The 71,524-nt window shown below is 37.2% G+C and overlaps 6 protein-coding genes across 10 annotated transcripts in view; 4 read left to right on the top strand and 2 right to left on the bottom strand.

Moving 5' to 3' along the window:
• The window catches only part of ace2 (angiotensin I converting enzyme 2), a gene marked incomplete at both ends in the record, with an annotated part of 7,462 nt that extends 816 nt beyond the window's left edge, over positions 1-6,646 (top strand). The window contains 15 exon segments of the mRNA XM_081357633.1: positions 122-265; positions 416-528; positions 605-710; positions 1,037-1,134; positions 1,397-1,566; positions 1,855-2,081; positions 2,187-2,331; positions 2,415-2,513; positions 3,570-3,692; positions 3,791-3,971; positions 4,249-4,347; positions 4,437-4,537; positions 4,619-4,735; positions 5,241-5,435; positions 6,544-6,646. Of these exon segments, the coding sequence (XP_081213759.1) occupies positions 122-265; positions 416-528; positions 605-710; positions 1,037-1,134; positions 1,397-1,566; positions 1,855-2,081; positions 2,187-2,331; positions 2,415-2,513; positions 3,570-3,692; positions 3,791-3,971; positions 4,249-4,347; positions 4,437-4,537; positions 4,619-4,735; positions 5,241-5,435; positions 6,544-6,646 (2,021 nt within the window).
• A 79-nt stretch (positions 6,647-6,725) lies between these two features.
• Positions 6,726-9,985, bottom strand: LOC308685679 (uncharacterized protein). Its single transcript, XM_081357632.1, has 5 exons — positions 9,893-9,985; positions 8,028-8,367; positions 7,765-7,887; positions 7,507-7,640; positions 6,726-7,280 (listed from the first exon to the last, which is right to left on the bottom strand). The coding sequence occupies exons 1-5, from the start codon at positions 9,902-9,904 to the stop codon at positions 7,047-7,049; spliced, it is 843 nt and encodes a 280-aa protein (XP_081213758.1). The 5' UTR covers positions 9,905-9,985; the 3' UTR covers positions 6,726-7,046.
• A 3,767-nt stretch (positions 9,986-13,752) lies between these two features.
• Positions 13,753-19,224, bottom strand: il1fma (interleukin-1 family member A). Its single transcript, XM_081357275.1, has 7 exons — positions 19,169-19,224; positions 18,932-19,038; positions 18,714-18,810; positions 18,083-18,431; positions 16,757-16,876; positions 16,329-16,465; positions 13,753-16,164 (listed from the first exon to the last, which is right to left on the bottom strand). The coding sequence occupies exons 1-7, from the start codon at positions 19,178-19,180 to the stop codon at positions 15,931-15,933; spliced, it is 1,056 nt and encodes a 351-aa protein (XP_081213401.1). The 5' UTR covers positions 19,181-19,224; the 3' UTR covers positions 13,753-15,930.
• An 18,938-nt stretch (positions 19,225-38,162) lies between these two features.
• Positions 38,163-45,151, top strand: LOC308685791 (uncharacterized protein). Of its 4 annotated transcripts, none has more exons than XM_081357791.1 (10): positions 38,163-38,272; positions 38,422-38,598; positions 38,903-39,075; positions 39,503-39,718; positions 39,963-40,257; positions 40,353-40,486; positions 42,973-43,212; positions 43,386-43,547; positions 44,701-44,790; positions 44,976-45,151. In XM_081357791.1, the coding sequence occupies exons 2-10, from the start codon at positions 38,424-38,426 to the stop codon at positions 45,141-45,143; spliced, it is 1,653 nt and encodes a 550-aa protein (XP_081213917.1). In that variant the 5' UTR covers positions 38,163-38,272; positions 38,422-38,423; the 3' UTR covers positions 45,144-45,151. The 4 variants fall into 4 exon arrangements, with proteins under 4 accessions (XP_081213917.1, XP_081213916.1, XP_081213915.1 ...); XM_081357790.1 differs by having other exon boundaries at positions 38,179-38,305; XM_081357789.1 differs by having other exon boundaries at positions 38,209-38,323.
• Positions 45,152-45,600: 449 nt separating this feature from the next.
• On the top strand, positions 45,601-56,106 carry pir (pirin). The gene is made up of 9 exons (XM_081357793.1): positions 45,601-45,760; positions 45,839-45,931; positions 48,301-48,381; positions 50,170-50,376; positions 52,386-52,470; positions 53,282-53,326; positions 55,009-55,091; positions 55,200-55,266; positions 55,670-56,106. The coding sequence occupies exons 1-9, from the start codon at positions 45,671-45,673 to the stop codon at positions 55,786-55,788; spliced, it is 870 nt and encodes a 289-aa protein (XP_081213919.1). The 5' UTR covers positions 45,601-45,670; the 3' UTR covers positions 55,789-56,106.
• A 1,021-nt stretch (positions 56,107-57,127) lies between these two features.
• Positions 57,128-65,574, top strand: vegfd (vascular endothelial growth factor D). 2 transcript variants are annotated; one of them, XM_081357264.1, is made up of 7 exons: positions 57,128-57,361; positions 60,924-61,122; positions 61,235-61,425; positions 62,200-62,336; positions 62,697-62,800; positions 63,026-63,147; positions 65,047-65,574. In XM_081357264.1, the coding sequence occupies exons 1-6, from the start codon at positions 57,272-57,274 to the stop codon at positions 63,121-63,123; spliced, it is 819 nt and encodes a 272-aa protein (XP_081213390.1). In that variant the 5' UTR covers positions 57,128-57,271; the 3' UTR covers positions 63,124-63,147; positions 65,047-65,574. The 2 variants fall into 2 exon arrangements, with proteins under 2 accessions (XP_081213390.1, XP_081213391.1); XM_081357265.1 differs by lacking the exon at positions 63,026-63,147.
• Positions 65,575-71,524: the final 5,950 nt, after the last annotated feature.

The raw sequence follows: 71,524 nt of genomic DNA, 5'->3' as shown, positions 1-71,524 counted from the left end.
AAGGCACTTATTTCAAAAACATATAATATCCAACCCCAAACTTTTGAACACTAGTGTATTGAATGTCTTTTTAACATAAACTACCAATTCACCTGACTTTAATTCATTTTTCATCCACTAGGCCTAGAGAGCATCATGGCAAACAGCAGAGACTACTACGAGCGTCTGAATGTGTGGGAGGGCTGGAGATTGGCGACAGGGATGAAGATGAGACCCCTGTATGAGAAATATGTCGATCTGAAAAACGAAGCTGCCAAACTTAACAGTACGAACTCTGTTCTTTTATGAATTAGGTTTTTAGTTAGCAGAAATGATGTTACACCTTTGCTTTTATTGCTTTAACTACATGGACAGCTAATGTGGTGTGGCCAACAATAAAAGTTGTTCACTTCATTTTGTTTTTTTTTTCTGAAAGAGTACGAAGACCATGGAGATTATTGGAGGGGGGATTACGAAACCATTGATGGACCCGAATACAGTTACTCCCGAGACCAAGTTATGGAAGATGCCAGGCGCGTTTACAAGGAGGTTGGTCCAAAAAAAAATCGAAACAAGACTTTCTTTGGTTTTGATTCAGAAACTCACACTTAATATGATGTTCCAGATCTTACCATTGTATAAAGAGCTTCATGCTTATGTGAGAGCAAAACTGCAAGGCGTCTATCCTGGACACATCGCTTCTGACGGTTGCCTTCCAGCACATCTGCTTGGTAATATATGGAATATTATTATGTCTCCACCAGTAAGCTGGTGTGTGGTGGGCGTTCTGGCGCAATATGGCTGCCGTCGCATCATCCAAGTGGATGCTGCACATTGGTGGTGGTTGAGGAGATTCCCCCCTTCTATGTAAAGCGCTTTGTGGTCTCAGAAAAAGCGCTATATAAATGTAACGAATTATTATTATTATTAAGTGATTCACAGTGCCAAAACAGTGGTATTAATGACAGATAATATAATACTTATATGCTAATAGGATATAGCGCTGTCTGATGAAATGTGGAGATAATGGTGATATTTTCTGACATTTCGCATTCAGGTGATATGTGGGGGAGGTTTTGGACCAATCTGTATCCTCTCATGATCCCATATCCAGAAAAGCCTGATATTGATGTGAGCTCTGCAATGGTGGCCCAGGTAAGACATGTGACTTGTTTATTTCTATACCCTACCCTTTTGCTCTGAGCTGAGCGTCTCTTTATCTCCGAGGTTTTATCTTTATATATGTTTAACAGTACAAGGTCAGTTCACATTTTATTTGATCAAAGATTAAATGTAATCTATTCTATTAATCATTTTGTTCTTTAGCTGGAGCAATAAAAGCATCCCTGGAGATTATGGAGTCATGCTCGTTTTTTTTTTTTTCTCTCTAATTATTTGATACCACTGTCCATTTCAGGGCTGGGATGAAATGCGCCTGTTTAAAGAGGCAGAAAAATTCTTTATGTCCGTAAACATGTCTGCAATGTTTGACAACTTCTGGACAAACTCAATGTTTATTAAACCTGAAGGAAGAGATGTGGTGTGCCATCCTACCGCATGGGACATGGGAAACAAAGAGGACTTCAGGTGGGGCTGATAATACTGCTGTGCTTGGTAATGATTAACTGGTAGATAAGATACTAATTTCAACAATTCAATTCAGTTATTTCCTTTTGCCATTTACATTTATTTGATTAAAAAAAAAACATAATACTGTAAAATATTATAATTTAAAATAACTTTTCCATTTGAATATATTTTAAAATGTAATTTATTTCTGTGATGTCAAACCTGAATTTTCAGCATTATCATCAATAGAACATTTCAAAAGTATAGCAATTATTATTTAAAATGAATTATTTTATTTGTTTACAGAATCAAAATGTGCACTAAAGTGAACATGGATGATTTCTTAACTGTTCACCATGAGATGGGACATAACCAATACCAAATGGCCTACCGTAACCTCTCATACCTGCTGAGAGATGGTGCTAACGAAGGCTTCCATGAGGCTGTGGGAGAGATCATGTCTCTTTCTGCTGCCACTCCTTCTCACCTGCAGTCATTGGGCCTTCTGCCTTCTGATTTCAAGGAGGACTATGGTAAAGGGCCATTGCATGCCGAGTCAGGAGTCTTGACTTCATCTGAATGAACATAAACTGATTTTAGCAGATCATTCTTTACCAAAACGTTTTCTGTATGCACAGAGACCGAGATTAACTTCCTGTTGAAGCAGGCCCTCACCATCGTGGCCACTCTGCCCTTCACCTACATGCTGGAGGAATGGAGGTGGCAAGCCTTTAAAGAGACAATTCCCAAAGACGAGTGGATGCTCCGCTGGTGGCAAATGAAGTGAGTGAAAGAAGAAACGGAGGATCAGAATCCAAACATTGTGAAGTTTTATTCAGTGTGGCTCATCACATTTGTTACCGCAGGAGAGAACTAGTTGGAGTGGCTGAGGCTGTGCCCAGAGATGAGTCGTATTGTGACCCACCTGCACTTTTCCATGTGTCTGGGGATTATTCTTTTATCAGGTAATGCAATCTGTATTAATAAAGTGTTGCATTTGCCAAAGTGCTGATTGTCTTTGTCATGCATAAGTTGCGTTTTTATTTGAACAGTCCTGATATCAAATCTTAAAACAGTCCATATTTCACATTAGTTGTGAATGTGATGTCTGTGTTAAAGGCAATGCAATAATAATACAGTTTACCAGAAACGTCTTTATATTGAGATCTTCACAGACCGCACAGAACAAACATACAACGCGACCTCTGTAGTCCAATTCATGAACAAATTACGAGCCAGTTCTTTTTAGTGAATAGAAACATACACTGCATATATTCCAGACACAAATGACTCTTTTGAGACTGTTCTTTGTAGTGAATCAGAACATATTGCGCGACCAGGGTAACTTAATTCCAAAAACAAATGACTCTTTTGAGCCAGTGCTTTCAATTGAGCTGGTTCTTTAAAAATAATTCAACCTGATTGTGTTATTTACAGCATTAGCTGAGAAAGAATGTTTTTCATATTTAAACAAAATGCACTTTATAAACCAGTGTTGGGTAAGTTACTCTAAAGAAGTAATTCATTACTAGCTATTAATTCCTCTCTCTATAAGTACTGTATTACTTATTACTAGTACTTTCTAAAAACCATATAAATCTCGACCAGTTGAACAATACAAGGATAGACATGAAACTGTCCTTTTAAACCTGTCAAATAAAAAACTGCCCAAAGTATTTAGTTCTATAGTTTATACAGTATGCAATTACATCAGAAGTAACTGTAATTGAATGAGTCTCTTACTTTACTTTTTCAAGGGAAAAGTAATTAATTATAGTAAATAATTTAGTAATGCGTCACACCCAACACCGATTATAACTGAGACATGAGCCTACCACAATGAATCAAACCGAGAGCTTGTGAATCTGAAATGAATTGGGAAATCGGCATCTGTAATCATTTGTATAGGCGGAATTATTTTCTGAATTAAGTCAGAATTAAGTCTTTCTTTGTGCAATACAGTATAGGCTAAATCTATGGCTAATAGTCATATGAATAGCTATGTCTGGTTTCTCTAATAGGTACTTCACTAGAACCATATATCAGTTCCAGTTTCAAGAGGCATTATGTGAGGCAGCTGGCCACACCGGTCCCCTTCACAAATGTGACATTACCAACTCAACCGAAGCTGGGAACAAACTCAGGTATGCAGAATGCTTTGTGTCTTTGATATTGCTTACTGATATACTTTCTACTTTTAACTTTACACTGCAATAGACTTGTATTCTTCGATGGTCCGCAGGCATATGCTTGAGTTAGGCCGATCCTTGTCTTGGACTCGTGCTCTGGAAGATATTGCAGGAACCACGAGGATAGACTCCCAGCCACTGCTTCATTACTTCAGCACTCTCATGGAGTGGCTAAAGCAGGAGAACCAGAAGAACAACAGAGTGCCCGGCTGGAACGTCAACATTAACCGAAGTTAGTATTTCATTTGAACATAAACCTTACTTTTCTTTTACAGAAAGAAAAAGTCCTCCCAGTTAATGTGAGAAACTGATAGATGTAAGAAACAAAAAGCAAAAGTAACTACTAAATGAGGGGGTGTACTTAAAAATGGTTAAATTTCTGTAGATTCTATTAATAATAAATCTATGGTTAAATTATATTACCTTCATCCATCAATACAGTCCAAATAAAGTTCCAGTATTGACATGCCAACATACTGTCTGTTGTAAAATGACAACATTTTTCATTAGGCGTATTGTCTTACTCTCAGCTTCCTATTTAAATCATGCAGATTCCGAAGACGCCTTCAAAGTCAGAATAAGCCTGAAATCTGCCATGGGAGATAAAGCAGTGAGTCTCTTTCAATTTTAACACTCAGAATGAATAACAGATACAAATAGAATGTTAATTTGCTAATTATTGTTCATTCTTAACTCCAGTACCCCTGGAATACAAATGAAATGTATCTCTTTAAGTCCACTATGGGCTTTGCCATGCGCCAGTACTACTTGGAAGAAAAGAAAATAGAAAAGAATTTCATGTAAGTATCCTTATCCTTCACATCAGAGTAATGAGACCTGAATCATTTTCATCATAAAATGAACATATTTGTTGCACGCAGGCCAGAGAACATCCAAACGTACAATGAGACCGCCAGAATCTCCTTCTTTTTTGTTGTGATGGATCCAACCATACCAGACACAGTTATTCCTAAGGCAGACGTAGAAGCGGCTATCTGGTATTTCTTGAAACCATACTATATAAAAATATAGAAATAAAAAACATTAAATATTGTATATTGAATAATACATTATTATGATTTAATTATAGAATATTATTTGTGTGTGTGTGTGTATATATATATATATATATATATATATATTACTATTTTTTATATATTTTTATATATATATTTTATATATATATATATATATATATATATAAATATATACACTATTTTTTATATATACTATTTATATATATATATATATTTTTATTATTTATATATTATGAATATATTTTAATATTAACTATAAACTATTTTATTGATATAAAACATTTGAAAACTGAATATTATTGTGATTATTCCATGTTTTATTCTTAATCTCAACTCAACGACTGAATACATTTTAATATTTTGGAAATAATTGAATGAATATTGGGTGCCATAAAATAACGTAATCATGAGGAACTAAAGCAATTGTTCCTGTGACTAAAGAATTTCCCTTGTTAACTCTTCACAGGCTGTCAAGAGAACGTATCAATGGTGCATTTCTACTCAATGATGAAACACTGGAATTTGTTGGGCTGCAAACAACATTAGCTCCACCCAAAGAGGAGAAGGTCACAGTTTGGCTGGTGGTGTTTGGAGTGGTAATGGGAGTAACTGTGTGTGGAGGGATTTATCTTATTACCACAGGGATATTAAACAGGAAGAAGTAAGTACTAGAGGGGAAACCCCTTCATTGACTAAGAATTAGTCAATCATCGAACGTGGTTTAGAAACATTTTAGTGACAGTGAATTATGCAATTCTTGTTCGTATTACAGATTGGTATGTTTGTTGGAATTTGCATCATCATAACAGCTACATACTGTATAGCTACATGCATTATAGACAATATTAATATATATACACAAATATGACATAATCCAACATCCTTTTCTGGGACAATACTATAAGTAACACTTAACACATATTTTTAGCATCTATTCTATATTATGGATTATACACATTATAAAAATTATTTTCTTTAGAAATAGTAAAATTATGAGCTTCAAAAATATTATTGAAATCCACATTTTGACCACAGCTAGTTTGTTTTTGAATTTCTTACATTGTTGCAAAAACTGAACTTGTTTCAGACGTTAGCTTGCATCTCAGAATTACAGGCAAGGTTCTATCAAAGTTATGAACAAACATTTTTCCAGTAACGCTGACAGTCAAATTGTTAGCACAAAAATGTTATTTATACATTGTTCATGGAACTTTTTTTCCTGAAAAATGTCAGTTCGTCAGAATGTTCAGAGAACATTCAAAATTAACATTCCCGTAATGTTTGCAAAATTTTATAATGAAATGTTCCCAACATTCGCAAAAAAACAAGAAAAACGTTTAACTTTTGTTTTTAACAAACTGGACATTTTGAACGTTCAGAAAACATTCAGAAATATCAACCTGATCTCACGGGAAAACGTACAAATTCTATGAGGTGGCTAATTCGTAAGCCAAATTTTTGCAAAATCGTACATATTTTACGAATTGCCCAATTCGTATGAATTCATACGAATGACCTACCCCTGACCCCGCCCCTAAACCTACCCATCACGTGGGTTTAGACAAATCGTACAAATGCGTACGAGTGAGGTCGTATGAATTCGTACGAATTAGCCAACTTTTTATCATTCGTACGAATTCGTACGAATTGGTCATGAGATAGTGTTGGAAATAACATTTTCATTACTTAATTTGGACGATAGCAAAACATTCTTATAACAGATTTTTGGTAGCTGAGTGACTGAATGATTATATTTCCAAATTTTTCAGGAAAGCTAAGAAGGACGAGGAGACTATGAACCCATATGAGAATTCAGATGAAGGAGAAGTAAACAAAGCCTTCGAGCAAGACATTGAACAAACAGGACTGTAAAGAAAAAGGGCTTTTCAAAAACATCTCTGCTCTAACATCAGAATTGAGAGTGATGGAAAAAGCTTCAACATCATCGCATGCGTTTGGAGACTTTTTTATTTTCTAATACAATGAACAGATCACTTTTTCCCCCACAAATGTTTATTTAAATGTCCAATGTAAAAGTGTAAAAAAGATACATTAACACATAATGACAAATGATGAATTTACTGTAACCATCAGGATGGCTCAAATTGCTAATAGCTTATACAGACAGATGTAAATAGATTAATATTATGGATAAAGTACTTAGAATGTTGTTGTTGTTTTTTACATACTATAAAAACATACCCAGTGATGTGGTACTACAATATAATGAAAAGCAGTTCAGCAAAAAAGAAGCACAATCTGAATAAAATCTTTAAAATGTAAAGGTTTTTGTGGCATCAGTCTTGATTAATTCAAAGCAGTTGCTGGATGTAAGTCGGCCTCTTTCCAGTTTCACAGCGCCACTGTCCACAGTGTGAATGAACCATCCTCTGTGGAGCGCTGACTCAAAATGCCGGTGACCCGACGGGGCTATAGTCATGTAGAAAACAAGGGCTGTTTTTTCTGGATCATCTCCAGAGATGTGTAGCTTTTTTTTGTCATACTCCTGAAATAAACAAAATTTTGTTTAACTGCAGCTTATGGGACAAAAAAATCGATTGGCGAGTAATTTTGCATGCGCAGGGAGACTTTGTAAATATATCTCATTTTCTGAATTTTAGATCCCAATGTCATTCCGTTCAGAAAATATTAAGATACAAATGACACAATATGCAGCCCTAACAAAGCTTGAATGCAAACTCAAGAAACAGAGAACATTATTGAAAACTTACTGTAATTTTCAACATCTTTTCGTCTCCTTCGCTGGTGCAGCAGAAGAAGTGATCTGTGCCAGTGAAGTTCAGCACAACAGGAACATGCAATTCTGTGTCTTTGGTGGGCATGCATCGGAAGATGGTGATTTTTGCTGAATAAATTCAAAATATGTGAAAGAAATTAAATTTTTAAAACAAAAACAAAAATAGGACTGGCACAAAGAAAAGTGGCATAAATATATATATATTTATTTATTTGTATTATTTGATACAAACCTGACATAGTGTCCACCAAACATATCTGATCACACTGATCAGATGCAATATACTTTTTGACTGATTTTGACTTCAGGAACAAATTGTTTTTTTCATTAATCAGTTTTCCAATTTGTGTAGAAACTGTGAAAAAGGCAGCAGAATTAGAACATTTTTAAATATGGGGTTGTAGTTTCTTATGAACAATAAAAATGGAACGGTCACTTCAAAATTAGTTAATTCACATGAATAAAAAAGGTGAGGAATAAAAGAATGTTTCTTACAAGCGGCAAAATCAGCTTGTTCAGAGTTGACCACAACTTCATTAAATTGGTGATCACAGCTACAGGAAGGTTCGTCAGTGCTTTGGTCATCAACCAGATTGAAGCTCATGTTTGCAAGGGAAACAAGCAGCTGATCATCATCGAAACAGTCGTCCTCAATGTCCTCATCTATCGACTCAGTTTTCACAGGATGTGACCGTTCCTGATGCCCACCATACTCCAAATCTTCCTCACTTAACATCGTCAGGCTGAATCTCAGTTTCATCTTCCTTTTCGTGCCATATGTGGTGTCCTCAGATCCACGCTCTTCTGTTTTTCCAGAGCTCGGACGGTGTACAATCTACAAGGAGAAATGATTTGCTTCAGTGCAGTTGAAAACACAAAGGATTTAGAAATGAACCACAATGAGGTGGTCTCGAAAATATTTGTTTCAAAGGCCGCCCACACATGATCACATGATCATTCTGACTTGGCTAAAAGGCCATAGTAAAAAATCAGTTTCATTTCTCTCTTGTGTCATAAACATGGACGTGATCGAGTAGAAAAGGATCCTTTAAATAGAACATCAGAAAAGGCCTTGATTTTTCTGCTACTTATCATCTAGAGTTTATCTTCCCTTGTGAATAAATCACTAATACAGTGTAACATTACGTGTATAGGATAAACTCACAAAGACAAAAGGAGAATGCTAGAACATCAACTTTAATAAATAAACTGCAGACATGAATAATATACAGACCAACATAAACGAGAACTGACAAACACTGAGGGAGAACTGAGGACTTACAAGCAGGAACCAAACAAATAAGCTAATGAGATTAATTACAGAACACAGTCGGAACTAAATTAACTAAACAGAACATGGGTAAACTGGGTCACAGAGAACACAAAATGCCACGTGTTACTTACAGACATTGATCAATTACTATATTTTTATCAATATTTTTTTTTTAAATTTATATTTTTTATAATAATATAACATACCTGTTAAAATGAACTTAGACAAAAAAAATACAATTTTCTTTTTTGCTATACTTATCTCCCTTTGTGAATAGATAGATAGATAGATAGATAGATAGATAGATAGATAGATAGATAGATAGATAGATAGATAGATAGATAGATAGATAGATAGATAGATAGATAGATAGATAGATAGATAGATAGATAGACGATGGAAAGTTAGATAGATAGATAGATAGATAGATAGATAGATAGATAGATAGATAGATAGATAGATAGATAGATAGATAGATAGATAGATAGATAGATAGAGACAGACAGAAAGATAGAGATAGACAGACGATAGATAGAGATAGACAGGCGATAGATAGAGAGATATAAAGAAGAGATAGATAGACAGACAGACAGACAGACAATAGATAGAGAGATAGATAGACAGACTGATGATAGATATACAGACGGAAAGATAGAGAGATAGATAGACAGACGATAGATAGACATACGATAAACAGATATTAGATAGACAGATGATAGATATAAAGTAATACAGACATTGATCAATTACTTTTTTTAACACTTTAATAACACTTCATTTGTTAACATGAATTAACAATGAACCATACTTCTACAGCATTTATTAATCTTAGTTCGTGTAAATCACAGCATTTGCTAATTTTAAGATCAAAAGTTGCATCTGTTAATGCACTGTGAACTAATATGAGTACATTTTTATTAACTTACATTAACAAAGGTTGTTAAATGCTGTAAAAATAGTTTTCTCATTGTTAGTTCATGTTACTTAACGAATTAACTAATGTAATGCCTTATTGTAAAGTGTTCCCTTTTATTTTGCTATAGGCCTAATTATAAAAAGATTAATCTGTTGGAACAAAATTGCATACCTCTGCTGCCATGTTGATCAATGTGCTGATGAAAGAAGAAAGTGAGCCCTGACTTTGGAAGCACTGCCTTTTCTAAGTTAGTAACTCTGATGTGGTTGGAAAAGGAAGTTGTAATAGAAATTAACCAACGCCTGAGGTAAGGTGCGTGCTCATTGGCCTTACAGCTCTCTTTGCAAACCAAACCAAATTAACCAATGATTTCAAAATGTTCAGTAATTAAACCTGTGCAAAGCATGAGGTAATAATATAATATAGCCTACTTGTTAAAATGAACTTGAAAGACAAATTTTTTTTTTAACTCTATGACAAGCTGGGGTGCGTTCCAAGCCATCGTTCCAACGAACATTGGCAAAAAGCCAGACAAAGTTCAACGACAATTTTGTAGCGGTGGTTAGCTGTGGTTAGAAGAGTTTCTTGTTTGTCATGTGATAAGATGTCAATTAATTCTCATCTTGAGCCAAATAAACAAGCTGACATTCAGTACAATCTATAGGCTATCTTTTATCTAGAATAGACATACAAATGTCGTTTACGTCTTTTAATTTGTCAAGAGATTTAAAGCGTCATTCTTGAAGAGTGCGCACGTGCGAACGTGCTCTAGTAGGGTAGACGTGCTCTAGGTTAGTAGGGTAGACTGAGTTCAGTTGGTAGCCTACACTTTTTGCTTTTTCCGTTACCACACCAAAACTAAGGACTGAAAATAAGTTATTTTTTCATATGACACCTTTACTTGTCTACTTAAATATTAATAATTATTAACATCCAAGTAGCCTATAGGTCATATTTGCAACAATTAGCTCATAAACACAATACGCTTTTTTGTTCCAACTGTACCCGTACCCTAGTAGTTGAGACACCCATCCGTAATAGTGCAAAGCTGCCTAAGCAATTCATTGCAAATGTAAATGAGAATTCAGTTTTTAGTTCCATTTAGTATTTTTATTTGATTATTTGTTTGGTTAAAAGTAGCCTAGTTCATTTGTAAAACATTGTTTAATGGCAAACAGCGATACAATTAATTTCAGTTCATCATTTTAATAGTAGGCCTCACAGTTGAAAAGTTGAGGAACAGTAAAAAAAAAAAACATTGAACCATTGCAAACATCAATAATAAAACAGATCAAATGCAAACAATAACCTAAAAAATAATGAATGTAACTTGTGATCTTACATCGTGCAACTAAACTGCACGTGTTCCAATATGATTCTAGTTGCGGTTACATTTGATAGGCTACATTGTGTCTCAACTGTACCCTGCTGACCACTTCGAACATTTCTCTAGATTTGACGATGACCTTGCATGACACAAAGTCATGCAATATGTCAGTTTTTAAAGCACGGATAAAGGTTTACAAAAATGTAAATTAACTTTAACAGTCATGTAAGGATTATAAGCTATTTAATGTAGAAGGGACGTGGTGAAGTGAAAAATGTACCTTAGAAAAAAACTTTCGCCGATATCGACTGGAGAAGCGAATGTAGGCTACTTAAAGGGGTGGTATAATGCACTTTTCAAAAGATGTCAAATAAGTCTTTGATGTCCCAAGAGTGTGTATGTGAAGTTTTAGCTCAAAATACCCCACAGATATTTTTATATAGCATGTTAAAATTGTCACTTTTTGAGGGTCAGCAAATACGCACCGTTTTTGTCTTGTCCCTTTAAATGCAAATGAGCTGCTGCTCCCGAAACAGAGGGTGGAGCTTCAACAGCTTGTGTCCTTTTACCTCACACAGACATGCACTGAAAATTTCAAAAACCTTTAGCCTTTTATGTTCAACCCGAAGTCAGAAAGATGGAGAGACTCAAAAGAAGTGACAACATGTAGACAACTTTTCTGATTGGTTAGTTGTTGAATTTATGTAGCTTATGTGTAGCTATCTTCTAGCCATTAATTTGCATATTCTGTCTTCATAATCTATAAATCGTGTTCTGGGGCAGGGTTTATGTAAATTTTAGGGTTCATGATGTCACTCACCCGGGAGGAATGTCATGTAGTCCCTTCCAACCATTTGTTGTAGTCCTTTGAACTTTGAGCGTCATAACTTTACAGATGTTATATATGCTCAAACAGCAATATAACACATTAAACCACCCCTTTAAATTTCCCATGAACGAAAAGGGCGTTAAACGCATGTGCGAAGCATTTCACAGATCAGGGGTGTGTTTCCTAAAAGCATGGTTAGCCAGCTATGTTCGCAAGTTCCATCGTTATCATAGTTCAACGAGTCTGTGTTTCGCGAAACCATCGTTCCAACGAACATTCGCAAACAGCATTCACGACAGCTCTCAACCTGTTAGCATATTTCTTGTTTGCATGACATGTGGAGTCAATAAATCCTTATCTTAAGTCAAATAAGCAAGCTGACATTCAGTACAATGACAGTCTATATCTTTTATTTAGAAAACATACAATGTAATTTACATATTTTAGTTTATCAAGAGAAGCGTCGTTTTTGAATAGTGCGCATTAGCAAACGTGCTAGTAGCCTACGCAAGAACGAGCCTATGATTGAATCTGAAAATAAAGCAAAATAACTGAGAAAAATAAGAAATAGTCCTCAGATGCCATGTCTGTTGGCTTATTTATATAAAAACAAAGCGTTAATTCGATCTCAAACAGTATCACCAACGTGGTTGAATGACCAGTTTGTGACAATACGGTTTTGGGATTGTGACTAGCAAGTTGATTTCTTCAACGATGCTCTATGGTAGTGAAGCAGCGAGTTACGTCATTGTACGGGAAACCTGAGTGGTTAATGTAGGTGTAAAAGGTCACACAGTTTGGTTGTTGGATTGATAATGAGACTTGTGGTGTGTGTGTGGGGATCTTCCTGCCACTGGGGTATTCAGCAGCATGAATATATAATCATTAAAGGGGAAGCACATCAGGAATGAATCATTGTTTGTTGACTTACAACTGGTTAAGGATGATGCAATTCTTGCCTGACACCAGTCTATGTGTGACACGTTTGAACATTAATTACATCATATATGATTTAGGCACTTGACACTTGATGTTCTCTGTGATTTTAATATAAAAATTCAATCTAAATTACACTATTTCTTTCATAGAATTAGTAAAAAGTAAATAAAGTAAAATGAAGGTCACACCTTAAAATTCAGGTTACACTTAGGGTCAAATTCTCACTATTAACTAGTTGCTTATTAGCATGCATATTACTAGAATATTGGCTGTTTATTTAGTACTTATAAAGCACATATCAATGCCTTATTCTGCATGACCATATTCTAGCCTATATCTCTTAATCCAACCCCATACCTAACCTTAACAACTACCTTTACTAACTATTAATAAGCAGAAATTATGAGTTTACTGAGGCAAAAGTCATAGTTAAAAGTTAGTTAATTGTGAGAATTGGACCCTAATCTAACATACTTTAAATATACATAAATTATATATATTCTAATTAACATTTGTTTAATGACATCTTTTCAGGAACTGGGAAAAACGGATGAAAGAACTGATTACATTTTTTAAGGCATCAAACAGTCAACATTAGGCCCTAGTTACAGAAATGACTTTATTTCTCTAGCACTAAATAAAATACAAATTAAAAAAATATATAAAATATTGTGCAACTGCAGTGATATTTTATCAAACACATTTATATTTATTGATTGTATATTAAAATATATGAAATCAAATGTGTTACGCATCTTGCAAGTTACTAGATAAATTTCAATTGTGATCAAAACAAAATTGTGCAATTAAAAGCATCTCTTCAAAAAGCATCTGTTAATAAGTGACTATAGAAACATCATAATATCAATTATGACCATAACTACCCTTGGTAGGCTACTGTTATTGGATAAATCATCATTCTGAAACACTGAACTTGATTCAAAGCTTTATTTTATTGAAATTTGATAGATGATACATAATACATAAACACACAATATGATAAATTATACATGAATGTAGCAAAAGCAACTGTTCAAAGTTGTTAGTAGCTTTTAGCTTACACAGACAACAGCAATAATAGTTGATATTATAAATATATGAATTACACACATTATATGTTTTGCAAAGACTTCTTTTGCAAAGTTTCAGCATACACTGTGAAAAATTATGATCAATATGTTATGACAACATATGTTTTTACAGTGCTTTAACTCATTAAAATAAGTCAAGCCATTTTCAAAAAATGTTTTATGTTATACAAGGTTCAACTCATTTTTTGTTAAGTCAGTTTAATATAATTTGAGTTGAAATTACTTAAACATCCAAGTTGATGGTACTTACAAATTTAAGGCAGAAGCTTTTGTTTCACAGTGTAAAAAGTAACTAAAAGAAGTTAGCAATAAAAATAAATATGAATTATATGTTAGTTTAAAAAAGATCAGTTTAAAAGTATAAATATATATAAAAAACTGACACTCATGAATACAACTGAATATAACAAGGTAAAAAAAAAGGAACATGTCAGCAAATAGTATACATAGCAGGGCCGTGCACAGGGGGGTGGCCCGGTGGCTAGAGCCACTGCCCCTCTGCCCTCATCGACTGAGGTGCCCCTCTTCCCCACCCCCCACCGCTCCGCTCAAAGCATTTCGCTGATTCCGCTAATCCGCTCCAGGTTTTCCCGCTCGCTCCGCAGCATCACTCACAGTATACGACAGTTCACGAGTGCTAACAACTTGTACAACCAGGGCTGGACTGGCCATCGGACATACCGCACACTTTCCAGGTGGGCCGACGAGCTTTTTGGGCCGATACATCTCATACTCATACATTATTTTTCTTTTTCACGGCCCATAAAATTTGTACATCGGCGGCCCATTCGTTTAGTTTTGCTTAATTGGCTGTGCTGGGTTTGTGCCAGTGTATGCATCAGAAAAAGTCAGCGTTAGGTTTTTTTTTTTCTTCTGACAGACCAGTCCATGAAACACGTAGATCAAAGGCCCAAGTATAGAAATTGGTACAAAACTAATTATGAAAGTTTCCTTTATTGTTTTACAAAATATGGCTATTACTGTCATGTGATTAATATTATAACTATTATAGGTGTAATGTAAATAGACACTGTAACTAAAAGAGTTTTGAAATTTTCGTTTAAATTGCTCATTGAATATGGGTTGGAGCTTTTAATTTTGAACTCTCAAAGTGCAGATTACAGATTGATGAATTTAACATTAAAATGCACAAAATTTTCTTACGGGGGGGCATGCCCCCGAACCCCCCTAGAGGACCCGAGGTCCACCCACCGCAGTTTTACCAAAAATCCTGTAAGAAACACTGGTATTTATATGCCAGTGCAGCTTATTGCTTGTTTTAGGATTCATCGCTGTATTAATAAATGTCAAATTTTTACTTATTTCATCTGTTAACTCTCACTCGTTCCTATACTGACTCATAACATGGCATTAGTAGTTTTAAGGAATTGGAGTTTATGATCATATAGTGGGCTAGTCTGGAACAAAATGCCAGGGCCGATTTTTTTTTTTTTTTAGTCCAGCCCTGTACAACATATCCACGTTCTTAGAATTAGCTGCAAGTCTAATCAAATTATTGTACTCTTGATCAGATCTAATACAAATAACTACATTTGCTGTTGTTGGCACACTTTGTAGTGTGCCAACCCCCCAAAAAATAGTGCCCCTTTTTTGGTTTAGGCCACTGCCCCTTAAAATGTCTGTGCACGGCCCTGATACATAGTGCAATGGCAGTAAAACAAACCATGCTTTGGAAGAGGCTGCATTCTCTAAGCAAGGCGTCCTAACACTTAAAGTAATTTAAAATAAGTGACAACTTTGACCAATGCTTGGCCTGCAAATCCTCCTAACAAGCTTATCTGACCAATTTATTTATTAGCATTTTTAATGGGGCACTAGGCTTCATTAGGGTTGGTCACGTCAACTTGAATCAAATAGTAAGGTCAACTCATTATGTTTGGGTTAGGTTGTAATCACCATTATATTTGAGAACAGTTCCCAGTTATGAAATGTCATATACAAGTATCATACTATACAAACTCTTCTAGTCATTGTGACAACCATTAAGTTTCTATCAAGAATTCTAACATGACCGTCTCTCACTTTGAATTAGGATAAAAAACGAGTTGGGTTTACAAGACCGTTCATCTCTATCTATGTCCACTTCGTCTACATTTTTTGTGTAGATAAACCATCCACTGTGGAGAGCAGACTCAAACCGCCGGAGACCGTCTGCACCAGTAGACATGTAGAACACTAGGGACCATTTCTCCGGGTCATCAGCACAGATTGTTTTCAGGTATTGTTTTCTATATTGCTGAAAAACAATAAAAAACCTTGGTTTAATCTTACTGACTATGTTTATGTTTAGTATTAAACATTACATTTAAGTTCTAATACTCGAACTAAAACCGTAAACTTTAAATATGTCCTAAAAGCATCTTCAACAAGACAACACATCAGCAATGAATTAAGACCTACCGTAACAGTTAAAATCTTTGTATCTACACCTTGCTTTGTGGTGCAGCTGAAGAAGTTGTCTGTGTCAGTGAAGTTCAGCACAACAGGAACACCTGTAATGCCCATTAGGGTCTTGTAATAGTAGATGGTGATTGGTGCTGAAAAAGCCAAAGCATTGCAAAATATATTTCAAAATATACTTATGAAGCAAGAGAAAATGAAGAATATTGCTGCAAGACACAATTACCTGGCCAAGTATACTGTAGCAGTAACTAGTACATTGCAGTTTACACAAAATCCAAATAATCTGCATGATTTAACAAATACAATAAGTGTAATTTGGTAATCAGGCCCAAATTATGACTGCTAAAATAAAACATAGAGCAGACAAAGACATTTTGAGAAAGGAATTTCAAACACCATATATTCACATATTATTTGGTACCAACCTGACATGGTGTTATCCAAACATATCTGATGATTATATGGGGTGACATACTTTTCCTTAATGAAACTCTTAATATACAAATTATCTCGTTCGTTAAGATAACTCAATTTCCTCGGAGAACCTGAGAAAAAGGAAGCAGAATAGTTACACAATTCTCAAAAAGTCACATTTGTTTTTGCATTGGATTCCTTAAAGGGATAGTTCACCCAGAAATTTAAATTCTATCATCATTTACTCGCCCTCATGTCGTTCCAAACCCGTAAGACTTTCGTTCATCTTCGGACCACAAATGAAGATATTTTCAATTAAATCTGAGCGCTTTCTGTTCCTCCACTGACAGTCGACGCAACTACCACTTTGTAGTTTCAAAAAGAGAAGCTAAATAAAGAGATTGTAAAACGAATCCATATGAATTGAGTGGTTTAGTCCAAAGAGAGACGGTGGCTTTTTATGATGAATAGATTTAATATGGGCTTTTATTCAAACATTCATCAGATATGGTAAACAGAAGCTCAAGCATGCTTGTTGTGCAAGAACCAGTAAGGTTAATTCTTGTGTTACGCAGCACATTTGAGGATCAGCAAGAACCAGTGGGGTTTGTTCTCACACGTCAAGCAGGTTTGGATGAGCTTCTGTTTATATTCGCTGATCAATGTTTATATGTGAATAAAAGCCTAAATTCAATCTGTTCATCATAAAGCGATCAGGTCTTTCCAGAAAATATGAACCACTCATTTCATATGGATTACTTTTACATTCTCTTTTATGAACTTTTTGAAGCGTGTGCTTAAAAGATGAACTAAAGTCTTACGGGTTTGAAACGACATGAGGGTGAGTAACTGATGAATTTTTTTTTTGTCATTTTTGGGTGAACTATCCCTTTAAAATCTGCATGGGCATTATTGTAGTGTATGTTTTTTTACAGCTGTGCAACGATCCAAAATAAAAGTTTGTGTTTACATAATATATGTGTGTGTTCTGTGTATAATTATTTGTATATTTTAATACACACACATGCATGTATATATTTAAGATTTTTTTATTTATATATAAAATATGTACATTTATATGTAATATACATTATATATAAATATATATACAGTATATACATGCAAATATTTCTCAAATATATACATGCATGTGTGTGTATATATACAAAATAATTACACACAGCACACACACATATATTATGTAAACACAAACTTTTATTTTGGATGCGATTAATCGTTGCACAGCCCTATCCCCCTTTTTTTTTACATCAATTGATTGCACACATTTGAAAAATGTACAGATAAAAATGGCAATGAATCCAACACTAATTTCTTACCTGAGGTAACCTCAGCTTTCGCAGGCAGGACCACAACTTCATTAAATTTGCAATCCGTCTTTCCACAGTTGTTGCAAGGGTTGTCAGGGTCACATCCTCGAGCAAGAACCAGACTGAAGCTCGTATCAGCCATGGAGACAATTAGCAAATTTTCATCATCGAAAGAGTCGTCCTCAATGTCGTCCCACTCCGGTTGTGAAGGTGATGGTTCCTTGCACCCATATGCCTCCAGCTCAGACTCTCTCACCATCATCAGGCTGAAACTCATGAGCGTCGGCTCCTTTTTGTCGACATGGATCTCCTCAGATTCGCACTCTTCTGTTTTTGTTTTGCAAGGATGATGTATGGTCTAAGAGAGATTATTTGACCAGCAGAGTTGAAGAAAATGAAGTCAATCTAGCTCAAGTACAGTTTTATTCCTCAAGCAATTACTCAAAAAAAACACGATGATGTAATCTCTGGACCTTTTAAACACACACACAAAAATGATCAAAATCAATTCCCTGACTAGGCGAAAAATCCCCAGCGAAAAGTTTCGCTTCACTTGTCTCTACCGGTCACATTTAAATGGGTAAGACCAAGTGAGTAATATGACTGTGCAATAGTCTGTGTGGGTAAATGTAAAACTCACAAGTAAGGGAGATCCATCAACCAGAAGATCAGCAAGTGCCTCTGGAGTCAAATCTTCCACATTTATGTTGTTTATCATTAGGAGTTTATCTCCCTTGCTGAAAAGTTAAATATATAGATATAGATAGATAGACAGACAGATAGATAAAAATAGATTCATCTCATACTTATGAAAGGATATATAGGCCTATATATATTTTACATCATCAATAATCCTACCTTGTAAACATTCCTTTGTTATAGTTTAAAAAGCCCTTCACTTCATATGAGTGTTTCCCTTCACATTCAGTGTGAAGCAACGTAACACCACCAGAAACAGGATTCCCCTATAAGATGTCACACATGAAATGTTTTCAGCTGGTACATTTAAAATGAACACCTAACATACTGAAGATGTCGATCAACTGTTGTATATCAAATCAGATATAGATTTGCAAACAACAAAACACTACATACCTCTGCTGCCATGATGAACTCAGATTACGATGTGTGAGTCTCGGCTCTGAAACACTGTCTTTTGAAAGTCAGTTGACCAGATGCTCTAGTTAGAAAAGGAAGCTAAATAAGTATGTCACTAAACCAGTGTGAGGGTTGGCTGAAAAAGGAGAAGTATAGAGTTCTAGGGAAAGGACATATAAGTGTAACCCACAATGCTGAGACAAGATATTGTTTGTGCCATTCATATTTTTCTTAAAGGTATAGTTCACCCCCCCCCCAAAAAAATAATAATAATTTTGTCATAATTTACTCCCCCCTCATTTTCTTTTTTTTAGTTTTTATTTATTTATTAGATTTTAAATTTTTGACAATAAACATGGCAAAAAGAAACATAACAAACAACAACACATCTACCAATCCCTCCCACCCCACCCCGCGGTCTCTTTATAATGGGATACAAAATGGACAGATAAGTCTACAGAAAAACATTCACAGGAATGATAAAAACGTTTATAAAAAACAATAAAAAATAAGAATTAAAAATAAAGAAACGGGATAAAGTGTTGAAGTGTTCAAACTGAGTCAAGTTTACCCGAGCTGTGGATATTTCTAACATTATAATGTCCCGAAGTTGAAACAACCACTTGAAAATATCCAAGGTATGTGGTGGGAGCCAATGTTGAGCTATGAGTTTTTTTGCACTCCCCCCTCATTTTCTTATGTCGGTAACCAAACAGTTGATGGGCCCCATTGACTTCCATAGTATTTGTTTTCCATATGAAGTCAATGGGGTCCATCAACTGTTTAGTTCAGGGGTCACCAAACTAAGGCCCGCGGGCCGACTCAGGCCCGCCACCCCCCTTTGACTGGCCCCCCAGCCCCTCTGCCCAACACTACTTGAACCGGCCCTATGAGGCAATCCCCAAAAGTCGTCATGGACGGTACGTCATGGTACGGCCGTCACAGTTTGGTGCATACATTTACACGGAGAATACACGGTATAAAAATAAATAAAACTAGCGTGCAATTTAATTAATGTAATGCGGAACTACTGTTAGATACGCGGATTCTTAGGGACACCTAATCTGTAGCTCCGCCTTAGCTCTGAAGCTGCGGTGTGAAGATTGCAATGCTGGAATATGTTGAAAGAGAGGTGTGGGCGCGATCGAAAAGTCGTAAAGTGTTTACTTATATTTATTTGTGTGTGTGTGTGTGTGTGTGTGTGTGTGGCGCGGCCGCGATCGAACAGTGGAAACATAAAAACATACTCCGTCCTTTAGTTTATGCAGGACATCATTCAAACTGCAAAGTGTTTAAGTTACTGTTAATTACATTTTTAAGGAAAACAAATATATTAATCTGAAATGTAGCAGATTAATTTTCAATTAATTCAGGTACAATTACCAAACATATCAAGGTATTTTTATTAATTGAATTAATGAACTAATTATATAAAACTATTGTCAGTGCACTACAAATAAACTGGTTCTATCCCTTTACTTTATTAATAAAACTTATTTTTAAAAAAATACAAGACTTAAGACATTTATTTTTCTTTTGGTGGTCCAGCCTGAGACATGCACAAGCCTTCTGCATTTTTGTTTTGCTTTTCCCTTCACTGTACCCAACCGTGATGTCTGAACCGAGGTATGAACCGAACCGTGACTTCTGTGTACCGTTCCACCCCTAAAAGAGAGTGCAGAGTTTTCAAAGAACAGTGGACCAACGAATATTTGTGAAGAATAACTTTAAATAAAACAAAGTGTGAAGACTCGATTACAACTTTTGCAAACCACTAGTAAAGATAAACAAATATGTGCCAGGAATCAAGTGTTGATATAGTAGTGTGAATATAGTAGTGGGGATGGCTGTGCCAGGCTAGTAATCTCTACTACACAATGAGGCCTGCTGGTGGTCATTTTGGTCTGGGTCATACAATTCTATGTTATATAGCTGACCCGGCCCCGGCCCCCCATCACAGTCAGGAACGATAATGTGGCCCCCAGAGAAAAAAGTTTGGTGACCCCTGGTTTAGTTACTCTTCAAAATATCAAATTTTAAAGTTCAGCAGAAGACAGAAATTCATACAGGTTTGGAACAACTTTAAGGTGAGTAAATGATGACAAAATTATATTCTTTTAAAATATACCCTATTAAAGATAGCTTTTCAGTCTGAATAACCAAAGAGCAAGGTTTCATTGTCTTTTTCACTGCAGAGCACAAAACATAATTTTACAGAAAACACTGTTTTGAAACTGACTTTTTAAATAGACATTATTGCTACTTTGAGGAAATAAGAAAATGAGGTTTTCACGTGCATAATGGTACACGTTTACTCTCCCAGAACACAATTGTACTGCACTTCCTCACACAAGATAATATTAACAAAAGAAGAGGAACAAATTGGTTGTGTGGGAAGAGGCACTTAGTGTGGAGCAGTGTCCCACTACCACTAGTGTAACAATACATTTACTGTAATAGACCATACAGTTTTGAAATTGAAGATGTGAATTATACAGTGAGGAAAATAAGTATTTGAACACCCTGCTATTTTGCAAGTTCTCCCACTTAGAAATCATGGAGGGGTCTGAAATTGTCATCGTAGGTGCATGTCCACTGTGAGAGATATAATCTAAAAAAATAAATCCAGAAATCACAATGTATGATTTTTTAACTATTTATTTGTATGATACAGCTGCAAATAAGTATTTGAACACCTGAGAAAATCAATGTTAATATTTGGTACAGTAGCCTTTGTTTGCAATTACAGAGGTCAAACGTTTCCTGAACACTGCAGGAGGGATTTTGGCCCACTCCTCCACACAGATCTTCTCTAGATCAGTCAGGTTTCTGGGCTGTCGCTGAGAAACACGAAGTTTGAGCTCCCTCCAAAGATTCTCTATTGGGTTTAGGTCTGGAGACTGGCTAGGCCACGCCAGAACCTTGATATGCTTCTTACAGAGCCACTCCTTGGTTATCCTGGCTGTGTGCTTCGGGTCATTGTCATGTTGGAAGACCCAGCCTTGACCCATCTTCAATGCTCTAACTGAGGGAAGGAGGTTGTTCCCCAAAATCTCGCAATACATGGTCCCGGTCATCCTCTCCTTAATACAGTGCAGTCGCCCTGTCCCATGTGCAGAAAAGCACCCCCAAAACATGATGCTACCACCCCCATGCTTCACAGTAGGGATGGTGTTCTTGGGATGGTACTCATCATTCTTCTTCCTCCAAACACGTTTAGTGGAATTATGACCAAAAAGTTCTATTTTGGTCTCATCTGACCACATGACTTTCTCCCATGACTCCTCTGGATAATCCAAATGGTCATTGGCAAACTTAAGACGGGCCTTGACATGTGCTGGTTTAAGCAGGGGAGCCTTCCGTGCCATGCATGATTTCAAATTATGACGTCTTAGTGTATTACCAACAGTAACCTTGGAAACGGTGGTCCCAGCTCTTTTCAGGTCATTGACCAGCTCCTCCCGTGTAGTTCTGGGCTGATTTCTCACCTTTCTTAGGATCATTGAGACCCCACGAGGTGAGATCTTGCATGGAGCCCCAGTCCGAGGGAGATTGACAGTCATGTTTAGCTTCTTCCATTTTCTAATGATTGCTCCAACAGTGGACCTTTTTTCACCAAGCTGCTTGGCAATTTCCCCGTAGCCCTTTCCAGCCTTGTGGAGGTTTTGTCTCTAGTGTCTTTGGACAGCTCTTTGGTCTTGGCCATGTTAGTAGTTGGATTCTTACTGATTGTATGGGGTGGTGAGGTGTCTTTATGCAGCTAACGACCTCAAACAGGTGCATCTAATTTAGGATAATAAATGGAGTGGAGGTGGACATTTTAAAGTCCCCATGAAATCAAAATTGACCCTATTTACTTTGTTAGCGCATATTACTAGTCTTGTGGTGAACAATTAATCCGTGCAAGAAAATATTTAAAAAAAAAATTTTTTACCATGGTAATCTTTAATCAAAATCTGAAAATGCCCCTCCCCTCTGCATTGGAGGACCTTCTCTGATGACGTAGGTTTGAGGAATTGGTTTGGGCAACGCTTAACCACTCCCCTCAAACCGTTAGTCTGTTATGAGCAGAGATGGAGAGGAGGAGCGCTAGAGTAAAACCCTGCCCTCTGTTCAATATTCCGTTTCACTGGGAAATACGTCATAACACTGGAGAAAAGTCGTTTGCAACTTCCGGTTCACGGGGACTTTATTAAAGGCAGACTAACAGGTCTTTGAGGGTCAGAATTCTAGCTGGTAGACAGGTGTTCAAATACTTATTTGCAGCTGTATCATACAAATAAATTATATATCATATATTGTGATTTCTGGATTTTTTTTTTTTTTATTATGTCTCTCACAGTGGACATGCACCTACGATGACAATTTCAGACCCCTTCATGGTTTCCAAGTGGGAGAACTTGCAAAATAGCAGGGTGTTCAAATACTTATTTTCCTCACTGTAGCTCAAGTCACTTTGAACTGTCCTTGTATGGAAAACTTTGAGAATGTCAAAGAATCTTCATGCAGCTCTTTGTACAAGGACAGTTCAGGGTGACCATCGTCAAGGTCGAAAAAGGACAATAAACCACCATAAAACATAAAAGCCTCCAAATAGCTTTGTGTGAGGAACACACTCAAATTCATTTCCTTTTTTCAATGATAATACATCCCTCCACTGAGATGACCTTGTCAGCCATGGTCACCATGAATGAACTGTCCTTGAACGACAAAGAGCTGCATGAAGATTCTTCAAAATTCTCCTTTTTGTGTTCCACAGATAAAAGAAACTCTTTGGTTTTGGAACAACAAGGTGAATAACTAATATCAGAATTGTAACTTTTGGGTGAACCATTCCTTTAAAGTAAAAATGTAGTTTTACAAAAACAGCTTATAGTAAGGTCAATACATAGGACATTCTCACACACACAAATACATGACAAAACAGTCCCAATGGGGGTACAAGACCCTCTGACACAAACCAGAAGGTAGATGTTCATAAACATCCTCGAAAACCACAAGTCAGAACAACCAAACACTCTTAACCAGTTTCACACATCAAAATAGAGGATTTCTCTCTGAATTGGTCATGTAGCCCCTACAACAGACAGCATCAATACAAAACGAATACGTCCATATTTTCAGGTGAAAACTCTTGCAGAAATTCTGAGTCATCATGGCATTTAAAGGATAAAACAAAACTATGTTGACTTGTGTATTTGTACTAAGTAACTTATAGGCAACACTTCTAGGATATACGCCAACTTTCTAATTTGTATGCTTATCTATTGACAATTGCAGTCTCATATTTGAAACTAAAGCATGTTTTGTAAGTTGCTCTTACCCCCCACCCCCCACACTTTTTTTTTTTTTTTTTACAACCATTTCCTGCTTGTCCCTCCACAAACCTACATGCATTCTGTCAAACCACCCACTGCCAAACTACCATTTATAGAGGTAAAACTGACAACAGGTTACATAAAAATACAGAATGTATATGTGCATATAAAATAAAAATAATAAATAAAAAGTATTGGTTACACTTTGATGGTCCACTTTAGACACTCTACCAACTAACTTGTCAACTAACTCTCATTAAATCATTAATAGACTGCAGAAGACTGTTAGGTTAGGATTAGGTGTTAGGGTTCGGATTAGAACAATAAACTGACATATAGTTGCAAAGTTTCTTTGAATGTCTGTTGAGAACCATCAAAATAGTAATAAAGTGTAAGCAGATATTAAGCAGACAGTCTACTAATACTCTAATAAGAGTTAGTTGACATCTAAGGGCAACATTTCTTAGAATGTCTTAAGTGGACCATAGAAATTCAGTGTTACCAAAGTATTTTAGTTATAAGCCATATCCTCAAAATATAGAAAACTTTATAAAAATAAATAATAATAAAAAAAAAACTAAAAAAAAGGGCCATTTGAGGTCAAGATCACCCCAAGAATAACATCAGCTCTACATATTTCCGTGATGTTATCATCAAAGGAATATATCACTCACAGAATGAGTATCATGATTATACACATAAAACAAAAAGAGTTCCTGTTATGATGTAATGCACCTCAATGAATTAGTTATTTCTTGTTTTTATTTAAATACGTCAGTAAAAGCACCGGCATGTGTTTGAAATAGTGCACAGGTGTTTCTGAGCGTGAGCATAAACAGGAGAATGACTGCATGGAACAGAAGTGTTACACAAACCACAAAGCTTAGGTGATGCTGAACTCTGTCCTCTACTCTCAGTATTCTACTCACAGCAGGAAGTGTCATGTAGCCGTGGGTTGTTTCAGCTCAAACAAAAAAGACCAGATATTTTGAACAAGAAAAAAAATTCCATCAGTGAAGGTGGGGAGATTATAATGTACAGAAAAGGGATTATGGTGCAACAAACACCATTTTCAATTTTTCCAAACTCATTTTTTTGAGATCTGAACATATTTCACATTATATCAACACACAATATCCATTAAGGTCTAACTAACACTGTTAACAAAACAAGAAACAGGTTGTGCCATAATGAAGAAACAAGCTTGAGGGCAGCTACTACTAAGGTCATTTGATGAATCTAGGCAGTTCGTGACCAAGAGTTCATAGTCCAAAACATGTGGATGTTCTGTGACAGATGAAATGCATGGCAGAGGTTTTGGTTCATCAGAGGACAGGCGTTGCAAGCAAACAAATGCAGTTAGGACCAGAACTGGGTGAAGATACGCTCTTTAGACATAGGGTGTAACTGAAAGAAATTCAGCATTATCCATTTTGACTGTATATTAATGGATGGTGAACAAAACAAGTTTAAAAAGCTGAACTAAAAATGAGAAAGAGGTAGGAAGAAGTGGTTAGCAGAAATAATTTTAACCAGATTCGAGAAATAGAAAGAAGATAACAACACCTAACAACCCCCAAAACCATGTTGGGTGTAACTCAAAATGAAGGTTAGATTCACACAAAAAAGTAGATATTTATTAAACAAAACTGAATGAGACGGTGTGCATCAAACTTAACATGAACAATACTGGACAACGTCTGAAGCAAACTGAGGAGAGATAATGAACTAAATGAAGACAGATATACTCATTAAATGAATCACCATGACAACAGATAATGGCGGGAAACTAAAACAAAGGAAACGCAGGAAACAGGGAGCCTAACTGAGGAAATACAAACTAAAAGTCCATGAAAATGAAGCTTACAACATAATTGTGACAAGTGGATTTAACATCAACATTTAATGCCTATTATTCAAATGTATGTTTTCAATGTAACCTTCTCACTTTATTATTATATTTTTTTTTATCTTTTTATTGGAGAATCAAAGGTGTTACATTTTACAGGAAATGAAACAGTTCTCCAGTTTCATTTTATCTTAAACAACTACAACCTTATACAACCCCACCCCCACCCCCCAAAAAACACTACTTAATGGCAACCCTTCCCACCCCCCAAATTATGACAACATTCTGGGAAAACAATCTTTTTCCATTTTGTTTGTTACACAGTACTTCAAAAAAGTTTAGGGATCTACACATTGAAAACAAGCACACAGCTGCATGCCCACATTTCGACCCCAGTTGATTAACAGGTCTGTAAACTCACAGTTTCACAATTGTCAGTCAGGCTACTCAGTTCCCACCACATCAAGGTAATTGACCATTGATTTGAGTAAACATATATAGAAAAAATAAAAATAAAAAAGGAAACAGAGAGAAGAAATAGTAAATTGTAAAATATAAAGGAGTCTCATACTTCAGGCAATACTTTGAGATTCTCAAAATATGTCACAAATGGTTGCCATTTTAAGTAAAATTTCTGGACGGACCCTTTCAACGTGAATTTAACTTTTTCTAGTTTGAGAAAAAATAAAACATCACTTAACCATGCGGCTACCGCTGAGTGGCGGATGTCCAAACCAATAAGATTCTACGACGGGCAAGAAGTGATGTAAAAGCGATAATGTCCGATTGGTCCCGGGTTAAAGTTAAGGTCTCCTTTGGAATACCAAATATTGCAATCAACGGACAGGGCTTAATTTGAATTTTTATGACTTCGGATAAAGTTTAAAAAACAGATGACCAATATTGATTTAGACGGGGGCACAACCAAAACGTGAGTTAAATCAGCTGGAGAGAGGGAGCATCTATTACAACTCCTGTCTGTTCCTGGATATATATCTGCTAACCTAGCCCTACTGAAATGAGCCCTATGCACTACTTTAAACTGAATAAGCCCCAAGCGTGCACAGGATGAGGATGAGTTAATCCTTCGTAGTGCATCCTCCCAGTGTCTGTCCGACAACTCAACCATCAATTCGCCTTCCCACCCGTTCTTAATTTTTGAAAGGTCATGGTTTTCCAGAGACATAAATTGAGAATATAGTTGTGATATCAGTCCTTTTTTTGGATGGAGGTGGGTCATTTCTTCCCATGCTGCCTCAGTAGGGAGGACCGGTAACCTTCTCACTTTAAATTCTTCAGTCAGTTCAAGAATAATAATTTATGTATAGTTTTATATTATTTATTTGACAGATTTAAGTCTATCCTTGTATTGTTCAACTGGTCGAGGTTGATATGGGATTTAGAAAGTAATTAGTAATAAGTAATGGAATACTATTTAGAGCAGGGGTCACCAAACTAAGGCCCGCGGGCCGACTCAGGCCCGCCACCCCCCTTTGACTGGCCCCCCAGCCCCTCTGCCCAACACTACTTGAACCGGCCCTATGAGGCAATCCCCAAAAGTCGTCATGGACGGTACGTCATGGTACGGCCGTCACAGTTTGGTGCATACATTTACACGGAGAATACACGGTATAAAAATAAATAAAACTAGCGTGCAATTTAATTAATGTAATGCGGAACTACTGTTAGATACGCGGATTCTTAGGGACACCTAATCTGTAGCCCCGCCTTAGCTCTGAAGCTGCGGTGTGAAGATTGCAATGCTGGAATATGTTGAAAGAGAGGTGTGGGCGCGATCGAAAAGTCGTAAAGTGTTTACTTATATTTATTTGTGTGTGTGTGTGTGTGTGTGTGTGTGTGGCGCGGCCGCGATCGAACAGTGGAAACATAAAAACATACTCCGTCCTTTAGTTTATGCAGGACATCATTCAAACTGCAAAGTGTTTAAGTTACTCTTAATTACATTTTTAAGGAAAACAAATATATTAATCTGAAATGTAGCAGATTAATTTTCAATTAATTCAGGTACAATTACCAAACATATCAAGGTATTTTTATTAATTGAATTAATGAACTAATTATATAAAACTATTGTCAGTGCACTACAAATAAACTGGTTCTATCCCTTTACTTTATTAATAAAACTTATTTTAAAAAAAATACAAGGCTTAAGACATTTATTTTTCTTTTGGTGGTCCAGCCTGAGACATGCACAAGCCTTCTGCATTTTTGTTTTGCTTTTCCCTTCACTGTACCCAACCGTGATGTCTGAACCGAGGTATGAACCGAACCGTGACTTCTGTGTACCGTTCCACCCCTAAAAGAGAGTGCAGAGTTTTCAAAGAACAGTGGACCAACGAATATTTGTGAAGAATAACTTTAAATAAAACAAAGTGTGAAGACTCGATTACAACTTTTGCAAACCACTAGTAAAGATAAACAAATATGTGCCAGGAATCAAGTGTTGATATAGTAGTGTGAATATAGTAGTGGGGATGGCTGTGCCAGGCTAGTAATCTCTACTACACAATGAGGCCTGCTGGTGGTCATTTTGGTCTGGGTCATACAATTCTATGTTATATAGCTGACCCGGCCCCGGCCCCGGCCCCCCATCACAGTCAGGAACGATAATGTGGCCCCCAGAGAAAAAAGTTTGGTGACCCCTGATTTAGAGAGTGTAATAAGTACAGTAATCTAATTACACAGTTAAAGATGTCATTAGTAGCTAGTAATTCATTACTTTTTTAGAGTAACTTACCAAATACTGCCCAAAACACAATTATAAATATTATGGACATGTCCGCGTCTCCCTCTAGTGGACGTTTATACAGTATCTGTAAATGTACATTGTAAATGTAATCTACAGCAGCGCCCTAAACTTACTGATTTTCTAATGCTGAAAAATAGATCATTTCGAATCTTTATCACAGAAATACCAGATAAACTGTTATAGCCTAATGTTTTAGCATGAAACCCCCAAAAAACATCAGTTAGGAGGACTAAGGAAAGAGTAACTAAACACATGTCTCTGACAGAAAAGAAACTGCAAAAAAAAGAAAAAATTCTTAGGCAAACTATTGCTTAAAAATAAATATTTCATTTTACAATAACAGGTCTGTTAGTAAAGTTTGTATATTGGTTAAGTTAAGTTACTTTATTGTCCCCCAATGGGGCAATTTGTTGTGCAGCAGATAGTATACAAATCACACACAGTCACACACACAATACAGAGATTGCCTACCTTGCAGGCATAGTTAAAAACAGTAAAAAAACAGTAAATAATCAATAAATAGTATGTTGATAAGTTATCTATGGTACTTTGTAGAGTTTAACTTTGGAGTTTAAAGCGTGATCCAGAACGCAACATTTGAAATTCAGCCTGTAAGGGATGAGAACTATCTGACAGGATCGATTCAACCCTTCTTTGCATCTGCTGCGGATAAAGTTCCTCCAAACCTTTCTGCTTAGAACCTATAATGCAGCTGCTCACCTTACCGTAATTAACCTGGAAAGGGAGTTTTTTTGTTTTACAGTAATGGACCCGTACCAACAGATTAAGGAAAAGGTGACAACTGATTCAACAAAGGACCTATAGAAAAGAGTCTTGTCCACAGCTTCCTAAGGCAATACAAGTGCTGCTGGCCTTTCTTGCAAAGCAAACTAGTATTTGGCTCGAAAACACAACTTGTCATCAATAATAGATCCTAAATACTTATAATCTCTAACAACCTCTATTTCCTGACAATTTATTCAAGTTTTTACAGTGTTTGTGACATGTGCCTAAAATCAATACACATGTCCTTGGTCTTTGAGGCATTCAGTTCAAGAAAGGCTTCCTGACACCATGTTACAAAGTGGTCAATAACCGGACCGTGTGAAGTTTCAAAAATCAATGAACACTTATGTCTCAAAAATCGAACAGTATTTTTTCACAAAAGTGTCACAAAAGTGACAGCCTTAGTAATAACTTATGACACAGTTCAGCGGCAACCAATCAGAATGTAGAAGTCCTCCGCCTGAGAGGATTCCAGAGAACGCAATCCTGTAAACATTGGTTTAAAAAGATCACGCCTTCGTTCTACGTCAGAGCATCGGAATCTTTCTCCAGCGTCCTTGGCAGGGCGGCGAGAGCGAATTTGCCGCTCTCAGCACGTAGGCTCACTATTGGCTAACGCTGGTCATGTGTGTGATGCGTGTGACGTACAACGCATAAGTGCTGCGCTGTTACACTATGTGAACTCACTCAGAGGCACACATAGAAGAAAATTAATAGTTGAATAAAGTCGTTATTTTGGAGTAACGACTGAAATCATATATAGTTTGTTTTTTTGCGCAATAAAAGTATTTGCATCGCTTGATAAACTTAATGTTGAGCCACTGTAATCACTCTGACTATTTAAAACATTGTCTTAAGTAACATAGAAGCCTATGAAGAAGTGAGCCAGCTCTCAGATTTCATCAAAAATATCGTAATTTGTGTTCCGAAGATGAACGAAAGTCTTACGAGGGCTGGAACAACATGAGGGTGAGCAATTACTGACAGAATTTTCATTTATGGGTGAACTAACGCTTTAATATTAAAATAAAGTACACAAAAGTTAAGTGTTTAAGCATAGCTTAAATAGAACATACCTCATCCAACACAGCCAAAATGTTGTGTATCTTTATTTAAACAACTCCTTTGGCACTGCGGAAGACTTTGATGAGCCTGCAAGCAATATGAAAATTAATATGTTGATTTAGTTAATCATGTGATCTTAATCCATGGTCATAATAATTGCATTAGCTGCCTCATAATACACTCCTGAGGTAAATAAAGAAAAATAAAAAATGACAGTCTTAGCTGCTTCTCGACACTTTTACTTTGTTATACCCATTCATAATCATGAAAGAGGTCCACCAGTCGACCATCGTAAGTGCTGACTGATGGTGACACGGTGCGCATTTACCTCTCTATGGATGTTCCATTATTCCCTATGCCGTCCGCAGCATGGTTCGCAGTGCCCTTCGAACTGAACATGTTCGCTCCCTTCGGATTCGAATCTCACTCCGCTTACGTCCACTACGGTCGATTGGAAAGCACCTCGAATCCAGGCACGGATTAACGCACGGGCCTACTGGGCACTTGCCCAGGGCACTGGGCCAGCAAGGGGCCCTGTCAAATTTACTGTGTCTATTCTTTTCAAATAATTATTTTAATTGTAATTTTATTTTCAGTAAAATTGTGTTAAATATTGAGGAATAATGTGATTATTTTTTTGCAGTTGCAAAGTATTAGGCTAACTAGTAAATAAATAAAATAAATAATTTTAATGTATTGCTGCGCTGTTGAGAGGGACATCTAGAGGCAAGTGAAAAGCATTGCGTAATAGTCACGCGTATAGAAGACGGTTACTCCAAAACAAAAACTGAGTTTAAAACCACAACCAAGTTTCAAGACTAGAATTTTTCTAGTCGACTAGTAGTCATTCATTTAAGCAATTAGTCGACTAATCTCACGTTAATATTAATTTCTGCGTGCAATGTGCATGGAGGCATATAGCCTATTCCGCGCTCAAGCGCATGCATAAATCTTGTCGCAAAGCACCGGCAAAAGCAGGCTAATGATAATATGTCTGAAAAAATAAATAAAAAATCACTAGGCATTTTTATTGTTTAATAATAAAAATATATATATTTCTAAATCATTGTCGGCTGCAAACATATCTATATCTTCGCTGTAAAGTGGATGCGCCTTTAGAGAGAAATGCACCTTTCATATCATATCAGCCTAATCAGCCGGTATTTGCTTTCGATTCGAATTTTTTCGTTTAAAAGTGGACATTTCAAGCTTTATATAGAAATATTCATCATGTCTGTGAGGCTATACACTGTGTTTCAGTTCATTTTTTGAGACGCGCTCCAGTTCACGCCACGGAGACCATGAGAGCGCGCCCTGTTTGTTTTCTTTTATTTTACAAAAGCACAACGTTTTCTTGTTATTGTGAGTTTACAAAAAATAAAAGTAGCTACTTGCGACTGATGCATTATTCTTTTCTGTATATGACCAGAAAAGATTGAGTATTTCAAGTTGTTTCCACTGTTGATAAGAAAATGTAGCCTAAGTGTTCGCGCCGACGCCTGCCATGCAGTGCGCGCTGCACACTCCGCTCAAACACTTTGGATATGCATTTATCTATGCTAAAGTTAGAGCGAGCTGCCATGCCAGACGGATAATTTTATGACTTTTTATGTTTAACAAATCAAATCGTGCATTTTCTACCTACCGCGAGTAAGCGCTGCACCAGTTTGAAAAAGGTAAAAGCATAACGAGCGTAACGAGAGAGGGGCCCCACTAAGGGGGATGCAGAGAATGTTGATGCGTCTTTATATTAACATTTCTGATTGTTTAAATGATCAGCCCTCGGGGGCCCCCTTAAAATGCCTGGCTTGCCTGCCCTATTGCGGCGCCTGTGCATACAGGTGCAACATGTTGTCCAAAAAATTGGTGAAGGGGGCCTTTGAGACATCCGTGCCCAGGGCACATCATCGCCATAATCCGTCCCTGCTCGAATCACTCTGGCGACTCATTACCCGAGTAAAAGATGAACGACCCATCACTAGAGTAGATTGTATATTTTTACATTTAGATATATCATTATTTGTTATATATTACTGAATTTATGCTTTTAAAAAAGATGGCGCAAAATGTAACGTCATTTCACGACCGTTGCAAAGTGCGGAGAACTGTCAGTAATGCGATCGCTTCCTTACTGTCTGTCTGTATCACCAGAAAATTAGATTATTATAGTTTAAACAATACACAAAACAAAACACCTCAGAATTACAGACAATTGTAACATCTCACAGACTTAAAGCTAATGGTAAAACTACTGATTTCAATGTCAACTGAAAGTTTTTTTCACCACAGCTTAAGTGTACATAAAGAGGGGGGGAAATACTTATTTTAACTGTGACTGGGTAAGAAATTGCATTATTATTGTTAGAAATGTCTTAACGTTACTCACGCCCAACTTTAGCAGGATCCGTCGAAAGTGCGGCAAAAAAAGTTTCTCGAACAACCAGACAAAGTCCACAACTCTCAGTGACACGCGCAGTAGGCGGGGTCAGGCCACAAACTTAAATTTCAGTCATTAATCCAAGAAAATTCACTCTCATTACATGTACAACCTAGGTAATTTACATTTCTTAAAAAAAAAAAAAAATACATCTCCTTATAAATGTATAATATTTGAATTGATCTAAAATGAGTGATTTATGATCATCCAATGAATGCCCATGAGCACTTTTTTGAGTGTAGGTGATGCTGAACTCTGTCCTCTACTCTCAGTATTCTACTCACAGCAGGAAGTGTCATGTAGCCGTGGGTTGTTTCAGCTCAAACAAAAAAAGAACAGATATTTTGAACAAGGAAAAAAAAAATTCCATCAGTGAGGGAGGGGAGATTATAATGTACAGAAAAGGGATTATGGTGCAACAAACACCATTTTCAATTTTTGAAAATTAAAAAATGAGAGCTGAACATATTTCACATTATATCAACACACAATATCCATTAATTAAGGTCTAATTAACACTGTTAATAAAACAAGAAACAGGTTGTGCCATAATGAAGAAACAAGCTTGCGGGCAGCTACTAAGGTCATTTGATGAATCTAGGCAGTTCGTGACCAAGAGTTCATAGTCCAAAACATGTGGATGTTCTGTGACAGATGAAATGCATAGCAGAGGTTTTGGTTCATCAGAGGACAGGCGTTGCAAGCAAACAAATGCAGTTAGGACCAGAACTGGGTGAAGATACGCTCTTTAGACATAGGGTGTAACTAAAAGAAATTCAGCATTATCCATTTTGACTGTATATTAATGGAGGGTGAACAAAAGAAATAAGTTTAAAAAGCTGAACTAAAAATGAGAAAGAGGTAGGAAGAAGTGGTTAGCAGAAATAATTTTAACCAGAATCGAAAAATAGAAAGAAGATAACACCTAACAACCCCCAAAACCATGTTGGGTGCTCCGAGACACGAAGGTTGAGATCCAAATGCAGCTTTAATTAAGGGGCAATCCAGACACGTAATCCAATATACAGGCAATAGGTCAAAACACAGGTAGGCCAACCAAACAAACAAACAAACAAACAAACAAACAAACAAACAAACAAACAAACAAACAAACAAACAAACAAACAAACAAACAAACAAAAGAGTAATCCACAGAACAGGCAAAAAATCCAAACACCAAGAGACATGAAACCAGGGAAAACGCTCAGAAATGCAGTGCAACAACATACAAAACTTCACAGTGAGTGAATGAGTGAATATTGTATAAATAGGCTGAGACTAACAGGGTAATGAGACACAGGTGAATGCAATCAGTGATGATGAGTCCGGGCAGTGAGTTATGGGAAATGTAGTTTGTGAGGGAGTGATAATAGTCTGGTGTGGAGTGCCCGGGTGTATTACAGTATTATATACTGTAATTTGATTACTTTTCCCTTGAAAAAATAAAGGGACTGTAATTTAATTACAGTTCACTTCAGATGTAATTACATTCAATACTGTATAGACTAAAACAGTTCTATATAAAACAATACTGGGGTCACGCTTTTGTCCAGTGAAGATGACGAAGGTTAGATTCACAAAAAAAAGTAGATATTTATTAAACAAAACTGAATGAGACGGCGTGCATCAAACTTAACATGAACAATACTGGACAACGTCTGAAGCAAACTGAGGAGAGATAATGAACTAAATGAAGACAGATATACTCATTAAATGAATCACCATGACAACAGATAATGGCGGGAAACTAAAACAAAGGAAACGCAGGAAACAGGGAGCCTAACTGAGGAAATACAAACTAAAAGTCCATGAAAATGAAGCTTACAACATAATTGTGACAAGTGGATTTAACATCAACATTTAATGCCTATTATTCAAATGTATGTTTTCAATGTAACCTTCTCACTTTAGATTCTTCAGTCAGTTCAAAAATAATAATTTATGTATAGTTTTATATTATTTATTTGACAGATTTAAGTCTATCCTTAGTAATAAGTAATGTAATGGAATACTATTTAGAGAGTGTAATAAGCACAGTAATCTAATTACACAGTTAAAGATGTCATTAGTAGCTAGTAATTAATTACTTTTTTAGAGTAACTTACCAAATACTGCCCAAAACACAATTACAAATATTATGGACATGTCCGCGTCTCCCGGTATCTGTAAATGTACATTATAAATGTAATCTACAGCAGCGCCCTAAACTTACTGATTTTCTAATGCTGAAAAATAGATCATTTCGAATCTTTATCACAGAAATACCAGATAAACTGTTATAGCCTAATGTTTTAGCATGAAACCCCCAAAAAACATCAGTTAGGAGGACTAAGGAAAGAGTAACTAAACACATGTCTCTGACAGAAGAGAAACTGCAAAATAAGAAAAAATTCTTAGGCAAACTATTGCTTAAAATTAAATATTTCATTTTACAATAACAGGTCTGTTAGTAAAGTTTATATATTAGTTAAGTTACTTTATTGTCCCCCAATGGGGCAATTTGTTGTGCAGCAGATAGTATAATACAAATCACACATGTTAATAACCGTATCATCAGTAGATTTCACTAAATGTGTTGGTTTTCAGTCACAGAGCGAGAGTCATTGGTTTCCAGAGAGGAGGGGGAAAATATGACATTTTGATTCTGTGGTTTTCCTGCCAACAAGTCACCAGACAGTTTTACTCCATTCCACCACCACAAACACACACACACACACACACACACACACACACACACACACACACACACACACACACACACACACACACACACACACACACACACACACACACACACACACACACACACACACACACACACACACACACACACACACACACACACACACACACCAAATACACAAGTGGCAAAAATAGAGCCTACATGGCCCTCTGACTCAAACCAGAAAGTAAAATGTTCATAAACATCCTCAAAACCTTTTGACACACTTACACAGATAACGTAATACATTGGAAGAGCTACCAGCCACATTTTTGAAGTTGACACACACACAAAAACATACTCACTCGTGTTTGCCACATCAAAATAGAGGTTCCTCTCTGAATTGATCATCATGTAGGCCGTACATCTGTACAAAACAAGCAAATACATACATATTTGGCATATACGTCCATATTTTGTGATTTGGCATCACATCTCAATAATCAGAGGTCTGTTGAAGATTAAGTGGCAGGTACTAATTTTTGACTTTCTGTCATTCTCCATAATTTTGACATGAAATAAAACATAATATAACCTTAACATCACTATAATTTCCCTTAATTACAATTTAATATACAGTTAATGCCCTAAAAGTCTTCCTTGCATGCTGCCATCTGTAATTTAGTGATATCAAGTCTAATTTACACAGTCTGTACAAAGTTTATACAATTAGAAACACTGGTTCTGTAGCACATTATTTTACAGTCCCGTTCCACCTGTATACTGTACTTATTATAGTAATCACAATAACTGGGTATTAACTAAGTAATAACTCTGAACCCCTAAACCTAACCTTAACCGTTACATTATATTACCCTGTAGTTTCTTAAGAAGGTACACTGTAAGTACATGTACTGTAAAATAAAGTGCAACCACTACACTCCAAAAGTGGGTTTTCACAGCAATATAGTATACTGCCATATTTATTTTTTAACAGGAATGAAAACGAGGCTGTGAGGATATACAATTATAGTGTGTTCAACTGATTATAGGCTACTGTTGTATAACAATATACTGATTGTTCAGCTGATGAAACATCTTTTAAAAAAATACCTTCATTAGACAAAGACTCCATAAAACAGTTTTGAAAGTTGTGAGTTGTGAAAATGATGTGATCCAGAACCTTTATACAGTGCATGACATTGTAAAGACAGAAGAGCTGCATCTGAAATCCCATACTTCCCTACTATATAGTAGACGAAAAACAGAATGTGACAAAAGATGTCTGAATTCACAGTACACATAAAAGAGTAGGCAAAAAGTACTATAGGGTGACCTACTTCTTCCAGCGAGATTCTGAAGTGTGCATCTGATGGACACTTTACTATCCCATGAGGCCGCGGGAGAGGATTTGCAAATTTGTAAATTCGATTTGTACGTCCAGATTACATTCAGGCTACACACATGCATACTAACCTCACAGCCTCGTTTTCATCCGTGTTCAATTCAATATAACCTGACTAAGGCCTATAACATAGAAAAAAGCAGGGAACAGTTCTTAAAAGAACCCCATTTTTATAGTGTTAAGAACATTTTAATAATCTAAAGAACCTGTTGTACAATGGAAAGGTTCCATGGATGTTAAAGGTTCTTCATGGAACCATCATGCCAATAATGAATCTACACTCTAAAGAGTCTAAACTTAAATGAAAAGTAGATCAACTACCAACAATATTGAATTATATGGTCCTACGCCTTAAACATAAAGTAGTACGAGATTCTACTTTATAAAAATAAATTTAGACCACTTAACATTGCTATCAGGATATGAGGAGACCATTAACCAGCATAACAAAAAAAATCTGTGGAGAATCACCTATTGCACCTTTAATATATATATATATATATGTATATATTAACAATATTAAAATGTTAAATGGTATTTTTACATTTTGGACAATTTATTAACATTTAATGCAATATATAAAGTTCTTGCTTGTTTAGATAACAGTGAGGAGTGTGAGCTAAAATTAAGCCCCTCTGCCCTAGGACAGAGCTATTCTGAGACCTACTTCCAGCCAATCAGGAGCCAAAGTATCTGGAGTAGACAGCGTACCACATGCCACACTATTTCCAAACCGAAAACTGTTTGTCCAACGGGACTGTTTGTCAACCAACTGCTCTTCATCTTCAGAAAACAGACCTCATCAGCAAGTACGAGATTCTACTTTCTGTCTACTAGTAACAGTAAGATGGTTCAACTAGGTGACATGCAAAAATAAATTCTCCTTTGCTATTTGATTCTGATTGCTTTTAGTAGTTCTTGTCTCTCTCTCTCAATCTCTCTCTCTCCTTTTTTTTAGTTATGTTGGATGTTTTAATAATTGGAGGTGGCCCTCATGCTCTAACCCTGGCTACCCTGCTCTCAAACCCTGACCAACCTCTTCGCCAATCTAGTGCTGACATCCTTCAGGGAATTCAGCTGAGCAAAACTAAAGCTAAAAGTGAACGCTACAAAAATAAAAAGAGACAACCCACCAGTAAGTTAAAGCAGTTTGTGATGAGGACAACAATTTGGTATTGGTTTATTCTTCCATCCATCTATCCCAGGGATGGGCAACTTCAGTCCTGGAGGGCCAATGTCCTACAGAGTTCAGCTCCAACCCTAATCAAACACACCTGAACAAGCTAATCAAGGTCCTCAGGATTACTAGAAAGTTACAGGCAGGTAATTTTTTCAGGGTTGGAGGCTAGCTAAACTCTGTAGGACAGTGGACCGAAGTTGCCCATCCCTGATCTATCCCTATTGTATCATCAGACAGATTTAGATCTTCATTCCAACAGGAGCAGAGTTTGACACAGAGAAGGAAGCCAAACGTCTGCCATGTCCTCCGCTGCACTTCAAAGTGGTGGATTCCTATGGAAAATGGACATCACTGTGGGAAAGCCAGTTTACTGCCCTGAACATCCCTCACCTCCGATCACACACGCTGGTGCACACCGATCCATTTAATAAGGTAATAAATGTGTTGACATATGAGCAACCATTTGGATAATATGTGCTTTTGAAATAGTGTACAGTTTGAAAAAGTACAAGCAGGATTTGTCAAACTGAGGGTGAAGGAACTGCAAAGGTTTCTTGAGTTGGAAAAAAAGCTAAATAATTAAATGATTAAAACAGCTGAAGTGAAATACTTAACAAACTAAAAAGGTTAAAACAAATTTAATAATTGAAATATTAACTTAAAATCTCTGAGGGTCCTTCAAGTAAATATTTTAGGTCAAAGAGTTTCGGCTGAAAAAAAGGTTGGAAATTTGGAGTTTTCTATAGCCTACTTTGTTGTAAGAAGTTAAATTGGTCTGATTTTTGTACAAATAATAATGCAAAACAATAATGTTGCCTATCAAAGGTCTGATAGTTCCTGCATCTGTGTGCAATCTCAGAAGGCCTTGCAGGACTTTGTGGTGGAGCAAAATCGGGAGGAGGAGCTGTACCGTCTACCTGAGCGAATTTACATTCAGGACGAGAATGCATTTTTTAACGACAATCGGCTTGGAAAGAAGAACAAAAAGCTTCTTAGCGCAACAAACGGCCTGCAGAAACACCTGTATTTCAGTCTTCCAGGAACACAGCTCAGTATAGACTTCTTCCAGGAGCAGGTCTGAACGTCATGCGGCATGTGGAATCGAACGCAATGCCTGACTAACAATAATTCATAAATGAATTGTAAAACATTTGGGTTTAACAGCTCTTCTGGTATTAAGAAACACTGTGTTGCATGATGCCCAGCTACCATTATCAGATTTCTCATTTGGAATGCTACATGCAATGTGTGTTAATACTAAACTAAATATAAATGAAATAACTAAATTATGGATTACATTGAAAAGGAATTTCACCCAGGTACGCAAATATGACCTGGACAGTGTCTTAATCAAAGCCACACTGGACAGAATCATCCCAGTCTTAACTGAGGATGAGAGCAAGGTGAAGTTTTTCAAGGCGACGCTACACACTGGGGAAAATGTAGAGGCAAAAATGGTTATTATGGCGACAGGGCCTTCGAGGGCGCAGATGGCAAACATCCCATGTTGGGTGCGGGCAATCCAAGAGAATTACCCTGAAGAAAGTCTGCAACACACAGTGCAGCTCATGCATTATTTCTGTACACATGAAGAGATGGATGAACCCTCTTCAGGTGGGTTTCTAAACGTGATCAAAACCTGATTATCCAGATATAAATCCAAGCAAACAAATAACCAGAGCAGAAAATGAATACACTCTTGTTCTCAGGTTCTCCTGCTGTGTGTCAGATGGGCCAGAGAGTGATGGTGGTAGGTGGAGGTCTGACCAGCGCCCACATTATCTCAATTGCGCTGAAGCAGCGTGCATGTCATGTGACCTGGGTCTTACGTAAACACTTACAAGTAAGTTACAACCAATTTGAGTGTAAACAAACATAAGGGATAATATAGAATAAGATGATCAAATAACCAAATAATCCCTGACAGGGTGGTCACAACCCCAATACAAAGATTAGGGTCTTGTATCATCCTGAAGGGATTTATTTTGTGATTAACGAACCGCTGCTTGCCACATAAATAAATAAATGAACATGGAATAATGATTTGAAGGTGCTCTAAACCAGAGTTTTAACGCCTACCACACACCAGCTTATTGGTGGAGAAGAGACAGAGTGATGAAGCCAATCAGTATACAGCATATGGGGATGATTAAACCCCTACTCTGTTTTCGAAGAACATCCTGGGATTTTTAATTGAGCAGAAGGTCAGGACCTCGGTTTAACGTCTCACCCAAAGGATGGTGCTTTTTGACAGTATAGTGTCCCCATCTCTATGGGGCGTTAGGACCCACACAGACCACAGGTTGAGCACTCCTACTTGCCTCACTATATAACAACTTTTCCAGCAGCAACATAGTATTCCTATAAGGTCCCTGCTTCAGTAGGCAACCAGTCTTGGACTACAGGGTGATATGGCTGCTGGCCATATTAACCTCCAAATGAACCATGTCCCCTTTTTCTCGGGGGGCGACAATACCCTGCCGATTTGTCGTTAACCTTATTTTTACCTGTCAAGAAGTGAATCAAGCTCGGGGTTTGTTTCCAAGCATGTAGACTGTAAAAAAAGAAAGTGCATCTCCGCTTCCTTTCACTGTAGAAAAATGAATCCAAAATATCCCAGTAACGGTCTTTGCCGATTATGTTGTTCAGAGCCCGAATCTGTGCAGTAGAGACCCTGAGGTTGAGCTACGGTATCAAGGTCCTGCCCATACGCTCCCGCAGACTCAATCGCAAGCACAGCTGTCAATACGTTACCCCCATTTTTATAGCATAAAAAAAAACTAAAAAACTAAAACCAAACTTATTGTTAAAACAAACGCTTGAACATAGGTCTGTGTGATGAGAATGACCTAAAATGACAGAAACTATTTTTTTTAAATGTAATTAGATTTTTTTTAGCTAGCATCCCATTCATTTACATGGAGAGGATGGGTTTTAAGACCTATACTGCAGCCAGCCACCAGGGGGCAATCAAAATGCTTTTTCAATGTTCACTCTTGTCTTGCTCTTTTAAGAAACTTCACCCTATACTTCTAGGCTGTTTAAACCATTGTGGAAAAATTTGAAACTTTATACATTTCAAACTACAACCATATATATAAATGCTTCCGGTTTCCCATAGACCAATATGTACTGCCCGATTTGAAGTTGAACACGTATAATGATTAATTGTCAGATTCCGTTCTGTGTCTTGTGTTTTGTAGGACTTTTATGTTGAAGTGTATTCTCAGTTCCCTTTGTTTCTGTGTTCATTTCTGTGGTCATGTTTGTAGTTTTTCCTAGTCTTCCCCAGGTGTGTCTTGTTACTTGTTATCTTGTGAAGCTTGTTTGCCCCTATATACCCTTGTGTTCAGTTGTATTTTGTCAGTCGTTTTCGTTGCATGTTCATGTGAAGCTTTGGTGGTCCTGGTCTTTGGATGTTGTTCCTGTTCATGTTTATGGTCTGGAAATTCAGTGTGGATTATTTCATTTGTGTTTGTAAATAAACTGTGCTGCATTTGGATTCTTGCCTCTTCGCAACCATGACATAATGACTGACCAAAGACAATGAACACAAGGGTATACACAGGGGCAAACAAGCTTAACAAGATAAGTAACAAGACACACCTTGGGAAGACTAATCAACAGGAAAAACTACAGAACTACAAACATGGCCACAGGAATGAACACAGAAAACAAAGGGAACTGAAAATACACTTCAACATAAAAGTCGTACAAAACACAAGACACAGAATTGGAATCATGACATTAAATAGGCAGAAAGCGCCTCAAAAGCGTTCAGATTAGCTAAACAAAAGAATTTGACCGTGGCATGGTCACAAATTCATGTTTTTGTAGTTGACACAGAGACCATAACGGTATTGTTTTCCAAAAACTTAAAACCCGTTTTCAAAAGTTTGCGTTTTCAGGCCCCCAAATTGCCATTGTTATGTAAATGACAATGCCAGAACGCATAAAAAGTATTCAGTTTTTTGTGTGTCTTTTTAGCCCCTTAGTCTTCGGGGTATTGACGTCATGCATGCAGCACTCTATTGCAACGACATCTCTTCTCGATGATGTGTTTAAAACCTGTCACTCACATGAGATCACAGCTATAGCAAACCCCAATGATCTAATCAATTCCCAATGAACAAAATCAAGTCCTGCTCTACACTGTTTCCTTTTCAAGAAGCCGCTTCACTTGGATATATACGCCACAATTTGATAAGATCTATCCCAACTTCTGTTTCATGACGACTTTAAAGTTTACAGAGGCTAGGGCTATCAGAGATCGGTGTGATTTCACAGTAGTTATTTCAGTGATATTTACCAAATTTTACTCTCTCTCAGCTTAAGCAGTTTGACGTTGGGGATATAGAGAGTCTGATTGGACGCTATTCCCACGTTGAGCATGGGATCAAGATGGATGGCCTGGCCTACCTAAGGCAGTTCTATAATGAAAGAAGTCTTCGCAAGAGGCTAGCAATGATAAAACTAGCCAGAAAAGGAGGAGCAGTGACCCCCGAGGCCTACTCACAACTTCAGCCTTTCATTCAGAGTGGCCAGCTCCAGATCAGAGCTCACTGCCAGGTGTGTCTTTATATCGTAAGGCTGCTATGCTTATGTGGGATGCTGTGCCAGGCGTCTTTGACAGTTGAGCACAAAGTTAATAGACAAGTTCAAGGAGAGTCCATAGCAGTACCAAAGTGGATTTCTTAACTAAATCATATCTATATTTTAATAATTAATGTCTTTATACCAAGGTGACTGAAGCTAAATGGTGTTATGAATCCCAGCGTTGGAGGGTCTCCCTGTGTAGCGGCGAACAGTGGATTGGGGAAAAGATTTGGCTGGCAACAGGCTGCAAACTGGATGTTACCCAGGACCCTTTACTCTCTGACGTCATGTCAAAATTCCCCATTCAAGTGAGCACAAGGACATTTGTACTTATTAAAAAAATAATATCTTTAAACCAGGGGGCTTAAATAAGGGTCAGTAATTATTATTTGATCTCAAACTAATAAAATAATACTGGTCAAAAGTTTAAAAATAATTATGATAAAAAAAAAATACAGTACAAACAGTGATATTGTGAAATATTAGTGCAATTTAGAATAACTGTTTTCTATTTTAATATATTTTCAAATGTAATATATTCCTGTGAAGGCAAAGCTGTATTTTATGATGAATAGAAAATTCAATGTATTCATTTGGAATAGAAATCTTTTTGTCTTTTGAAGTCACTTTTGATCAATTTAATGCATCCTTGTTGAATAAAAGGATTAATTTGATTTTTACCCCAAACTTTTGAATGGTAGAGCATCACGGTTTCCACAAAAATAAAATAAAAAATAATATAATATAATATAATATAATATAATATAATATAATATAATATAATAAACTTTGTCAATGATTTCACTTAACTTACATATTATATATAGTTAAGTGAAATAATTGACAAAGTTAATAAGCTAATGTTCATAAATATTTAATAAATTTAAGTGAATTTATAATAATTTAAATAATAATTTTATTGTTTTTTGCAATGCAAGCATCATAACAAAAATATGTGAATTAGGGCTGTCAAACGATTAATCGCGATTAATCGCATCCAAAATAAAAGTTTGTTTTTACATAATACATGTGTGTGTACGGTGTATAATTATTTTCTAAATATAAATACACGCACATGCATGTATATATTTAAGAAATATTTGCATCTATATACTGTGTATATATATTTATATTATAATTTATACTATATATAAATATTTTATATATAAATAACACATTTTCTTAAATATATATGCATGTGTGTGTATTTATATATAGAAAATAAATATACTCCGTTCACAGACATAAATTATGTAAACACAAACTTTTATTTTGGATGCGATTAATCGCGATTAATCGTTTGACAGCCCTAATGTGAATACATGAATACTATACACAATGTAATATAGACCAGAGTCTTTAATTTTATTTCTCTCATACTGTCTTAAAACAGTTTTTTATTTAGTCACCTGCCCAACTAAGATTCAAAAGTACAAAAGTAAAGCATTTCCTACTTGACAGGTCCTGGAGGGCTGGCCATGTATAACAGAATCACTGCAATGGACCGCAGGATGCCCCCTGTACCTGATGGGACAATATGCAGCACTACAGGTTCTGTTATGCTCTTGTTATGTAATATGATGTGTCATACAAGGTCAAAACACCTACAAGAAGTGAGTCATCACTGAGAAATTTTCTAGATAACACCTGCACGGCACCTTAACACTATCATATTTTAGGCTGTAGATGGCATCAGCACAAGCACTTACAGTAAATAAATATATGAAATTCCACAGGTTGGGCCTCATGCTGTAAACCTTGCAGGGGGTCAAGCTGCGAGTATACGCATTTTCAAAGACATCATAGCTCAGCACAGTGGATTGGATGAGAGTGCATCAGCAAGGATGGAGAAGAGCCGCACCGAAGAGTACATATCACACATGCACGGCCTCATGTGGCTGTAAAATCCACCTGCGAAGAGGAAGAGGGAGGGGTGAGCGGTCTCAGGTGTCAAACTGACCATAACAGAAGAGAATGATTCACTGGGGAAAATGCTGAGAGTGACAGCTTTGAAATTTTAAGAGTCTTTAAGATGCTGCACTGTATAGTACACAACTTGATGAATAAATAAATCTCATGCATTTTTATTAATCTGCTAGTCATGTGTAAATGCACAGTCACTCTTTGTGGCTCAAAATATTGCATAGTCACTGTGACTTGCACTGCGCCTTTAAATAGGCTAATCTAAATCTGCTGGTATTGTGATCTGTGTAGGAAGCCTTGGCAGCAAACCCAAACTGTCAACATAAAACAAACACCTGTCATAGGTGAATACATACAATCTGACAGCGAATGAAATTGCAAAGCAGAGTTTTTGTTTAAATAAATGTGCATCTGAATAAGCTTTTGACTTCCGGTGCATTTGAGCGCTCACAAATTGAGAGCTGAAGCAAAATATTGTGATCATAACATAAGTAGATACCAAGGTGTTATGATGCGAAGAGTTTCTAAGATGGTTTTGAGTGTCGAACAGTCTGAAGGCGTCGGAGCTCGAGTTCGCAGGAGCATTGGACGGAACGAGGTGCTGGTTTGTTCACTTTCGTATTACGTGTTTGCCTCGAAATGCACGATAAATAAACTGCATTATGATTGATTTCAGCTGAAGAATCTCGACCCCTTTTTGATGCTGGATGAATTCTGTATCGCCAAACCAGCGGGTTTTCCTGATCATCCTCACCGTGGATTTGAGACGGTAAACGCGTGTATTTTAAAACCATACCATTACATTGCTGTCATGGAAAGGGCGACACTTAATGTCAAATCCATGAATTTGTGCTGTCAGATGAAATAAACTGAAATTATTAGTGGATTAATGTTACTAAACCAATACCTTGTTGCTTCCGACCAGAACAACACGGAATCTTCCGCCAGAGGGCGCGTGACGGCTCAAAAAGCTAAATCTGGACTTTTATTTTTGATTTACGAAGTGCGTTGGTACACTTAAATGTGTAACTATTTAATTCTACTAAATAATAATAAAAATTTCTTCTGGCAAACAACCGGAAATCTGTTTACGGTGGGGCATTTAAATAGGATTCTCATCCTGTAATGACAAACGGGTTATGATTGGTCCACTCAGATAATCGCTGATAAAAGTAACAGATACAACGTGATGACACCGTTCTGCGTGTTTATGAATGATGGTCCTGCAAGCCGTCTGAATGAAGTATTACATTTCTCCTTAAATTATGACACTGAGAATTTTTAACAGTTTTTTCAAATAGGCTGCACTATGCAGAGAGTTCAAATAGAAGAATGTGGATGTGGACCCATCAAAAGGACAATATTGACACCTCTTGACCACTAGAGGGCTCATATTCTTAATATTTTCTCACAGCACAGTCGCCCAAACTGGCTTTTAGTTCATGTATGTTAGCGATGAGGTCGTCTATATGTTTATGAACTCCCAAAAGATGGACAAAATGAACTTTTAGCAGATATATGCATTTAAAATGTAACAGACCAAAAATATTGATGACTCATCCTACACTATACTCTTGTCCAATCAGATGCTCTTTAGAGTGATAATTCTTTCATATGCAATGTCCAAACACAGAAAAAAATATGAAAGATGTAGGCTGGCGACTGGCGAGAATATATAGATCATCCAGTAAACCACTCCCGTTGTTTTTGGCAGTTTGAGTAACGTTACTCAAGTTCTGTTCACTCAATGTGAGAGGATGTATGGTCATTAAAAACGCTTCCTTCAAAATGACAGTGTTTTGGCCAGATCTTGTCCTGAGAGTATTATTTGAAACTTGACTAAAGAAAAGCTGACCAACTCACTTTGCCTCTGAATTTGTCTCCTTGATTATTTATTTACAACATCTGATGTACTCATTTGTTAACTCACAGTTTGACAAAATGTCTAGCATGAACTGTTTCTATGGAAAGCGGTCAGTGCGGTTGTGGAAATCATTTAGACTTGTTTATGAGTGTGATGTCATCAATTGCCATCTGCATTCATTTCTTATAGAGGATGAGTCACTCTGTGTCACCTTCCTTCACGAATGGATTTGTCTTCTAATATTTGTCAGACTTGCTGGAAATGATTGCTTAAGAGAGCACTCTAAATCCAAATAATCTAAAGAGGTCATTTGCAGGGATATACAACACAGACAAACAATATACAACGGACTTTAGTTATAGGATATACACAAATTAAAACGAGGCTGTGAGGCACAAATGTCCAGGCTGTTCATCGGGTCATCTATGTTGCTTGAGACATGCAGGTGTGTTTGTTCGCGAACGGTCACGTGACCATCAGATCGCAGCTGTGCTTAGAGATCACAGGCTGCCTGTGGCCACAGGTCAAGCAAGCCTCTGAGGGGTCAGATGTTGACCTCTTACCCTGCGTCCCGTATCCTGTTGAGAGCAACGTGTCTGTGTGGGAGATGACATGCAATCCCTCCAGGGTGTATGTCGGACCACCTCAGCTGACCATGGAGATTCATTTTTGCTTTTTTTTCTGTGGACAAATGGGAAACGGCTGCAGGCAGATTTTGTTCATTGAAAACACGCTTGTATAATATATGCAAATTTTAGATAATGACACATTAGCATCAAGCCTCTAGCTCTGTCTTGGCTTGGAAGAACTATGTTTTTTATGGTGCCTAAAAGACCTTTACTGGGCATTCATAAAACATGTACATTTTTATTTGTGCCAGAATTATTAACTGTAAGATTTTGATCAAATATTCATCATCAGCGTCACTCATTAACAATTAAAATTTTCCATCTCACTGCATGGGATATATCTGCTTTTTGCATTTAACTTTATAGTCCATCAGGGCTTTACCAAAATCCCCTTGAACATAAAATTTTTGTGTCTACTCTGCAAGCACAGCCTTGAAATATGTTTCACCTTTCACCTGTACGACTTTTGACATGTTTATTTTTCTCTAAATGAACATCAAGTTGATGACTTTTCCATACTTTCTGTCTTTTGCGAGAATTTTTCCCCGAGAAACTGCTTCATTTTCAGAAAACTCCAATCTTACACCTCATCCCTCTATTTTGAATACTTCAGACGTAAGGGTTTTGTTTTCATTTGTTTCACAGGTAACATACTTGTTGAGTGGAGTAACAGCCCATGAAGACTTCTGTGGTCACAGTGGGAGGTTGGAGCCTGGGGACCTTCAGGTAGAACAACAATGAGACCTCCTAACCATCTCTCGAAATGATGAAACACTCATTACTTAAAGTGCTGTCATATTTACCATTGTTCAGCGAATTTGTGCTGGCAAAATTGAGATATTTTCCGTGAGGGTGAAATATTTTCCCAAGCAGACTCCGCGACAGGTTCAGGTTGGTCACATGAATTTGCAGTGTTGATGCCGTTTCTTGGTCTGAAAGTGATTTCTGTGTGAGCTGTGCTTCATTCAGCACTACACTATTGACAATAGTGTGGTGCAGGAATGACGTCAAAACCAGACTGCAGGTAAATGTGCCCCAAATCAGGTGTTTTCGTGACTCAGTTGTTCCCATGACAGAGTGAACAGCACAAACCACATGGAATCTGGAATGGAATTCAGATGATCAACATTTGACACAATTCTGTGCTCATGGGAATCACTTCAAAGATCTTACATACTTGACGTTATCAAGAGTTGCGAAAGGTAGTCAGTGGAAGGTCAGAACTCATAAGTATTACAATGACAGCTCTATGCAAAATATGAGGGCCCGTATCATAAATGTTTAAAAATTCTGCTCTCTTTTTTCACATCCTCCTCTTTGTTTTTTTACTGCCTGTGTTTAAATTAGCTGGCTTCGTGGCAGATCACACAATAAATAAATGCGCAATTGCTTACTTTAATGTCTACCGTATTAACTTCCGTATGCGTGAAGTCTTTTGTCAATTGACGGTTTTATCAATTGAAATTGACCCCTGCAAACCTTAGGAAATCACGTTGCATGATTCATTTAAATATTCTCCTCCCATAAATTTAGCGGCCTGACAGGGAAACTCCAACAAATGCATATGCAACAAGGTCAGATGCAAAAATAACTGAGTCTAATTTCTCACTGAGTGTAAAATCCATAGTAAATCCTGACAGTCGTTTTTATAATGCCAAAAGAGGATTTGCGCTGGCGCAAGCTGTTAGTAAATCTGACTCTTAATATCTAATATTGTTTTAAAAGGGCCTTTTACTGAACCAAAAGTAATGTACACCAAAAGTGTACACTTGGGCAAGTCTTTCATGGATAGGATGAAAGCCACCATTTTTATTTTTTATATGCATGCTGTAAAAATGCAAGTTAAAATTGATTAAAATGAAAGCTATAAAAAATGTATTTACATGTAATAGGATTTTATATCCATGCACACATTCGCTCACCAAATGGACTAAGAGCTTGTATACCCGTAGGGCACTTTCTGTGTTTTCCTGTGTCGTAAAGCTGTCTCACTTTCTCCCGGGTCAGTGAGGGAATTTTAATGGGCCTTTAATAGGTCTGTAGCACTTACTACTTTAACTACAGCTCGCACCTAACCTCCAGCTACCTGGGCTACTGCCTCACCATCAAACATAAGGGACTCCCTGATAATACCAGAAAAAAGCTGCATGAGTGTTTCACGTTTCAAACCTCCTATTGCATAATGGCTCCCTGAGAGGGGCTGCTAAACCTCAGAAGGAGTGGAAACTTTCACTAAGAGAGAACGAGAAAGGAAGAGGAGAAAGAAAAGTGCGCCATTAGGGATATTAAGCTGTTGTCGTAAAACTGCAGTGGTTCATTTTTACGTTGAAATATAAGCTCATAAACATCTCTCTTGCTCAACATGAAGATGACATTAACCAGTGTAAAAGCCCCTAAACCAAGCGGTTAGTCTGTTTATTGGTGATTACAACCAGATAGGTCTACCATTAGGAATAGAATAAAACATTCGTTTTTGTTCTTACTTGGCTATGTATTTGTTCTCTGTTGTGTTAGTGGATGACTGCAGGTCGTGGGGTGGTTCATGCTGAGATGCCTGTGTCAGACGGACGCATTCATGGCCTTCAGCTTTGGGTGAACCTGAAAAGTGCAGATAAGATGGTGGAGCCTCAGTACCAGGAGCTGAAGAGCAAAGAGATTCCCAAACCCAGCAAAGATGGAGTCACTGTGAATGTCATCTCGGGGGAAGCTCTTGGAGTTAAGGTAGGTGTTTTATGGTCATAGAAACATCAGAGATTGTGCTTGTGTAGAATAAAACTAGCTCACAAGCTATAGTGATATCTGATTTGTTTGTGAATCATTCATTGGAGTTATGCCCGGTACACATTGAACGATTTTGGGCTGTCCAAGATGAAAGAGGACCAATCGTGGCGATTTTATGTGGTCGCGGCTCCTAAACAGTGGTCCTATGTCATACAATGAGAGATTTTCAAAGACGAACGTTGTCACGGTCTTGCGACCAAAGATAGCCTGCGATTAATTTTATGACAGCGCCAGAAATTTAGCATGATTATCTCACAGTGTGTTTGCTTTTACGACCTGTTTCTACTGACTAGCCAATAAAAATGCAACATGAAATGGCGTATTGATCCACGCAACATGGCGCTAAAACTTAAATCTACTCCTCCTTTCTCCTCTTTCGCTCCCTACGATTCATCTTGCTCTATTTGTTTACATCTAGCGCATGCCGATGACATTTTATTCTTCTATACTAGCTTGCGTCATAGCCTACGATACGTTGTGATTTGTAATGATCTTATAGGATTGCCGAAATACCTTAGACTTTTCCAGTCAGAACTGTTCACAAATTGATATGTATCATTCATAAGCAAATATATCTAAATTTGAATTGTTTTAAAACATTTAGAACAGGATTTATCCAGTAATCATAAACAACTGGAGAAGCCATGGAAATTCATTTGGGAAAAGATTTGGGAACCCTCTTGAAAGGTTGTGGTTAGCACAAGTGATTCATAGAGCAATCTTAGTCCTGTCCCAAATGGCACGTTAAATAATCGTGATCTTCCTATGAGTAACGTCGCTTTGACTGTCGAGAAGAAGTCTGCTGCAGAGCTCGCCTCAGTGTGGGCTAGGCAAAAGTACGCTTTGAGGCTGCATGTCGACCGCAAAGGGGACGTTCGCGAGCACACTTCTGTCTCGTGAACTTCACGATCACACTCAAGCTGCGGCCATTGCAAGTCTACAGGACCATAAGTGCATATGAAGTGTGCCATTTGGTACAGGGCCTCAATCCTGTTTGTCTTTCTTCCCATAGTTTCCATTCATATCTCTCTTTTCACTATCAATAAATGTTAAAACCTCCAAAAATGATTTCAGAAGTTGTTTATTGGAATAAAAAGGTGGAGGTTGGAACTGTCTCTGTAGTTTTTTGATATACTGAAACATTAATCTGAAGTATGGATGATTTTGCCAGCCAAGAGGACTGCTTGTTTATTAGGTGATAAAAAACATGCTCCTCATAATTATTCTAAACTCTATGAACCAAACCACTAAGTGAAAAAAAGTAGCCTGTACGCCTCCATCTCCCTGACACTTGCATCTGCTTATCGTCTGTAATTTTGCAAACATGTTCATTTGTCCATCCATTTATCAACACATTAAAGCTATTACCCACGCTTCTGTCTGTCTTTTCTCATCTATGATTTAAGGCAAAAAACAAGAGCCTTGAGTCACAGCTATCACTGAATGTTTGATCCAAACGGCCGACTCCTTTGTAAATGTCCCATCCAATCGGAACGTCCGAATTACAATCTGATACTGGGGTTCATCACGCTAACTGTTGCTGCAAGGCCATCCTCTTCCCCCTCTCTCAGACAACAGCAGGAAATTTGGAGCAGACTTCATTGGAAGTGTTTTTTGCAAAATGTTTTAAACGTATAATGTGGTTATGGAGGGTTTCTCTAGGGCAGAGGGGTGGATGCGGCGCTGAAGTTAAATGTGGGTCAGCCAAATACTTGGGCTTACTGGAACCAGATATGCACTGGAACTCACACACAATGTTTTTACATCTGTTAGAGCTCATAATTTAAACAATATTGAACAATTTATCTAGGTTTTTTGTCTTGTAGCAATAAAGAAATCTGGTAAAAATGAATGTTATGAATAAAGAACATAAAATGTTGTTGTCACAGTAGTCTTCTGCTGTAATAAAACATTGTGTTGTGGTATTTACATGTTATTTCTGTTGTCAGTCAAAGGTTTACACGAGAACTCCAACCATGTACCTCGACTTTATGCTGAAGGAAGGTGCAAAGCATGTGCAACCTGTTCCTAAAGGTAAAAGATGATTATCAGATGTATTTTTTTTAATTACATGTGTTTTCCCCCATGTTAGGGAGAGTTTTCCATTAAATCCCAATTTACTTACAGAGCGAAATTACTGTACAGTGTTCACAATTTTGTCATTATAAACATGGTTTACCAGGGAAACCTTGTAAAGGCAAACACATTTAGCAAGATATGACTCTTAATTTCCCTTAAGTGCGCAACTAAAACATCATTCCTCCCTCAAAGTTCTGGGAAAATACAGTATTGTTTCATTTTTGCTCAAATCGTGAATGAAGTCATACTTGATTCTTTGAGTCACAACAGTGACTCCTCCTTTGGCTACAAAGGCAAGACGTCAAGTAACACAACTAATCCAAATGTATGACATGTTCTTGTATACATGGAACAGTTTGACTCACACTTAGTGTTCTTAAAGATACAGTTTAGCCTACTGGCATTAGTCTTGAGCTTGTTGTACATCATTATCAGAAACTGACCACAGAAAATCCCTCAAGGACACCAAAAAAACTATTGGAAAGGTTCGGTCAGCCTTTTCAATCCTGGTCCCGTTTGCATCCACATGTAGCCCCAGAATGGCCTAACAAAATGTCAATCTCACATCTTCCGATTTTTATTGCGGGTTTAAATCTCATGTTTTCAGTGTGATCTTAGACTTTTGGACCCCACTGTATATTAACATATTCATGTAAATTGAGTCACTTTTTGACAGTTACCTCAATGTCAAAAGTGTATTACTCCTACACTTATTATTTTATAATTATATAGTTCCATTGTTTTAATTATCGTATTCCTTTCTCAGGTTGGACCGCTTTCATCTACACCCTCACAGGTTCTTTATGCACTGGTGAGTTCAAATGAAGACCACATAAAAAGAAACTTTGCCCTCCTACAGGCAAATCCATTACCATAGCAGCTTTCTGACCTTGAAATTCGAGCAGGTGCTTTATGATTCTCTCTCTCTCTCTCTCTCTCTCTCTCTCTCTCTCTCTCTCTCTCTCTCTCTCTCTCTCTCTCTCTCTCTCTCTCTCTCTCTCTCTCTCTCTCTCTCTCTCTCTCTCTCTCTCTCTCTCTCTCTCTCTCTCTCTCTCTCGGACATCTGACAGACATTTAGACTATTCCTATGATCTTGTGCCAATGGCAACTCTAAACTCTCACGTTGAGAAATGAGATTGCCAAAGCAGTGTTTGATATGTTGATTTATCAGGTTGATTTTGATGATTTCCAGGTTGTAGGAAATTAAACACACAATCATTAAGAGTGAATACTCCACCTGTGACTTCAAAGAAGTTTCTAAATGAATCTTGTATTTTAATTTTTCTCTGAAATGCATTTAGCATAAATTGAGCTGCTGTTGAGAAACAGACTTCTTGTGGGTGGGATGCACGACCATCTTTACCCTACAAAGAACATCTCTTGCATAATTTTTTTCTTATTTATTTTGGTTTGTGGAGTATTTGGTCTTCTGTATTTGGTCGCATTTGCAACCAATGAGCTTGCTATTCAACATTTGAATGGCTGGTTACCATTTACTATAGCAGTTTGCAGCGCTATAGTAAATGGTGCTATGGGTAATTGATATATGCAATTTGTGCATATATCAATTATATGCAAGTATGTCTTACATAATCACAGCAGTGCATTGGCAGTAGCAAGTTCCTATACTTGCTCTGCAGCAGCAATAATCTACAACAATAATCAACAGCCGCAGCAATGTAGCAGATCTATTCCGCCAAGACCAAATGCATTAAAGGAGAACTCCGGTCAATTTTAACATTGAGCTCATTTTTTTGTAAATTTGGAGTGTTGTCAATACAGAGAACAATGACAAAAATCTGTGTTGCCTACACCGTGTTATCCTCTTTTTAAAATTTGCACCCTGTTGACTTCAATGGGGCAAGTTTTAAACCTGCTTTTAGCCTCTTAACATCCTTGATGTGTCATTACTAGTGCACATCCTGTATTTACATCCTGTTATCGGTCGAAGTCCACAGTAGGTGATTATCGAGTTCACGCGCGTGATCATAGGTACTAAACCTATGCGCGTGAACTCGACAGTCGACTACTGTGGACTTCGACTGAAAACAGGATGTAAATACAGGTATGTGCGCTGGCTGAATTAACATCATTTTTATTCATATCTTTCACATCTACTGCAGTCAGATTCACCGTGTTCACTCTGAAGGAATCACTCACATTAGCTGTGCACTTGTAATGACACATTAAGGATGTTAAGAGGCTAAAAGCAGGTTTAAAACTTGCCCCATTGAAGTCAACAGGGTGCAAATTTTAAAAAGAGGATAACACGGTGTAGGCAACACCGATTTTTGTCGTTGTTCTCTGTATTGACAGCACTCCAAATTTACAATAAAATGAGCTCAATGTTAAAATTGACCGGAGTTCTCATTTAACATTGTCATATCCATTACCATGCTAAAAATCATGCAGAATTGTCATGATAGAACTAGTTTTATAACATAATTTGTATAGGATTGTGAAATTTATTTTGGCTGTTTGAATTCCCCTCAGGCCCAGACGATGATCTGCGAACGATTGAACCACACCACACGGTGGTTTTGGAAGATGGTGAATGTGTCAGAGTGGAAAACAAGGTTTTCTTTTCCTATTGTTCCTGTAAAGCTACTCTGTTTTTTTTATTTAATAAAAGTTCAGGTTTAGTCTAAATTCAGTCTCTTTTTTTCCTTCATTATTATTTCTAGGCAGAGGAGGAGTCTCACTTTGTGTTAATTGCTGGTGAACCAATTAATGAGCCTGTGGTTCAGCATGGTAAGTTATAATGGTAGAGGTAGGTAATATTCTACATTTTAATAACCAAATATTTGAATAAAGGGTATCAAACATTTAAAAAATGTTAATTGAATTTAAATGCATGATTTGATGATTAATCATTAATTATATAAAATTAGTTGCATAAATCAGTATTTGCTGCGAAAAGACCCCAAATAAAGATAAAAAAAATACAAATACAAATATTATTTACATGGATGAAGGGACAAACATGCTGCTTTAATTTACATTAAATTGACATTGTTAATTTGCATATACTGTATATTGCTTATACATTTATTTTATTTAAATTAAGATATATTTGCTCATTTATTTGTTATATAAACATATATATCTATGTTATACAATTTATAGATTTTTCTTATTTATTTGTTTGTTTCAGGGCCCTTTGTCATGAACACACAAGAAGAGATTAATCAGGCCATCTCAGATTTCAGATCAGCCACTAATGGATTTGAGAGGGCAAAAGTTTGGAAATCAAAGATCAGTGAAAAGTTCTAAAGTTTGCATGAATATCCCCTTCTATAAGGACATATCCAATATGTGCTTTGTTTGTTTTTTGTGCCTTTAACTTTAACTGAGCAGCCTCAAAAAGTGGATATTTAAATCGTGCTTTTGAAATAAAAAGTGGCACTTCCACTTTTTCCAACTAAAAAAAACTAAAAGATATATGTATATATTTTTAGGGTGCATTTCAATTTATATACTTTTTGGGGTCAAATTTCTGATGTAATTCTGATTGTAACAAAGGATTTGTAGTCTGATGTATCACCTGAAATCTGTCATTCTTATAATTAAAGAATATATCATTTGACTATTTATTTCCGTTTTTATTTTGCATCTGGCTCTGGTTCACATTGAATCTGGTTCAACGTGATTTCCTTTATCTAATATCTGTGGCAAGTTTCCTTTAACCCTGAGGATTTCCTTATATTGGACCACTGGGCCATCCACATTTTATAAAAGCGACCATGTCCGATCTACGCAAACAATCGTGTAATAGATTCCTTTGACCGCTGATAATAGATTCTTCTGAAGCTTTTAAAGTAAAAGCATTTAGATGATCCGATAGAGCACGTAGAGTGTGGGTGCAGAGAATGGCACTCACAAGCCATTACGCTGCATTAAAGCTTCCTCTGATTCCCGATTCATTTACAAGCTCATTGTTGGATCTGCTTGAGAGTGACGCGCGCACACAGAGAACGAGAGAAATGGCATGTCGGCTTAGCTCCCCTCCTTTTTCATCCCGCCACTTTGCTGCATTTAAGTGGGATATTGGCTGGATACAGTCTCTCTCTTCTCCTTGCACTCTCTCTCACTCTCTTTCCCTTCTTCTCTCCGTTCCCCCCTCCTCCTCCTCTTCCCCCTCCTTCACTCCTTGTCCTCCGTAGAGGTCTGGATCACATTTAAAACCACATGTTCCACATGTGTGAGCAACTGAGCCTGGAAGTCTGCAAGCAGGAAACGTGACAGTGGAGTGGGACTGGAGCGCACATCGACGGGACAGACATGCACGCCTCCCAGATGGCCTTGCACGCACTGGCGGCTGGAGAATACTGGATGTGAGCTTGTGGCGGATTTTGCAAACACACATATTGTGTGACACATCTGGGTCTGTGGAGACACTGGGCCAAATTTGGCCGGTCCAAGACGGATGACAACACCAAGGTGTCGTCCTGATCAGAAAGAATCCTACAAAACAGAAGGGAAAGACTCAGAAGTTTTTCCTCAGCCAAGTTCTGTCCTAGACCAGCACTGATTGATGCCTCTTTCTCCTCCTCCTCTTTTTTTTTTTTTTTTTTTTTAAAGAGGAGATCCCATTTGGCTCCGGAAAGCTCATTTTCACAGGTTTCTCTTGGTGTGCCTGTGTGGTCCTGTTTGAGAAAGCTGCCGCGTGATTTGTGAGTGTGCGCGAGTGTATACGCAGACTGGCCTCCTTTCACTGCTTAATTGCTGGACGGTACCCTGGAGAGTAAGTAGCAGGATGAAGACACAGAAATGTGCTGGATTTCACATGTTGCTACTCCTGTATGTCAGACTGATGCTAGCAGTGGATGCCTACAGACCCCAAAGAGTGAGTATAGCATATCTCAGCATACATTTAGAACACCAAGAGCAGCAAAAACTACAGGACACGTTTTGTTCGCAGTAGAATTTGAATGATACTGAGGTTTAATTCAACAGAGTTTTCATTTATAATGGTTATAATATCCATATTTAGTTGTGAACCAGTTTGGCATCATTTATACTCTCAAATGTCGCGAAAGGGTGTTTTTTTGGTTCCCCAAAGAACTTTTCAGTGAACAGTTGTTAAAAGATCTATTTTTTCTTAGCTCTAAGAACATTTATAAAATTAAAATTGTTGAATGAAAAGATTCCAGTGATGTTAAAGGTTCTAAATGGAACCATAAATGCTAATAAGGAACGTTCATTTTTAAGAGTATACTCACCTCAATGTCATCCCAAACCTGTATGACTTTCATTCTTCTGTGTAAATATTCTAAAGAACATTTTTATTCATTCAATGAAAGTCAAAGGGGTCTAATACAATATTGGACCCCACTGACTTTTTTTTTTGTTTTGTTTTTTTGGGTGAGCTGCCCCTTTAAAATACGTCAATTTGCGCTGACTCACTGAACGGGGACCTGTTATAAGATCAGGAGGGCCGGATGGGGCCTCCTGCTGTGACCTTCGGGTGACTTAATAGCAAATTTGATCATTTTCCTGTATGTTACCTTGGGAAATGAGGCTTGAATCAGTCTAAAATCAATGAAAATGTTTGGAATTGCAATTTTTTGCGGTAAGATTGATGGTTCCCCTGGAAGCATGCTGGGGAACACTATGGCTACTAGTAAGAATTTCCAAAGACAAGCTGTTAAGGCCATTCATCTGTTTTTCAGTGCGTGTATGTGAGTATATCAGTGATCGGTTACATAAGAAGGGTGATGAGTTCCAAGCAGTGGTGCAATAGCATAATATCCAATTCGTTTTTACAGATACGCTCCATAAAGAGGCAGTGTTAGTATGTGTGTGTGTGGCATGAAGCCTGGTATCCAAGTGCAGCCTGAGGCGTCGTAGGGTCTTTTATATGTTCAAACTCTCACTGTTCTCACCCGTTTAGTTTCTTCTTCCTTGTTAGGGGCCTCTACCTCATTAACTTGTCCAGGGAAAATTCACAGTTGTAACTCATATTCTTTCTTTTTAAACCCCTCCTCATTCTCTCGCTCTTTCTGTTTGTTGTTGCATTGTCTGTGTGGGTAAGTGGAAGCAGACGTCTCCACCCAAACATACTGAAGGGATCACAGAAGATAATGTCACTACACGACAGCAGGATGCGAGACTTCTCTGATGACTTTCATATCGCGTGCCAACCCTCTCCATCCCAGCCTTGGCTGTTTTACTTTCCGCCCGCTTTGTGGCTTTCCCGTCTCATAAAAGCATGATTGGGATTTGGAAGTCCTTTGGCCTCTATTGCTGTTTTTTTATTCAGTCTTTTTTTGTGGGACACACCCGGTGTGTAGTAAACAATCAAAACCAAGCCAGTACTGGTTTTTGCCTGCTTAACTCAATATTCTCAATAACTCATGTGGTATTGATTGAGAGGTGGTAGACTTTGTGTAGGGGTTTGTGTGTAAATGCACTCCAACAAACCTTACATGGGCATAATCTGCTCCATGAACTCTGTCCACTTGCTCTTCTGTTTTGTAATGAAGGATATTGGTGACTGATGTATTTATCAGGCTGGCCAAAAAAGTACCCATGTCCGATTAATTATTGAGATTCAAGCTAATATTGTATAAAATAAATGCTCATCAAATCATTTGTTTTTATGATTTGTGTACATTTGTTATTCAGTTTTATGGAAGCCTAAAGCTCAGTGGTAGCCTATGTTTTGCTATTGGCTGCTAGTAACTGTACATTATCGCCCTTATCACTTGACTACTCACAAAATAAATAAATACGTGGAAATGAAATACTGATTTGATTTGAAAATTATGAAGTTATTTTATAATCTTATTTGAATATAAATTTCTGCTTCTTAAGGAAACAAATAGTCCACCACAGTGTACAAAACAATTGTCCTAGCAACAAGACGAGCAATGAAACTCTAATAGCGAAACTGTAAGTTTATCTGCTTAAAAACCGTGCAATTTTTAGTGAGAATTGTCATGTAGCTTTTAACTTGCTTAACTTTTTACTGATATAATCATCAGAGCTTCGCTGACAACACGTTTCTGTGCAAGTGTGTCCTCCATACTGTATGTGTGTGTGTGCGTTTGAGTGGGAGAGAGAGCGGGGGAAAGATAGTATGTGCTTTCTGTACATAATAAAACATAATTTTGTTGTTGGCTGTAAGGAAATCATTTGGCGAAGTGATATGGAACTATAATGACCCTGGAACTACTTTAGCCATGTGTTTCCCTGAAAATAATTGCACACCTTAGAACGTTCATCAAGCAATCAGATTCAAGCATTCAACAGCCCCGTAGTAAAGTAGAAAATATCAGATCGAACCTCACATTTGACCAGTAAGAAACATTCAGACAGAGCTGTGGTGTAATATAATATTGGCATTATTTTGACGATTTGCCCATTGTTTACTTGACTTTCTAGGTATCAATATCGACATTGGTCATTGAAAGAGGGACCACTGGTGACTCTGTAAAGGTTATTCCGCAGCTGTCACCAGGCACTTAGTAGTTATTCAATCCATGTTTTGCAAAACAGCCATGATATTCTATTCATATTGGTGGCAGGCGTCCCAAACTCCAATCACTGGGATCTGTGTCTTCACTGAGCTTCTAAACAGGTGGTCCATACTGAGCTAATAGAGTGTTTGTTCCAGTTGTTTAGAGTGGGCCTCTGCCAGAGGGTGTTCTGTGTGTTTGGCTACACAAGTTGGTTTGAAAGCAGAAAATCTGAACTTTATGGCCTGACAACAAACATAGACTGAACACAAAGTTCTAGATAAGTTCTAAAGAACCTAAAATTCAGTAAGCCTTGCAAAGTCTAATTGTGTATGTTTGTCCATTTAGAAGAGCTTTAGAACTGCTTCAGATGATTCAAGAGTTCATCCAGCCATCCATGCAGATTCTTTGATAGATCTTTTCAGCAAGTTGTGAGGGAACACTCTGTGGATTATATTGCAGTTGTAAAACTAAGGGGCTGTTTAAGGTCTGATGCAACCCTGGTGTATAAGTCATGACGATAGGAACAGCTGCATCCTTTCCCTAGTGTAATACCGATTCTTTACACAGCCAAAAAATTGCTGAGAAATCCAACATTGATTATCACTACTGCCCTCTAGTGGACAGAATTCTCATTTAAATCTGTCTCAGAATGGTTTTGGGGGTTATATCCTACTGGTTGGCCTTTTATCGTGGCAAGACTTCACATACCTCACAGACAGCAGGGAGTTTGTATGATTCAAGGGGAAAGAATCTGTTGCTCATTTGTGTAGAATTAGGGCATTCATTTTTCAAATCCTTTGATTTTTCTAACTTCTGCTGTGCTCTTCCATACTGTGGCTGATTTTTGCTCAGCATGCCTCAAACATATTCTTCTGAGAATTGTTCGCCTCTGTGCTAAAATCAGCAGCCCCAATGTCGTTATTCAAGACTGTGTTTCTCTCATAGGACATAAACCAGGAGAAGTGGGAACAAGAACTGAGGGAAGCTGGAAGTCTGGATGAGCTTCTGATGTTGACCGAATACCCGGACTGGAAGCTGTGGAGATGCAGACTCAAGCTGAAGCACTTTGACGACACCTCTCCACCCGAGAACCGCAGGTCAACTCGCTATGCGGCTGCATCTTTCAGCCCACAGATGCTAAAAGGTTGAGACCTTCATGCAAACACAATTGAGAATATGTGGTGTCTAAGTACACAGATTTGTGTTTAGCAATGTGGTGGCAAATGTACAAGTATAAATGTTTTTGTCTTTTTCAGAAATTGATGATGAATGGCAGAAAACACAGTGTATGCCCAGAGAGACGTGTATAGACGTGGCTAAAGAGTTGGGCACCAATACAGCAGTGTTTTTCAAGCCCCCGTGCGTCTCTGTCTTCAGGTGTGGCGGCTGCTGCAACAAAGAGGGAGTTACCTGCCGTAATACAAGCATGACTTATGTCAATAAAACTGTGAGCACTACTCATTGCATTGCGTGGGTATTATATAAAAATTAATGTCCAATATAATCTCTTTGTACTTGCTTAATTATATGGAAATGATGTGCAGTTCATTCAACATGTTATAGAGCATACTCAATATCCAATCTTAGGACTCTTTCACACAGAACATATTTGCATTGAAATTTTTTTTAAAGTAGAAACTTTAATTAGAGCCATGTTTTTAGAAAGCACGGGACGCTGCAAAAGATCTGATTGCAAGGCTCAAACTTGTCAATGGTAAAGCAGTGCAGTGATATGCTGTCATGTGTGAGACGCCGCACAAGATGTGAGATGCGAGTGCAACAGACAAATATATCCCTCTCTCGCATGTTTACATAGAAAAACAATGGAAAGGCAGCACAGTGATATGCAAAAACGTGTTTTGTGTGAATAGCCCCTTACACCGTCTTAAAGGGACAGTTCATCCCAAAAATGCAAAAAATTCTGTCTACATTTACTTACCCTCATTTTAGCCACTTTTATGGTGCTTTTGTGTCCTTTTTGCAATTTTAAAGCATTGGTCGCTGTCGATTAGAATTTAATGGAAAAGAGCGGCCAGTATCATTCTTCAAAATTTCTCCTTTTGTGTTCCACAGAAGTAAGTTATGCAGGTTTGGAATGATTTGAGGATGAGAAACCAAAGACAGAATTAAATTTTTTTATTGAATTATCCCTTTAACATGTGTTTTATGTGCACATACTGTTCCATTTGACTGTTCGTAAAAGACGTCCTCTTCTTCACAGATATTGAGTGTGAGTCTGGCGCCTTATAAATCTGGACCAGAGCCTGTGCTGGTGAAAATAGCCAATCACACTGAGTGTAAGTGCCAGGAACACGCGCTGATCCGCAGACATGTTCGTGAGAAGCACAGGAAGAACGGGTCAGTACCAGACTCAAATGTACTGTAACAATATGAAACTAGATAAATTGCATGAGATTAAATAATAGTGAATGTTTCTCCAGTTAACAGTTTTAGAGGTTGATGAAGTTATCAATGAGGCATTCAACATTCCCCTACTCTTACATTAAGTGCAATATATTTTTATTTAAATTGGCTGAGTTGTAGTGTATCATCAAACTCTTTGAAACGTTAGACCCAACCCTTGTTTTTCCAGTGCCACACTGTTATTCACTGTTGATACAACAGTGTTGCTTTAAGAGAAATTACAGATTGTGCCATGCTGAGTGTCAGCCATATGTAGGAGTGCTTTCTGGCATAATAATATGTGTCTGTGTACAGTTGGTCTCCTACACGTAAGCCAGAAGACAAGAGGCTATGCAACAAAGGTTTAATATGGGACTGGATGGCGGAGCGATGTGTGACGTACCCCTCCAGCAAACAAGGTCAGTGAGCAATTAATTTCAACTCCCCGTATTGCCAATTCTTGTTCTGGCCTAAAGCACGAATGACTCAATTACTTTTTATTTACTTGCTATATTGCAGGGACTTTAATTTAATATAGACCCAACAAGGAACACAACAACATGATTTTTATATCTGATTTTTTTTTTACACCTGCGATAACACATTTATTTTTTATTTTTGCATTTTTTTTTTTTTTTTACCAGAACCGCCATCTTCCGTCAGTGAGGAGGACTGTGAGATTGATGTAGAGCGATGTGAATGTATTCCAAAAGTATGGACAGACAGATTACACCATACGTGACACAATTCAACAAATCTTATAAAGGTAGAATTATTTTCAAAACTATACATTTAATTTATCTCACACTATTGGATATTAAAACTAATTTGTTTGCTGTTTAATACTTGATTCTGATTGGTCAGTCATGCCATTCCGCCATCTGGTATTTCAGTGCGCTTTTTCAGTCTCATATTGCATTCACGCTCTCTTTTGATTCAAACAAACGCAACTGCCGTTATCTTGCGTCTTATTTATCAATTGCAATACAAATCACCTCAGAGGACTTCAGCATTCATACTGTAATATTGTTGCAGTCTTCTTTTTCTTGTTTAAATGAAACTTATCCCATAATTTACTCTCCTTCAAGCCGGCCTAGGTGTATATGTCTTTCTTTTCTCAGCTGAAAACGATTGGCGTTATATTAAAAAATATCCTGGCTCTTCCAAGCTTTATAATGGGACTGAATAGTGATTCAGATTTTGAAGCCCAAAAAAGTGCATCCATCCATCATAAAAGTAACCCATACGACTCCAGTGGGTTAATAAAGGCCTTCTGAAGCAAAGCTTCATAAACTTTATAAACTAAAATCACTGGCTTCTGTATGCGAGTCGAGTTCTGGTGGAAGAGTGAACTCTGACCCTACGCATAATGTATTGACGAACACGGAGGCATAGAGGATATAGCAAAACAAAACACCGGTGACAAACTAGAAGTCTAAATCGAGAATTTTTAAAGAGAAATGTCGGAGGAGCTTGAGTTTGTCATACGTCGGGTCAGTTCACTCTTCCGCCAGAACTCGACTCGCGTACGCCTGTCACCGGAAGCTAGTGATTGCAGTTTATAAGTTATAATTATGGATATTTTACTTACAAAAACACATCACTTCACTTCAGAAGGACTTTATTAACCCCCTGGTGCCGTATGGATTACTTTTATGATGGATGGATGTGCTTTTTTGGGCTTCAAAAAACAAGGGACCATTCACTCCCATTATAAAGCTGGGATGAGCCAAAATATTTTTTAATATAACTCAGATTGTGTTCGGCTGAAAGAAGAAAGTCATAGTATACACCTAGGATGGTTTGAAGTAAATTATGGGATAATTTTCATTTTTGGGTGAACTAACCCTTTAAGCCTAATTTATGCATAAAATTATAAAGTAACGTTAGCACAAATTAAGGTTTCACGTCCACGTAGCTGTGCCACTCCACGTTGGGATCTGATGACCCTGTCAAGCTTTATTTTGACTCACTTTAAATGATCTCTTAACAAAGCTTTTCAGTCTGATACGCATAGCCTGCTATTCAGATTCGTGTCAAATATTAAACTACCCAGCAAACAAAAACATGCTCCTAAATTTTTTAAAAAAACTTTAAAAATCTTGGCTATTTTAAATGTTCTTGGCTATGCTAACATTTAGGTCATGTTCTATTTTGTTCCGTTTTCAATTTTTATTATCATTTTGCAAACATTAGTTAGCCTATACTTTGGCCTTTAGCCTATACACATACTCTGCCAAGGCATCACTTTATGTGTCTTGCGTGTGACACGCCCTATGGAAGAGAGGGGTGGGGTGAGCAGTTGCTCATTATCATTTAAAGAGACATGCACCAAAACGGGTCGCTATGAACAGAGCTGTTTTTGAGGAGGTAAAAAGAGTGTTGTTTTACACAACCATTGAGTTTTAAAACCATTTTAACCAAAGTATGTTACAAACTTTACATGAAGATCCTAAAGAATCATACCAACTTGAGGAAAATGGGCATCCGATGACCCCTTTAACGTCACTTAAATTTTTTTGTTTTGTTTATAGCATTGAGAGAACCTTGCCAGAACGTTAGCCAAAGTCCTGAGAATGTTCCCTGTTAGCTGGGTATGGAGTCAGGTTTGAGCTGTTTCTCACCAACTAATCAATGACACTCTGTTTCATATATTCTTTCACAGCTGCAAGAGAGAAAACAACGATGAACACGACGCCCTGACGATCTGCAAGTGCCGAATGTAGAGACTGCAAAATACCATTTAATTTATTTATCTCTCTATTTATATCAAATAAAAATACTTTTATTAACATTTATTCAAACATCTCATCAGTATCATGGCAGCGATAGCTTTCTAAATATAACAACAACACTGCTTTTCCTGTCTGAACACAATGAAAAATGATATCTGAGTTATACGTCTCTTTTGCACTGAAGTCAACATTTCACCCTAAAGAATATCTGTGGAATTTCTTAGATATAATTTATATCTCAAATAGTTATATTTTTCAAAATGTTTCCAGATGGGCTAATATGGTCATGTTTCCATTTCACAAGAGGACTTTATGCGGTATGGTACATAAATACAGAAGTACTTGATGACTCAATGACTAAGCCTCTTTTTAAGTTTTGTTCACCACTGAGCATGCTGCCAACAGTAAGAAAAATGTACCGAAGATAAAATGCTGTTCAAATAAAAAATGGCAAATTTAATAAATAGGCCTATGATTGTGATGTTTTCAAGGACCATTATGAAAGCCTAAAAGAGGGTCCTTGGCATGTTTCAAGGACATTTCATTTATGTAAAAGGCCAAAAACCCATAAAATCTTACCAGAGCAAATTGTGCTCATATAATTCTCTTTCCAAACTTTGTTTTGTAGTTTTTGGTCTAACCTAAAATCAATATTAATCCAACAGTGAATATGGTTCTTTTCAGTGTTGCGTTATTAAATAGATATAGACTGGGGTAGCATCTCTGTATAACTATGAGACAAATCCTTCATTAACTAGTCATTAAAAGTCATGAAATACCCTATGAAAGACTATAGCAGGCAGTGTTGGGGATGCATTACAGGTAATGTGTATTATGTAATCAGATTACTTTTTGGATGTAACAAATATATTAACGGGTTACACTTTATTTTAAGGTCCCGTAGTTACATTGTACTTAGTACTGAGTAATATTAATTTACTTCATGTGCTTACAGTTTGGTTTAGGGTTGGTTACTTTTAATTATGCATAATTTACACTTTTTATGTAACGTGTAACTACATCATCTTAAATTAAAGTGTTACTAATGAATGCATTACTTAAGAAATTTACGCATTATTTTAATTCATTTGCTTACACACTTAAAAAATTGTCATCTCCATAATATTAGTCACATAGAAATGGGCATTCATGTATGCGTGGGAACAGACAAAAAGTTCAAAAGTAACAAAACACTTTAATTGTAACTTAAAAAAAACTTCCTGTAGATTTTTGTTCCAGATCTCCTTTTGTTCTTGTCTACACTTATACAAACAAAAATAATTTTCCTTGGTAATCCTTTTTTAAATGACAGTATGCCCAACTATAAGAGACAAATTTTCTCGAACAAATACATAGTGTTCATGCTGGTTTTGCTTATTCTTTATCCGGTAAGATTTCCATGGAAACTCTTCCATTTACTTACAGTAGTGCCATCATAGCCCTGATGTTAATAATAGGTCTTAGCTGCTTGGGGGCAAACGTGAATAAATCATTATTAGCACAAAACATTTGTAAGAGCACCGTGACTCACTGTCTGATGTCTCACCCTGTTTGATGATAACTATCGACCAGTATAACAAACCGATATCAAAGCTGACTCCAACAAAACTAAAATAACATAGTTGGCTCAAACATCAAGGACAGTTGTGCAACAGCAGCCGTTTTCAGTAATCATCCTGTTTTTCCAATAAGTAGGGATTGAGCCACTAAAATGCTATTTTCTGCCACATTGTATTGCAACAGCAGCTTATACCGATGCAAACAAATAAATATTAACTCGCTCTCTTAAAATATGCTCGGAATCGTTTAAATTAAGCATTTTAAAATGTCTGACTCATTTAGAGAATCGGGTCAATCAAATGCTTTTTTTGAAGCAGTAAACAAAATAATATGATGGATATATATATATATATATAAATAATTATATGAATATAGGCATACAAAATACTGAATTATTGAGAAGATACAGTTTCAATACATGTGTATTTTCTAATAGAGGGCTGTGACATATGTGGTTGTGATGGGTGAACAAAACCTCCAGGATTTTTGCACTGAAAACTTTTCACTTCAATTCCACAATAAAGGCAACCTGTCACTCCTGACATTTTCACTCAGAAACCTATTCATCTCCTCAAGATCATCATTGACACCCTCTTCCTCCAGGTTGCGACTTGCCCACATACTCTCTGTCCATTATTGTGGAAGGTCACAGTCGTTGCCCCCCGGAGAGTTAAATGCCTTGGAGTTGTCCAAGATATCTTGACCTTTACGGATCACTTTGCGGCAAAGGCACAGTCCAGCCTTCACGTCCCTATAAGACAAATCCTGCACTTAATGCATCCCTACTGCCCTCATTTGCTCTATTCATCTCTTCACTCAAGGGTTGTAAATCATTCTGTTCATATGACCACTTGAAAACATTCGTCATTATGCCCCTTAAAGGAACACGCCGACTTTTTGGGACTTTAGCTTATTCGCCGTATCCCCCAGAGTAAGATAAGTCCATACATACCCTTTTCATCTCCGTGCGTGCCGTAACTCCGTCTGACGCACCCACCGCTAGCCTAGCTAAGACGGCTTCAGCTAGCATACGGCTCCCAATAAGTGACAAAATAACGCCAACGTTTTCCTATTTACATGCAGAATTTACATTCTGCGGAGTGATTTACTCCAACTCTGAGCGAACTCTCTGCTCCTCACCACGGGGCTTCTCATGTGCTGCGAGCAAATCACTCCGCAGAAGTAGCAGTGCTTCGCTTTCTGAGAATATAGTTCACAGTATGTATACGGTTAGAAGATGGCTGTGTCTCATGTGACCTTGTTATTTGTACACGCTGTGACTATACAAATCACATGTACATAGGAAAATGTTGGTGTTATTTTGTCACTTATTGGGAGCCGTATGCTAGCTGGAGCCGTTTACCTCCAGTCTTTGTGCTAAGCTAGGCTAGCGGTGGGTGCGTCAGACAGAGTTACGGCACGCACGGAGATGAAAAGGGTATGGACTTATCTAACTCTGGGGGATACGGTGAAAAAGCTAAAGTCCCAAAAAGCCGGCGTGTTCCTTTAAGCAATGATGGGACATTTTATCTCTGATAATGCGTATCTGCATTTCACATGAAATGCAATTTTTACAAATCCGTTTCGAGCTACATTCATATGTGGTTTGAAATCCTATTCAAATCGCATGGAAATCCGTTTCAGTCTGACCGCTCTGATCAGATTTCACGTGGTTTGTGTGAATTTCAGACGTTATTATAGGAAAAGTGCGGAAATGCAGAAAATGACAAAACTGAACAGTTGCGATACACATTGCGGACAGTCAATAATTTTAGATCAGATTTCAATCGGATACACAAACAATCAAATTTGGACTGACAGTGTGAACATATCTGGAGAGGCTCTCTTCACATGAAAGGCACTTCAAAGGGGTCATATCAAAGTTTTTTATAATTTCAGTTTTCCCTGAGGTCTGCAATTAGTTAAGTAGCCTATTGTGCATCATTTTGTTTATCATCATTTTCCACTCTCTCTGACAGTTTCTTGTCGCTTTGCCTTTAGGACTTCATGCAAATACTTTTCTGTTGAGTTCAAGTTTTTAACTGCACCATCATTCATAAGCAGATTCATAAAATAATGCATGCTGTAATGAGCCGCACGAACTCTCAAGGTCAGACTGAGACATCATTTCTTTTGAAAGTTCCAACATGATAATAGTGCAACAATGAATTCTTCTAGTAAGATAAAGAGAAATTTTAAAATAAATGTCTCTTTCAAACTGACCTTTTATAAATAACTGTAAATTAACTTTTTAGCTTGAGCATTATTTCAAAAGATGAAAATCAGACAAAAAACTGGGGAAAATTAAACAAAATCTCCTAAAATCAGGTTTATTTGTTACAACTGGATTGATTCTGATGGTTGCAGAACTGCTGCAGTAAACGCTATTGTCTGTCCAGTGTTTTTAATAAAAAATAAAAGCCCCAAAGCAATCAAAATCAAATCCATTTGCTCAAACTGTCACAATGACTGATTCATTTTGGCTATTTGCTACTATATATTAGAAAAGTGTATTGGATTTGAGAACACAATTTTAGGATACAACAAAAACCTCAAACTGTTCAGTACAAAACAGTTTTGACAGCAGACTGACCTCCCTTTTTTTCCTGATGGTCTTCGAAATCATGCTTCCCGTAGAAATTCAATTTCATCTTACAGTTTTGAAGCTCCAGTGCCGGCATTTCCACACAACATTCTCCAACATATTCATGGAAGAGCCACAGACACTTATTCAGGTCAGCCTGTCAGAACTAAACACTGCTTGTCGGCGTGCGAACGGGCAGCATGTGACCTCATCTCTACATGAAAGGGTTCCAGGGCATAGAAGAAGGGCAAGGCACAACAAAATATGAAAAATGGGAAATGAGAGTCTCATGGGTGTTTTTGTCTGCGTTCCTACATCATACTGAAATATTAGTGTCCTGAACCTGTCTCAACTCTGTGTACTTTCTACGTTATAAGATTATGATATAATAAGCTCTGATCTTATTTAGATATTTCTGTCTGGCTCTGATCTAGTTATCTTAGTCCCAGAGGGGAGTTAAAAAATGTACAGTCCAGTAAAGCTCATAAGAACAAGGAGACGCTTATAATGAGTTTTAAACAAATTTAAAAAAATGGTGTCCAAACGTCTTGAAATTGCCTTTAACAGTTATTGATTGGTGACATTATCATGAACTTTGTCGTAAACTTTGACTGACTTTCAGTATGGTAGATTTTTAATAGATTAAATCCTTGCATAAGAAAACTACATAGAAATATTTCATCCTTCATTTCTGCCTTTGATATATACATTCTTGAAAAGAAGAGTTATTGTCTTTTAACCCATATAAAAAAGTACACAAGCATATAGACAGAAAAAGCTAAAGCTATATTTTGTATAGCGTTGTGCTTTTGGCATGAGTGGAAATAAATTTAATTACTTCTGAATTTTCCAGTGTTTATGAAATGCAATATGTGCACAGATAAGGTGGATCGGATCTGCTCTCTTAAACTTTCATTTAAGTGTTTGAAATATTTCCAGTTTAAATTAGCTATGCTGATAATACCTCTGAACTAAACAGTGTTTGAACTTTGTATTTTTTGTTCTTAAAAAAAAAAAGCTTTGTCTCATAAAATTCTTTATTAGTAGGCTTATAATTTCATGCCAACATTATGCCTAATACTTTCAATGGAAAAAATAAACAGGTTGTTATCTATCCGCTCACCCAACTGAGTCATTAAAATTTCCATATAAACAACATACAGGCCTGTTTCACATATGCCATTCCAATGATCTTTGTTTCCAAGGATCTTTGGCTTTCTTTGCAAAAAGATAAAAATTTACGGTTGTAAAAAATAACACCTTATTTTCTGCGATTATACTGGTGGAGATACAGTATCTGTCAATTTCTGCAGATTTGTCTATATTCGTCAAAAAAACAACACAAACCGTAAACAAACCAGTGTGTGCTTACTGTTTTGAATATCAATCATGCTGATTACTTTATTTATTCCACTTTGTCCAGAAACACTCAGGTAAGATGGTGTAAAATTAGAACAGCCTTCTGTCTGTACCATCTGTGGACTCTCTCTAGACTCATTTACAAAACTGAACAGCCAATCAGAGTTCTCTCTTTCACCGACAACACAACGCCAATTCCAGCCTACATGATGTATCGCCCCCCAAAACACCTGACCCTGTCCGACTAGAGCCATCGGTGCAGAACACACCGGAAAAACCAAGTCGACCGAAGCTTAAAGGAGAACTCCGGTCAATTTTAACATTGAGCTCATTTTTTTTTGTACATTTGGAGTGCTGTCAATACAGAGAACAACGACAAAAATCGGTGTTGCCTACACCGAGTTATTCTATTTTTAAAATTTGCACCCTGTTGACTTCAATGGGGCAAGTTTTAAACCTGCTTTTAGCCTCTTAACATCCTTGATGTGTCATTACAAGTGCACAGAAAATGTGAGTGATTCCTTCAGAGTGAACACGAGTGAATCTGACTGCAGTAGATGTGAAAGATAAGTATAAAAATGATGTTGTTTAAGCCAGCGCAAATACCTGTGTTTACATCCTGTTTTCGGTTGAAGTCCAAAGTAGTCGATTGCCGAGTTCACGCGCATAGGTTTAGTTACCTATGATCACGACCGTGAACTCGGCAATCGATTACTCTGGACTTCAACCGAAAACAGGATGTAAACACAGGTATTTGTGCTGGCTTAAATAACATAATTTTTATTCATATCTTTCACATCTACTGCAGTCAGATTCACTCGTGTTCACTCTGAAGGAATCACTCACATTTTCTGTGCACTTGTAATAACACATCAAGGATGTTAAGAGGCTAAAAGCAGGTTTAG

This window comes from Scardinius erythrophthalmus, assembly GCF_964197995.2.
Source record: "Scardinius erythrophthalmus genome assembly, chromosome: 25".
NCBI classification, from domain to species: Eukaryota; Metazoa; Chordata; class Actinopteri; order Cypriniformes; family Leuciscidae; genus Scardinius; species Scardinius erythrophthalmus.
The sequence above is the reverse complement of the archived record's forward strand: the minus strand, read 5'-3'. Positions and strand labels throughout refer to the sequence as shown.

Excerpts from the sequence above, each read along its gene's own strand:
- vegfd (XM_081357264.1), top strand. The coding sequence starts at position 57,272 with ATGAAGACACAGAAATGTGCTGGATTTCACATGTTGCTACTCCTGTAT. Across the intron at positions 62,337-62,696 it reads GAGAAGCACAGGAAGAACGG|TTGGTCTCCTACACGTAAGC; the intron begins GTCAGTACCAGA and ends GTCTGTGTACAG. Across the intron at positions 62,801-63,025 it reads GTACCCCTCCAGCAAACAAG|AACCGCCATCTTCCGTCAGT; the intron begins GTCAGTGAGCAA and ends TTTTTTTACCAG.
- pir (XM_081357793.1), top strand. The coding sequence starts at position 45,671 with ATGATGCGAAGAGTTTCTAAGATGGTTTTGAGTGTCGAACAGTCTGAA. Across the intron at positions 55,092-55,199 it reads GTGTCAGAGTGGAAAACAAG|GCAGAGGAGGAGTCTCACTT; the intron begins GTTTTCTTTTCC and ends TATTATTTCTAG. Across the intron at positions 55,267-55,669 it reads TGAGCCTGTGGTTCAGCATG|GGCCCTTTGTCATGAACACA; the intron begins GTAAGTTATAAT and ends TGTTTGTTTCAG.
- il1fma (XM_081357275.1), bottom strand. Across the intron at positions 16,466-16,756 it reads TTTGGATAACACCATGTCAG|CACCAATCACCATCTACTAT; the intron begins GTTGGTACCAAA and ends TGGCTTTTTCAG. Across the intron at positions 16,165-16,328 it reads CAAAGATTTTAACTGTTACG|CAATATAGAAAACAATACCT; the intron begins GTAGGTCTTAAT and ends ATTGTTTTTCAG.
- LOC308685791 (XM_081357789.1), top strand. Across the intron at positions 38,599-38,902 it reads TAAAAAGAGACAACCCACCA|GAGCAGAGTTTGACACAGAG; the intron begins GTAAGTTAAAGC and ends TCATTCCAACAG. Across the intron at positions 39,076-39,502 it reads ACACCGATCCATTTAATAAG|AAGGCCTTGCAGGACTTTGT; the intron begins GTAATAAATGTG and ends GTGCAATCTCAG.
- LOC308685679 (XM_081357632.1), bottom strand. Across the intron at positions 7,641-7,764 it reads TTTGGTGGACACTATGTCAG|CAAAAATCACCATCTTCCGA; the intron begins GTTTGTATCAAA and ends GAATTTATTCAG. Across the intron at positions 7,281-7,506 it reads AAAAGATGTTGAAAATTACA|GAGTATGACAAAAAAAAGCT; the intron begins GTAAGTTTTCAA and ends TGTTTATTTCAG.